Source organism: Lactuca virosa, chromosome 2 (assembly GCF_052849685.1).
Source record: "Lactuca virosa cultivar CGN04683 chromosome 2, Lactuca_virosa_CGN04683_v6, whole genome shotgun sequence".
Lineage (NCBI taxonomy): Eukaryota > Viridiplantae > Streptophyta > Magnoliopsida > Asterales > Asteraceae > Lactuca > Lactuca virosa.
In genome coordinates this window covers 125,699,307-125,771,395 of record NC_136427.1, presented here as the reverse complement: position 1 = coordinate 125,771,395, position 72,089 = coordinate 125,699,307, and the positions used below count along the sequence as shown (strand labels likewise).

At 38.7% G+C, this 72,089-nt stretch overlaps 1 protein-coding gene across 1 annotated transcript; it reads left to right on the top strand.

The window, feature by feature from the left end:
* The first annotated feature begins 17,122 nt into the window (after positions 1–17,122).
* LOC145157738 (uncharacterized) lies at positions 17,123–27,306 on the top strand. Its single transcript, XM_079076734.1, has 3 exons — positions 17,123–17,446; positions 27,148–27,210; positions 27,301–27,306. Exons 1-3 carry the CDS (start codon positions 17,123–17,125, stop codon positions 27,304–27,306), a joined length of 393 nt encoding a protein of 130 aa, XP_078932860.1.
* The last annotated feature ends 44,783 nt before the right edge of the window (positions 27,307–72,089 follow it).

Genomic DNA, 72,089 nt, shown 5'->3' with positions numbered 1-72,089 from the left:
ATAACATTTCCGACGCCTGAAGAACGTCGTTTTAGGCAACCTTGGTCATAGTATGGTTATAATAAACTCACATAAAGTATTAACAAACATTGGAAATTACGGGAACTTCATTAAAATTTAACGAGTTTATGTCGATTTAAACTTGCATTGTTTTACTATAAATATGACAAATTACTTGTACATTTCGGTCTTTGGGTTTTAAGACTACATTTACACATTAAGGAAAATATTGGATTTTTCTAACACAAATACTACTTTTACAAACGAAAAGCTTATGAACTCACCAACCTTTGTGTTGACACTTTTTCAAACAACTTGTATTCTCAGGAAATCATTAAACAGGTAATCAAGTGCTTTTGAGGATGGGACGCTAAGGCGTCTACTATTTCATATTTTATCAACATATTGTAATTGATTCGTAAACATGTAATTCATACAATGATGTAATTTTTTTCAATTATATATATGTTGGTTGTGTTTGCTTGAATTACTATTACAATTGCTGTTATGATACTATACATGAAGTCCTCCACCCCCGGACGTTTCCGCCATCCTTGGTTTGGGGGTGTGACAGTATTTCTATACTTAAAGTAGTATTACGTAGTTTTATTCTTATATAAAACCATTTGAACGCATGTTACCTCGTAAACTAAATGTTTCGTTGATTTCCCATGTGAGTTATTACAACCATGCTAAGGTCGAAGTTGGCCTACTGCGACGTTCTTCAGATGTCGGAATGTTAGACATTCGTCACCCTAGACTTGCCGGTCTAGCTGTAGCTAGCAGCTTAGATGCGGGATTTTCAGTCCCGTATAGATCTATACACAAGTATCATGCTCTCTTAACAAGATTCTGGTTATAATTCAGCACTTTAGTGTGTACTCTGGTAGGTACGATGAAGACTTTGTCTCACATAATTGTTTCAACCAGTTTACGTTTTGATGTAATGAAAACCCTTGTATGTGTAAATAACTAAATATCACTTTTCCATAGTATTAATATAGTGTATAATAGTATTACCCAATAGATAATGGTATTATCCAAGGGGTAACGGTTTTATCCAATGTGTAAACACAAAGTTGTAATCTTTCAAAACTAGACATTTGGTAAAAATGTTAGTTTGTGTTTATCTAATGTGTAATAATATTATCCAATGGATAAATGTATTATCCATCATACAATAGATCTAATACTAGAAACTTGTGCATATAAGGGAACGAGACTTGTGTGCTTTTTTTGAAAACATGATTATATGTATATATCTTCATAAAAAGAACATAAACATGCATGTAATGATATTACCCAAAGGTTAAAAGTTTTATCCAACATATATTAGATCTAGGACCTTTTTGTAAAGTTACTGTCCAAAATTTATTTTGTTTACATGGCATGTAACCTCCCCCAAAAGAGTAAAACGAGTGAAAACTAGTAGAAAAGGGGGTATGAACTCACCTTTTGTGCTTTCCCTAGAAGATGTCAAGAAATGGTGAGAAAGATGACGTAGGAATCAAACTTTGGAAGACAACACCTCCTTGAACTTCAAGATCTTGCCTAGGGTTTTTGATTCAAGATTATCAGTAAAACTAACCAAAAGATGATGATGGATGGTAGTGAATCTCGAAAATTAGGAGGAACACTTACCAAAAGACTTGCAAAAACACTTGTTAAAAGCCTTGAATCAACTAGAGAATTCTTGGAGAGTTTAGAGATTATAAAAGTGAGATTGAAGATGAAATGGTGGAGAGGGAGGCCTCTTGGCCGAATTTATAGAAGGAGAGGGAGAGAGAAGAGTGGTGGTGGTTTGCATGGCGAAGGGAGAGGTAAAGTGTTGTGAATATTTAATTTAGGGTAAGCTTTCTCCATTTTGTTTATTCATGTAAGGTCATTTGATTAAAATAATCAAGTAAGGCATTTGGATTATTATATTCATGATATGGGTTCTTGATTTCTTTATTATATAAATGATATGATGATGTTGGATACGGGGAGATATGTTGGGAGAGAAGAGACATAATTTGTCTCATATAGTTTTTATAAAAAAAACATAGATCTTTTTATAAAAGTTTGTCATTTTTATTAAAGTGTGGTGAGATTTGAGAAATTGGTAAGGTTTAATAACTAATAAAAATATTGTTATTTAATATTATTAACAGTAATATTAACACCTTATAATTAAATTGGTTTTCTCAAATTCGTTGTATAAAATGTGAGCGTTAAACGTGATAACATTTCGTTTTCTTGATGTATGACCTTTTTCCAGAATAACCACCGGAGTATGAACTAAATACTAGGTCATATGATGTTTAAAACGTGTTTATGGATTTGTGAACAAGTAAACCTCGTGTTATGAACATTACCAAATTCCCGGTAATATTTGTGTGTTTTATCGAATGACTAGATTACCGTAGTTTATTGATCGCATTAAAAGTGTTTATTCGATAACGGATTTCAAAATAGCGTGCGTAGCATTATAATATTCGATAATACATTAGGGATGTTACGAAAATCACATTTCTCCTTTTTGACCTAATATACGCATAATTGACTTTTGTTGACCCTTGTTGACTTTTGTTGAGCAAATTTGACGGATGTCACATCATCCCCCCGTTGAAAGGAATTTCGTCCTGAAATTAGTCTTAGATATCGGGTTCCTAGGCATTTGGGAAAATTTGGGGATACTTCTGCTTCATTTGATCCTCACGCACCCAAGTGTACTCAGGTCCCCGCTTAGCGTTCCAACGGACCTTTACTATTGTAATGCGACTTTGTCTCCTTTGTTTGACCTCCCGATCCATGATTTCGACCGGTTCTTCGATGAAATTTAAGCTTTTATTAACCTCGATCTCGTCTAATGGAATGACAGGTGTTTCATTGGGTAAACATTTCTTGAGGTTTGATACGTGGAATGTGGGGTGTACATTACTGAGCTCGTGTGGTAGTCGGAGCTTGTAGGCTACAAGACCTATCCTCTTAACGATTTTGAAAGGTCCTACATACCGTGGATTGAGTTTACCTCGTTTTCCAAAACGTATCATCCCTTTCCATGGCAATACATTTAACAATTCTCGGTCGCCAACCTGAAACTCCAAACTCTTGCGCCTCCTGCCAGCGTAGCTCTTTTGTCGATCTCGGGATGCTTTCAGTCGTTCTTGTATATGAACGATCTTCTCTGTTGTTTCCTGTATGATCCCTTGGCTGGTTAGGGTGCTATTGGTCGCTTGACCCTTAGCTAGTTGGGTGTCTCCAACTTCAACCCAACATAATGATGATCTGCACTTACGTCCGTGTAGTGCCTCAAATGGAGCGACTTTAATGCTGGTGTGGTAGCTATTGTTATAAGAGAACTCAATAAGTGGTAGGTGAACGTCCCATGCTTTGCCAAAATCCACCACACAGGCATGAAGCATATCTTTCAATGTTTGAATGGTTCTCTCACTCTGACCATTTTTTGTGGGTAGTAGGATACACTCATATCAAGTGGGGTCCCCAAGGATTTTTGCAATGATTGCCAAAGACGTGAAGTGAACCAGCTGTCCCTATCTGTGATTTTGGGCAACGACACACCATGCAGCTTTACAATGTTTTTGAGATACGTTCTTGTCAGCTTTTCCGTTATATCCGTCTCTTTGATTGGTAGGAAGTGTGCGGATTTGGTTCGTCTGTCTACGATCACCCAAATGGTATCGTGTCCACCCGCAGTATTGGGCAACTTTGTTATGAAGTCCATGGTAATTCGGTCCCACTTCCACTCATGTATTTCTGGTTGTTGCAAAAATCCCGAGGGTTTCTGGTATTCCACTTTAACCTTAGCCCAGTTTAGGCACTTTCCCACGTAAGTGGCAATCTCAGCTTTCATGTTTGGCCACCAATATAACTTTTTCAGGTCCTGGTACATCTTGTACGAGCCAGGATGAATGGAATATTTTGTCTTGTGTGCTTATTCACGATTAAATCCCTAAGGCCACCAAACTTTGGCGTCTAGATTCGATTCATGAAATACTGAATTCCGTCATTTATGAGATCAAAGTTCTTATCCATTCCCCGTAGCACTTCCTTTAGGGCGTTTTCCGTTTTCAGGGCCTCAAGTGAGCATTCTTGCTTTATGCGGCTAGGTGTGAGTGTACAGTCATCGTTAACGATTTTACTCAACTTCCTAAGTACTCTTTCCGGCTCAAGGCATTTGCCACTATGTTCGCCTTGCCCGGATGGTAACGAATATTGCATTCGTAATCGTTTAACAATTCCACCCATATCCGCTGCCTCATGTTAATCTCTTTCTGGTTGAGGATGTGTTGAAGGCTCTTGTGGTCGGCAAATACCGTACACTAAGTGTCGTATAGGTAGTGTCTCAAAATCTTCAGGGTGAAGACTACGACTCCAAACTCAAGATCGTAGGTAGTGTAGTTGACTTCGTGTGTTTTGAGTTGCCTAGAAGCATAAGAGGTGACCTTTCCTCTTTGCATGAGTACGCATCCCATACCTTGATTCGAGGCGTCGTAATACACGACGAAGTCCTCCGTAACTTCCAGAAGGGATAGGATTGGTGCGCTACACAACGCTCGCTTCAATGTCTGAGAGGCATCCTCTTGTTTGTCCCTCCAGTCAAAACTCACCGCCTACCGAGTTAATGTTGTGATGGGTTTAGCTATCTTGAAGAAGTTCTTGATGAATCTCCGATAGTAACCTATAAGACCCAAGAACTAGCGTATCTATGTCGGCGTCCTTGGTTCCATCCAGTTCTCTACTGCCTTTATCTTGGATGGGTCCACATGTATTCCTTCTTTGCTGACTACATGTCCTAGGAGGTCTACCTTCCGTAACCAGAACTCACACTTTGAGACTTTGCTTAAAGTTTCTCTTTTCGTAGTAATTCTATTATTGATCGCAAGTGTTTCCTATGCTCCTCCTCACTTCGTGAGTATATCAATATATTATCTATGAATACGGTCACAAATTTTTCTAGGTATGGTCTGCATATGCGATTCATAAGGTCCATGAATACTGCTGGAGCATTGGTCAATCCGAATGACATTACTACGAACTCGTAGTGGCCATATCGTGTTCTAAACACCGTTTTCGGGACATCTTCTTCCTGAACTCTAAGTTGGTGGTACCCTGATCGCAATCGATGTTGGAGAAGTACTCGGATCCTTGTAATTGGTCGAACAGATCATCGATCCTGGGAAGCGGGTACCGGTTCTTGACGATCAGCTTGTTCAGTTCCTGATAGTCAATACACATTCTAAAGGATCCATATTTCTTCTTCACGAATAAAAATGGCGCTCACCAGAGTGAGAAGCTTGGTCTAATGAATCCCTTATCTAATAATCTGTGTAGTTGACTAGAAAATTTTTGCATTTCCATCGGGGTCAATCTGTACGGAGACTTTTTTATGGGGGATGCTTTCGGGATTAAGTTGATTCTGAACTTGACTTGTCGTACAGGTGGTAACCTCGAGAGGTCTTCTGAAAACACATCAGTAAATCATGGACTTCTGGTCCACTATGTGTGCTAGAAATGCATAATACTTCTTGTGCAAGTACTTCTGCGCCTTGATGCACGAGATGATTCAGAGGCCCTTGCTTTGTTTGTCACTATATACCACGAGGGTTATGTTGTTTGGTAGGTTGAGTCAGACGGCTTTCTCGTGACACATGATGTCGGCGCGCTAAGTGGTTAACCAATCCATGCCGACTATTACGTCAAAGCTCCCAATTGTCATAGACATGAGATGGATTTGGAAGGCGTGGTCGTTTAGTGTTAGGGTGCAGTTTAGGTAATTTTCCTTAGTGTTTTTTGTTCGCCCGTTAGCCATCTCTACTGTATAGATTTCCTTAAATGTTTTTGGGTTCTGATTTAGTAGTTGTTTCAACTTATGATTAATAAAACTTTTCTTGGCACCACTATCGAAAAGTATGTAAGAATAGGAGTTATTGACAAGGAACGCACCAGTTATAGTGGTGGGCTCATGCATTGCTTCTCTTGTTCCCATGGTCAACTTCCTGCCTTGTCCTTCTCCACCTGGATTCTTTGTTTTTGGGCAGTCCTTCTTGAAGTGTCCTGCCTCTCCACATCCATAGCAAGAGCGGGTTGCTCCTGAGTTGGAAGTTTGGTTGGCCACTTGGGTTGGGGCTCTACAAAACTTGGTAGTGTGTACCTTTTTTCTACAATTGGAGCAATACATCTCCCTACAGGCGCCGATATGGTGATAGGGACACTTGTCACATTTTGGGAGGATCCCAGAGTATTGCTTCGTTTGGTTGGTCGATGCAGGCGTGATAGCGGTGACAACTTCCATTGTCCCTTGTTTCTTCTGGGGACCCTATTGGGGGTATTTCCTTCTTTTTATCCTATAATCTCCTCTTGTTATCTCTCCCCTTGGGAGGGTCGGCTTTCTGAACCGTGGTTCCCTGGCGGATGCCTTGGTTAGTCAACTGATGAGCGATGCGCTTTGTGCTGTCAAGGGTGGTTGGTCGAGAAGAAATGACCATCCCTTGGATTTGTGGGTAAGATCCTAGATGTACCTTTCTATCTTTTTGAGCTCATGAGTTACCATTCTTGGGCACAAGACAACCAGATCATTGAAGCGGTTGGTATAAGTGGCTATTTCTGAATCCTTCATGGTGAGATTCTAGAGTTCTTGCTCTAAGCCTTGCATCTGTCACACCCCCAAACCGGTGCGACGGAAACATTCGGGGGTAGACGACTTCATGTGTAGTATCACAACAATGCACAATAGTAATCAAAGTACACCATTCATTACATTGATAAAATATAACATTACATTCGTGTTCAAAAAATTGTACATTTGACACCAAAAAATATAATTAAAAGACATAATTATATGATACTCTGTCTTCCTCAAAACTTGTGGGTACCTGTTTATCGATATCCTGAAAACACAAGTAGTTTTGAAAAGGGTGTCAACAATTAAGTTGGTGAGTTCATAAGCATGTTTGTAATTGAAATCTGTAATTTGTTCCTTTAAAAAAATGTAAACATGTTTTCCCTAGAAAATCCTATATTTTCTGTTGTATATGTATTTGTGTTCTGCAATAGTATGATATAGTTTTAAATTCCCATAAAACTATAAAAAGTAAATTTTCTCTGTATTAGAATAGTATTCTGTAAGAAAACTTATGAAGTTATAAATCTCTAAATTCACCATTTATAGTTTTATTTATATAAAACTATGTGAAGTTGTTTACTTATTCTTACACTAAACGCATTATTCAATACGAAATTGTGAGTTATCATAACCATGCTTGATGACCTAAGCCTCGCCTGAAACATGACATTCTTCAGGCGTCGAAATATGGTACGACAATTGTCACCACAGGTCTGCCGACCTAGCTGTTACAAGCAGCTCCGGTGCGGGATTGTCAGTCCCGTATAGATCTATACATAAGTGTCATGCTCTCCCTCGAGGAGACTCTGGTTATAATTTTCAGGACCTTTGTTTTATACTTAAATAAGTACTTGAAGCGTGTCTCACAAATGCTATATTGATAGTTACGTGTAGAATAATAAAAAATATTTTTGTAATAGATATTTTGTAAATATCTCATAAATTATATTTAATATAATTTATATGGTTGTTTTCGTAAGTTATCCTGAATATGAAAAGGAGTATGTAAGTTCGATCAACTGTATTGATAAGTATATATGACTCATAAACTATACCTATTAAAGTTTATATGTTTGTTTTTACATGAAATCCTGAACTGGTAAATAATATGTTTATTTTAGTAAAAATAAGAATCGTAAACTATTTAAATAAATTTTGTTATTTATACAATATTTCCTTGTATTTTAATTGTATTTCCCCCCTAAAACATTATAAAAATAGTGAAAATATAGGGGTATAAACTCATTTGATAGGTGGTGATTCGGGCAGCGTTTCGTTTCTTAGAAAAGAGTTTTTCTTGATGAAACAGAGAGTTTTTGATGAAAAGTCGGCTTCACGCGGGCAGAGTTTCAGCTTAAAATTGAGGACTTCGGGGCTTCGGGGCTTGCTTCAGGTGGTAAGGAGGTTCCCAGGACTTCGGACGGTTTAGAAAGGCTTAAAGGAGTGTTTAAGTGGAGAGAGGATTTGAAAATTCTAAACAAAACCCGGAGGTCTCGCATCCTATTTATAGAAGGGGTCTGGCCCTCAGTACGCTAGGCGTAATATTCGTGTACGCTGGGAGTATTACTAAAAACCTTAGTACGTTAGGTGTACGTCTTGTACGCAGGGCGTACTAGTTTGAGTCTTATCCGATCTTTGGACGTGCTGAGGCTACGAGGCACGCATCGAGGCTAGTCCCATTACGTTGGGCGTAATCTTTTCGTACGTGGGGCGTAATGGCTACCTGGCTTCAGACGTGTTGATTGAGTGAGATACATTTCGTATATGAGGATAGAGGCGACGTGGTCAATCCGAGGCCTAGCTTCCGAGTACGCTGGGCGTACTCATGTACAAGACGTACGCCCAATGCGGGGCGTACTTCCTTTTTCCAAACTTCAAAAATACATATCTTTCGCATACGAACTCCGTTTTTGACGTTCTTTATATCCACACGTAGGTGAGACCATGCTATACAACTTTCGTTTAGACTCCGTCGGCTAATTTTGAATTTATTTTTAAAGTTATATTTTTAACAGGTCGAGACAGGAAAAGTCCGTTAAAAATTCATGACTTCTTCATCCGACGTCCGTTTTCGTCTGTCTTTTTATCGTTGGGTTTCTTTTGATAAGATCTATGATTCTCGTTTAGGTTGTTTTGGCCAAAAGTTGCTCGATCTAAATTTCGAGTTTCGGGCTGCGTACTGTTGTGTCGAAACTTAGAAAAATCATAACTTCTTCATACGAAGTTAGATTTGGACGTTCTTTTTATGGACACTCTCAGTTTAACGTATACTATATCTTTCATTTAGATAGTTAAGGATAAAAATCATTTTTATTGAAAACTCACTTTTTACGTTAAACAGTGTTTTGCCGGTTTTGTCGCGGATTTTCGATAGGTCATAACTTCTTTGTTATAACTCGGATTTGGGCATTCTTTATATTTTTGGAATCCTTGACACGATTTCTAATACTATATTCATCTCAAATAATTTATTTAGCATTTTAAATTTTGAGGGTCGATTATGTAAATGCACATAGTATACACAAAATTCTCTTTATTATTTTAAAAAGAACTTCAAATTGATCTATAATATTACATTGATTCGAAATAACGGGTTGTTACAGCATCTCACTCCTCAGACAATATTCCTCTATCATCATTACTTTCATCTCTTCCCAACTTATGGCGGTCGTAGTAGTGAGGCCCATAGTCTTTACATGGCCATTACACCATGACAAGGCGGAATCCATGAATGTGTAGGCAACGAATTTCACCATGCCATCATTCGTGTAGGAGCTGATCTCAAACACTAATTCAATCTTCTCGAACCAGTGTGTTAGTTCGATCACTCCCCCGTTGCCACAGAAGTTTTTGGGTTTAGAGTTGGAAAAGTCCTTGTATGAGCAAGTCCGAGAGTTTCCTCGGTTGTCGTTATGGAAACTGTTGTTTATGTGTCCTGACCCCTTGTGTCTATCGGTGTGGTAGTTGGATATTGCGGTTGCTACCCTTTGTGCAATCATTTATTCGATTGCGGCTGTGTCCATGGATGTCGGTGTTGGGGTTGGTGTTAGTGTTGGTCCCGTACGGACTCTCGAGCTTCGTTTGAGTGGAATGACCTCAATTGGCTAACCTATCTATCAGATGCCAAAATAGCATACAAGGTGTCCAACCATCTCACTTATATCATGAGTAGTTTGTTCTACCCTTTGCTCCATGGCCACTGCCCTAGTCTCAGCTACTAGGGCTTGTCGCTCCAAGGCAACCATCCTCTCCTCAAAGGAGTGTACGTGGGTCGTAGTGTCCACCTGCTTATCAATGAGTGTAGTTGTCGCCTATCGTGGAGGCGCATCCTGAAAATTTGTAAAATCCCAATTTTCGGATTTAATTTAAAGCCTTATACATATGCTTTTCAAGGCTACTCGACGAGTTGGAAGGCTCCAACTCGTCGTGTAGAGTTTTAAGTTGACCCATGTATTCAGGGTCTACTCGACGAGTTGGAAGGACCAAATCGACGATTTGAGGGTTGAACAAGAAAGACCTAATTTTTTAGGGTTTGCACCCTATTTAAAGGACCTTATGTCCTCCCTTCAGCCTCCCTTACCACCTGCATGTCCAGCAACAAAACCTAATCGAGCTAACCTTCTATTTTGAGTGTGTGCGAGGCTAAAGAGTGTGTGTTTGGTACATTTTTTGAAGAGACTTGAAGATTGGGAAGCTTGGAACGAGAAAGGGGCTTGTAGATCCAGCATCTACTTCGTTTCGGCATTCATTTGAAGGTAAAAAGTCATTACCTTGATCATGTTCTTGTTAGATCTCTCCATTTAAGAGTTTTGGGTCATTTCTAGCTTATTCTTGAGGAATTTCTGGTGTTGAGCATGTTTTGAAGTGAGGAGTTCAGATCTGGACTCCTCTAGGCCCTCATGGACATAAAGCTCTCAAATTTATCAAACTTTGGCCCCTCTTCATGCCCTAAACCTCTTCCTAAGGCTAGTTTTGGGTGTTTTAGCCTCTTGAAGCCTTGCATGCACGTAAAGTTGGCAACTTTACGTGGTAACTACACCCTAGGAGGCTAGATCTACAGTTTGGAGCTTTGGTTTCGCTTAAAAGCGTCTGAATGAGAAAAGAGCTGAAGGAACTCGATGAGTTACATAGCCAACTCGACGAGTTGGTTAGGGTTTTCCCAAACCTTCTGGATACTGCATCGACTCATCTAGTTGTTTGGTAACTCGGCGAGTTGACTTGGGTTTTCGCGGTTTCTGAGTTCTGCAGGAACTCGACAATTGCTAGATGCACTCGACGAGTTTGGTCAACAAGGACTGTTGACCTTGAATGTTGACTTTGACTACGGTTGACCAAGTTTGACTTTAAGGGTATTTTGGTAATTTGGTTTTGATAGAATTGGTCATATGATGATTGTAGGTGTTTGAGTTTGGAGTTGTGATTCGGGAGCTTGATTCTTTCAGTTTAGTTCGACATTGTGAGGTGAGTTTTTCTCACTATATCAACAGGGTCTAAGGCACCAAGGTCGGCCCTTTTTGGATTGTTATCCTGGTTATAGTATGTTGTAAGTAGTTATGATCTGTTAGATCGATATCCTGGTAGATAGGCTGTTGTTATGCTATTATGATCTGTTAGATTGGTATCATGGTAGATAGGATAATGCTATGCTTAGTGATATGTATGATCCGTGCTTGTCCGTTAATTGTTTATGTGTTATGAGTATGTCGACATATGTGTGTATGGTTGGGCTGAGGCGGTCCTGCTTTGTGCTGGAGGCCAACATACCCAGGGCGGTCGGGATAGACTGAAGGCCTTGCGAGGCGGTCCAGTCAGGCCGAAGGCCCGACGAGTGGTCCAGATAGCCTGTAGGCCCTCCGAGGTGGTCCAGACGTGCCGAAGGCTCGGGAGCGGTACAGATAGGGTGTAGGCCCTGCGAGGCGGTCCAGTCAGGCTGATGGCTCAGTATGTGTGCGGTTTTTTATGATATTGTTTTGATTGTATGGAATTGGTATTTTGGGGAAACTCACTAAGCTTCGGGCTTACAGTCGTTGATTTTGTTTCAGGTACTTCAGATGATCGCGGGAAGGCGAAGGCTTGATGGTTCACCTCCTCACACTTTATGACTTTGATTTCTGGGATTCTCTGATATGGAACTATTTTGAAAACACTTTGTAATAAATAATGATTTTTAGATGTTTGAAAAAGTTTTAGATTGGCATGAATTTTATGGATGTTAATTACAAGTTGGTATCCGAGCCTTGCTTTGAGTGAATTGGAGGAACACTCGTGTGAATCCAGTCTCAAACTAAGGACAAGATTTGGAAAATGATTTTCAATTGGTTTTCAAAATACTAAATGAGGATACAAGTGTACGATCAGCCGGAGCCAGTACGTAGACCCCAAAATACCATACTGTTATTTGATATTGTGATATGTTAGAACAACATGCTAGTGATAGCCTAGGGATCTTCAGGAATTACATGGTAGAATTGCTTGATTATATGATGCCTTAGTCCTTATAGATTTCTCTTGTTGAGATGATATGTGACTCTTTCGCGTATGAACTTGATATTGAATGGATACGCTAAATCACATGCCACATGGTTTAAAGGACCTTAGGCTGAGAGGTTTGATCATGCTGCGTAGCTCTTGTCTGAGTCCAACCGTTGTGGGATTGAATCTTTAAGCCTAAGATTGTTTAAACGGTGGGGTATGTGATTGTATTCATGCGATAGTCATCTGGCACTAATGGAGGGTCGTGTGGCAAGCGTGGTATAGATGAGTCGTATGGGGTCAGCCGGCCAGTAGTGTTATTGGACGAGGTAGCAATGGTTTCCTTGGTTGAGCGCGGTTCATAACAGGTCGTCATGAGGAAGGATTAGCTACTCTCGAGAGAGTGAGGGCAGGGAGAAGATGCGCGCAAGGTGCTGGGAGTCTGAGATCGAAGACTTCATAGGAGGATGTGTTTGATTTTATTGCAACTTAGTGCTAGTCGGCTTCTCTGCTCGAATGCTGCTTGCTTGTGCTTTGTGGGACCCATGTTGATGGGAGCTAACCATCAAATGAATACATTAAAATTAAATGCTATGAGGATTAAATAATCTTAGGATAAAGGACTTGAACCTATTGCACAACTCTCGTCTGAGTCCAACCGTTGTAGGGCTGGGTCCTTTAGCCGAATGATTATTTAATCCTGGTTGCATGTAATTGTATTCGTGAAGTGGTTAGCTGGCGTCGGTAGGGGTTCTTCAACAGCTGATGGCAGAGGAGGTATGGTGGGTCCTAGGATAGCCTAGGGAGTATTTACTGCGAATGTTTCGCTGTTGAGCAGGTTTTAGGAGTATTTTATGACTAGGACATAGAGGACCCGAGATGATTCTTGAGGAAAGGATGGATAGGTGTGGAAGGTAGTATTGGGCCCGTACTAGTGAAAGCACAGGATCCATAGTCGAATCAAGGAAGATCTTGGGGATTCTTAGGGCTAGTCAGGGAAGGTAGCATGGTTGGAGACCATGGTTCGCGGCAGTGGTTATGTTCCTGCCAATCTTTTGGTTGTGGCTGCTCAGACCTGAGGAGGGTCCTGGTATTCAGAGTGAGCCCAGTGGTGTTATCAATCTTTGGTTGTTTGGTGCAGACCTAGAGCATTTTGGTGGAGGCTTCGGGGGTTTTGCTCGAAGCCAGGATGCGAGTCACCGGACTCAGGAAGGGAGTGATGATTATGGTAAGCTTGAGTTTTGCAGCTGGAAGTAGAATGACTGATTGATGGATTAGAATGTCGTTATCTTTGGCAAGGGTTGTGTCCTAAAAATTTTTCCGAGTTCGAAGGAGTGGGCAGGCTTCTGACCCCAGGGTCAGGTTGTATTTCCAGCTCGGTGTCAGTTGGTCGCAGGGGAATGGCAACAGTATTTCAGCGCTGGTAAGCGCAGGTGGGTCGAGGTGGCATGAGTATCTTGCGAGGCAAGTTGGATACCATATCCTCGGGTAGGCCGGGTGTTGGATTGTCATTTGGATTGCAAACAGGGATTAGTTCATGTCACCTGGGATTGAAGAGGAGTTTTCCTGCATGCCCTCAGGTTGGTCAGGGTAACTCAGAAGGATGAAGTCAGGATTGCTTCGAATGCCTTTGAGAGTGTGACATGTCCTGTATTCTTCAGATGGTATCGAGAATTGTATTGTGTTGGAATTGAGATGGATTGGGTGAGTTGCATCCCGGATTGACTTTCTGCTATTCTTGGGTTATTGAGGGTTGTTATATGCCATTCTGTATGTCAGAAGTTTTCAGCTGGAATTCAGGTTCCTCTTGGGTTCGATTGATCTGTATCGGGAGGACCATCTTGCGTACGCCATTCATTCCATGGTCAGAAATGATCGTGCCTGGTTGATTCGGGTTGAGTTGTGAGTCGGTTTCAAAACAATGGGTGGTAGTTAGAACCCTAAGTGAGGGAGAATTGGGAATTCTCAAGTTGAGCGTCAGTCAATGAAGGTTTTGTCAGTTGCTGCTCGAGATGTTACTTTCAGGTTGATGGACAGATGTTTGTCAGTGAACCTTCTTAGAAGCAGGTGTGTTCAGCTCTAGGTGGGTTTGTGGTTCTCTGGTTTAGGTATCATGATATTCTAGACCATCGGTTGATGAGTTTGTCTATCAACGGGAATTCTCTGAAGGATTCGAGAGGCAACTGTTAAGAGCAAGGGATGCGTCACCAACCCTCCAGTGCAGTGTGTTTATCTTTCCCCTTGCTCCTTGGTGAAATTTTTCCCTCAGTGATAGGAGGGAATTTCGTATTCATAGCAGACTCGAGTTTGGCAACCTACGAGATCGCCTTGGAAGTCTTCTCGAGCTAGTTTTGTGTTAGTAGGATCCGTGCAGTCTCGATCAACTATGGGATCTTGTTTCGATCGTTGATGTTGATGTCTTCTGCTATTGATGAAAGTGGTGTGTCGCTTTATCTCAGGAAACCTTTCCTTTTGGATGAAGTTTGGGTTTCCCTAAGAATATGCATGGTTCTGTCGGGTTATAGCCTCCGTATTGGGTCAAGAATTTGACCATTATCCTATCCTTGGGATGGGTGTGACCATGGGTTCCTAAGGTTTTGCTTGGGTAGCAGTTTGTGCTATAAATGAATCGTACATGGTTGGGTTACAACATAGTGGAGCGCGTTCAGTGTGTTGGGTTTTGAGCATAACATCATTCCTATGGTGTACATGCAACCCTAATTGATTTAGATCTAGGTTTTCTAATTTGAACATACAACTATGAATACCAAAGCATAAACCCTAATGACTAGCATACAAATCCGAAAATCACATATGATTAGGGTTAGAATCTTTACCTCTCTTGTTATGTAGCAATAACAAGTTTAATCCTTCTTGATCTTGACTTATGAAAGCCTAGTATCCCAAGTGTTGCACCTATAATGGAGTCACAAACACCCAATGCAACAAGATGACTTAGCAGAGGGAAGGATTTTGGATAGGGTTCTCTTAGAAGACATGGGGCCGAAAATCCTTAGTAGAGGGTTCTTTATATAGCTGTGGCTGCTAGGGTTTTCTGGTGGAAACCCTAATACCTGACTTAGGCAACAAGCAGCCCATGAACTCCTTTCCTTAGAGCCCATGGAAATATTCTATAAGGCTTCCTTATAGAAATTCGTCCACTCCACTCTATGGAGTCCATCAACCCATTTATGCAACTATCAATGATTTGCATAACACTCCCTCAATTATTTAATCAGTCCCTTTTGACACTAAATTAATTCCAAATTAGATTCTGATCAATACTAATTAAATAATATGATTTCCAAATAATATATTAATCTTGTAATATATTAATAAAATCATTTTGAGTATGAATTTATTATTCACATAATAAATTCTACTCTTTCTCCTTTTGTCATCATATCAAGTTGCATGAGTGAAGGCAACCCAAAAGGACCATGCTCATAATCAAATCAAGTACATACCAAAAATAGTTATGGGATTAGACACCTAATCCAACACAGTGTTGTGTGGGACGGTGATTAGGTCCCCATAGGACAGCGAAAGGAGGATAGTATCTTTAGGAGCCATAAGGTGGGGCAAGCAATGTAATACCGACAAGGGTCGGTATGGGATCAGGAGCATTCCAGCCATGGACTGAGGACCTGGTAGGGGTATTCCAGTCATGGGCTGTAGGCCAAATGGTCATGATTGATCTTTTCATATCTTTGTGATACTCTCATTATTGACGCATGTATGGAGATCGGAAGACCCATTTATCAGTTGGTTTGGATAGGGAATGGTCAAGGACCGTTGGGAGTATCAGTCAGGTATCAGATTGAATCTGTGAAATGTTTGCGCCATATTCCTGTTTGTTCACCAGTTGTTGTTAGGAATCGGATGAAATGCAGAAGTTCTTGGTTTGATCATCTTCTTTCGTTGCTTCGAAGGTTGGTAATGGCATGGCAGAGAGTCGAAGGTATACTAAGATTTTGGTGTACCATATGGATTCAAATTGGTAAAGGTTCGTTATCGACCTATTTGAGGATCTTTTCTGCATGATCTGTGGTATCTCAAGTCAGAAACTTAGGGTGGATTCATGGATGGTCATTTCGGGATGGCTTATAGTGGGAAACTTGCGTTGGGAATCGCAAGTGTATCTTTGTGACGCATGCATTCTGGAAGTCAGTGAGATAAGTGAGGAATCTTTGGGTTGTGGTGCGAGTTGCGAGTTTCAGGAGAAAGGTGTGATGTTATCGATGGTGAAATCGAGGTTGCTGGGTTAGAATGTCCCTGTCTTATAGGTTTTGGGAACCGGGTTAGATCTTTCTCCCGATTGTCTATGGCGACACATTGTATTTGGGGGGGTTGAGTTGGTCCTACCTTATGTAGTTGGCCAAGATACCCGGTGCGGGCCGACTGTAAGTCGTAGGCACGGAGGCTCAGGAGGAGCGGTAGGGTTGGGGCGGTAGGCCAACATACCCTGAGAATTTCAACCCGATGGTTGAATGGATTCGACATGTTGGTATTACAGCCCGAGGCTGATCGGTCCAGTCATGGGTATTCATGGTTATGAGCTGGCAGTGATGTGTAGATTGGTTCGGGGGTTAATGGAAACATTTCCGGCCCGCACAAGTAGGTTCATCTCCCAGCTTGCCACCCGTTGTTCATTTTACCCCTATAAATTTGGTCATTTGAATGAGCTTCTCTTGAAATAGTATCTGATCTCTTGTTCCAACAAGAATTGTCGGCAGCAGCGTTTGATCTATGATTCTGTTATGGCAAGAACCTCAGGGTTCAGGATTGAGTAACCAGTTTAGGGAATAAGGGAAATGGAATTAGCGATGGTTAGTATGGGTGGAGGCATTGTACCCTAATATGTTGAGGCAAGGTTGGCCACAGGGTCACGGGGCAGGTCGAGTTGATCCGGCAGGTCACCGAGATGATTCAGTAGATCAGGCAGCAATTGCAGACTGCTCAGATTCGGTAGAAGGGTTATATCGATTAGCGCCGGTCTAAGTGGGAACTCAAGTCGGAGACATGGTGTTGCTGAAGGTCTCACCATGGAAGGGTGTGATCTGCTTCAGGAAGAAGGTAAAGTTGGGTCCCCGATACATTGGGCCGTTTCGAATCTTTGCCAAGGTTGGCAAGGTGGTGTATGTGTTGGATCTTCAGGAGGAGCCTACCCAGACTTATAGCACTTTCCATGTTTCGCAATTGCAGAAGTGTCTATTAGATCAGGAGGCCATAGTGACACTGGATGACATTCAGGTTGACGAATGCCTAAATTACGCTGAGAAGCCGGTGGCTGTTTTAGAAAGGGAGATAAAGGTCATGTGCAACAACGAGATACCTTTGGTAAAGGTACAATGGCAGCAGCGGAAGGGATCCGAGTGGACTTGAGAGCCAGAGGTCGAGAAGCGGAAGCATCATCCGGGATTGATCATCGTAGCATTCTTTGAGGACGAAGCCAAGTTCAAGTGGGGGAGAGTTGTAACATCCTAATTTTTGAATATAATTTAAAGCCTTATACATATGCATTTTCAGGGCTACTCGACGAGTTGGAAGATTCCAACTTGTCGTGTAGAGTTTTAAGAGGCCGCGTATATTCAGGGTCTACTCGACGAGTTGGAAGGCCCAACTCGACAAGTTGAGGACTGAACAAGAAAACCCTAATTTTTTTTTAGGGTTTGCACCCTATTTAATGGACCTTAAGTCCTCCCTCCGGCCTCCCTTACCACCTGCACATTCAGGAAGAAACCCTAATCAAGCTAACCTTCTATTTTGAGTGCGTGTGAGGGTAAAGAGTGTGTGTTTGGTACATTTCTTGAAGAGACTTGAAGATTGGGAAGCTTGGAACGAGAAGGGGCTTGTAGATCCAGCATCTACTTCGTTTTGGCATTCATTTGAAGGTAAAAAAGTCATTACCTTGATCATGTTCTTGATAGATCTCTCCATTTAAGAGTTTAGGGTCATTTCTAGCTTATTATTGAGTCATTTCTGGTATTGAGCACGTTTTGAAGTGAGGAGTTCAGATCTGGACTCCACTAGGCCCTCATGGACATAATGCTCTTGACTTTATCAAGCTTTGGCCCCTCTTCATGCCCTAAACCTCTTGCTAAGGCTAGTTTTGTGTGTTTTAGCCTCTTGAAGCCTTGCATGCACGTAAAGTTGGCAACTTTACATGGTAACTACACCCTAGGAGGCTAGATCTACAGTTTGGAGCTTTGGTTTCGCTTAAAAGCGTCTGAATGAGAAAAGAGCTGAAGGAACTCGACGAGTTGCATAGCCAACTCGACGAGTTGGTTAGGGTTTTCCCGAACCTTCTGGACACTGAATGGACTCGACGAGTTGTGAAAGAACTCCTTTCTTGACTTTTATATATCTGAAAGACCCAAACTTTCATACTTGACAATATAGTTACTCCAAAACATTTTACATGCATATTTATAAAATAATATTGTACATTGATAAAGTGATTACAAAAGATTAGATACAAACCGACTATGTTTTAAGATTTTACATAACTACCCAGGATATTGTAATTTTATACAAACATAAACTGAAGTACAAGAGTACTATTACAAACTATTCTAAGCCTTTCAACAGTATATGACTACACTGGTTACTTATCTCCTTCAAATTTGTTAAACATTGAGAGGGTAAGCGGTGACGCTTAGTGAGTTCAATAATAGATACAATATAACGTTATGTCATATATATACTTCAATATGGCAGAAGCAAAGAGGAACAAGGAACAACAAAGGCATAATGCGAAAAGCTTTCCATATCAATCAATGAAACATAACAATTTCCATACTTGATATACAATTAATAAAGTTTCAGCACAAATGGCACAGAAAATACTCAGGAATATCATTTTACTAGAATATTTAGGCTTTCAGCCTTATCTTAGCATACTACCAAACCCAAAGTGATGCATATGTCATACACTTCATTGTCAACGGTTCATACCAATACCCAAGTGATACCTATGTCATACACTTCGTGGTCAGAGGTACAACCTTGCTATAAAAATAGCAGAAATAATAACTCGAGATGATAACATGGAAAAGCACATAGCACATATAACACATAACATACAATTGTTCCTATATATTAAACTCACCGTGAAATAACTGGGGGTTAAAATAGTAATTTGGGCAGCACTTCGGCTCTAAATACGACTTCCTTCGTTGAAAACCGGGCCCTGCGAGGGTTGGGCTTCGAAACCGAAAAGATAAATTTTTTGGGCTTCTCGGGAATCTCGGGGCGTGTTTCGGGCGTTGGAATTAATCCTGGGGCTTCGGGGGATATCAAAGTGGTAAAAATATGGAAAAAGGGTGAAAAAGGGCAAGTTTCTAAACTTTACCCGGGAGATCTCGCATGCACTATTTATAGTGCGAAGGTCTGGATCCGAAGCGAGGGGAAGAAGGCAGGTGGCTACGAGGCTCGGACCAGCTGGCAGCAGGGCGAGGCTCGGAAGCGAGGGTCGGAACAGCTGTGAGCTTCGGATTGGTCGGATGACGCAGGTCGAATCAACAAGCAACACGCGGGTCGGGTCACGAGGGAAGCATGCGAGGTTCACGTGACCGGCATCGGACACCTGTGCGACATGCGTCGCTTCTCGGATGCGCCACGCAGCAGCTTCGGACACGTGGCCAGCTCAGAGCGAGGGTGACGTGGCTGGCACTATTCATTCGAATTTTCTCAAAAATTGTGCCCAATCTTGTAAAATCCATAACTTTCTTATACGAACTCCGTTTTTGACGTTCTTTATATGCACGCGTAGGGAAAATTATGCTCTACAACTTTCGTTTAGACTTCGTTGGAAAATTTTGACTTTATTTTTATATTATTATTTTTAACAGACCGGGACTGGTAAATCCGTTAAAAATTCATAACTTCTTCATCCGACGTCCGTTTTCATCAGACTTTTTACCGTTGTCTGCTAATGACAAGACCTTCGATTCTCGTTTAGGTTGTGTCGGCTAAAAATCACTCGATCTAAAATTCGAGTTTTTAGCTGTCTACTGCGAAGTTGAAACTTAGAAAAATCATAACTTCCTCATACGAAGTCAGATTTTGGCGTTCTTTTTATCGAACTTCTCAGTTTAACGAATACTACGACTTTCATTTAGATCACTAATTCTAAAAAGTAGTTTATCAAAAACTCACTTTTTACGTCATTCGGCGCCATGCCGGTTTTGTCGCGGATCTTCGATTGGTCATAACTTCTTCGTTATAACTCGGATTTCGATGAGGTTTCCGCCTAAATGTTTCTAATGAGATTATCTACAACTTTCAATAATAAAATTTTACTTATTTCAAATTTTATATTTTCGCTAAATTTCACTATTTGGCTTTTAATTGGAATCTTATAAGACTTTCAATAATTTATGAGTGATTCTAAACATACTTTTACTTCATTTCTAGTAAAAACTATCTGTTAGAACTCAACACTCAATTTCACATAATATTTCATAATATTATTAACTTTTCAAATTACATAACACGATTTCAAAACGTGTATGTTACAAATACCTCCTCCTTTTGAGGATTTCGTCCCCGAAATCACAACGATTTAGACAAATGAGGATATTTCGCTCTTATCTCATTTTTATTTTCCCTAAGTATAATTTGGGCCTCGATGGTGTTTCCCCTTGACAAGCACCAACTTCACTTCTTTATTACGTAGATTACTCGTTCATTCGTTTACGATCTTTTCAGGTTTTTCTACATATCTTAACTTATTATCCAATTTCTCTTAGGATAACGGAATCGTTTCATCATATACGCTCAAGAATTTGCACAGATAACTCACATGAAATACATCATGAATACCTGCCAAATCTTCAGGCAATTCCAAGCGATATGCTTGTTTACCAATTCTCTAGATAATTTTGAAAAGTCCAATAAATTTAGGACTCAATCTCCTTTTCTTCTCAAATTTCATAATACCTTTCCACGGGTGTTACCTTCAGTATCACCCACTTGGAATTCTATGGATCGTCTCCTCCATTTCTACACAGGTCTTTTGTCGATCCTGGGCTACTTTCATTCTTTCTCGTATAATTTGCATCTTATCAGTGGTGTCTTGAATCATTTCAGGACCACCAAGGATTTTCTTTCCTACATTATGCCAACATAATGGTGTTCACAGTTACTACCGAACTTTAAGACACATGCACGAAGCATATTTTCTACTGTTTTGATTGTTCTCTCTGTCTAACCATCTGTCTAGGGATGATAAGCTGTGCTGAGAGCAACTCGAGATCCCAATTCACGTTTCATACTCGTCCAAAAGTGAGAAGTGAAGCGAGTATCACGATCGGAAATAATCTTTAGTGGCACACCATGTCTCGCGATGATTTCGTCTAAGTAAACTTATGTGTATTTCTCCAATGGAGCCGTTTCACGTGTGGCGAGAAAATATGCATTCTTGGTTAGTTGGTCGACAATTACCCAAATGCTATCATTCTATATAGCAGTCTCTGGCAATTAGAATAGCACCAGGCATAAGGTCAATTCGGAATTCTACTTGCCTATTCGGGGTAGTCCAGGCAATTTATCGGGAAGATCATCAAGATTTTCATTAATAATGGAAACATCATTTATAGTTTTCTTTTCCTCTTTCAAGGTATTAATTGTATAAGCCGGATAAGTAGAATATCCTTTCGATATAAATTTACGAGTTTTTAAGAAATAAATTTATTAGTTTCACCGTAGACATAAAAAGAATCCTTCCTTTCGATAGGGATGCATATCATCTCTTCGTAGCACAAGATTTTTGTGTGGTTCTTTGACAACCAATCCATGCCGAGAATAATATCAAAGTTGGGAAAGAATATAGGAATTAGGTTAGCAGGAAGATTATAACTTTCAATTCCTATGACACTATCTCTATAGACTTTATTAGCAAGTAATGATATATTTCCTATGTTATCTATATGAAATGATTGGAAAATTGAGTAATAAGCAATTTGAAAAGAATGTGCGAATTTATAAGGCATGAAAGAATCTGAGGCATCACAATCAAATAAGATGTGAGCAGATCTAAAGTTTACGAGGAAATTACTAGTCACAACATTCGAGTCCTAACTTACTTCCTTTGTGGTAATCTAAAGTGTACGATATTTAACTTTTGGTTTGCCAAACGATTGTCAAACTCTTCAAACTTCTTAATTACTAGCGGTGCTCAAACCTGCACCCGCTCATCATTCTCTATTGGGCCTTCGATCCTAATCTTTGAGTTAAAACTCAATTCTCATTGCAGACTCCTGCTCCTTCTTGGTTTATAGACTAAACCCAAGATAAGGTCTTTACTTTTGCTATAACAACAACTCGAATGGTCTTATTCTAATGACCCTTGATTTTATAACGCACAAGACACATAACGAACCAAACTCTTGTATTAAAATCAGGTCGAATAAATCGAGCTGATGGAATAAAGAAAACAAAAAGAGTTTGATCAACACGTGGATGCTTTGGAACAGAAATAATAGCACCACATATCTCTAATTCGTGCTTTCGGACATACACATCAATTTTGTCAAATGACAGAATATTTCGATTGATTACTAAATCACGGATTTCATACTGTAATCCTTCCATGAATAACTAAATTCTTCATCGCCTTCATAACAGGTAACATCTCTAGTTAATGGTTTCTCAATTCTTTAATGAAGATCCTTATATTTCTGTCGACCATCTCCTTCTTGACTGAAGTTTCGTCATTACTCAATACATGGCTTTCTAAACCAATCAACTTTATCTTTGTAGTTTTATATTAATCGGACTCCACTCTTTATGACAGTAAGATTTGAACGATAATTATCTTCTTAGTCATTACCGAAACAAAGGTAACGACACACATGAATAAAACGAAATCATTTATTAGCTTCTTGGTAACCTTGTGACCTTTCCTGATCCAAGCGTGTGTTAGTGCTTCCAGTAGTATAAGCCTCTACTACTATTCACACCTACTCATACTCGTCCCAAGTAATATCTCGCAGTTCCCAAGTCACCATTCAAAAGTTTTCACAAAACAACGTTTCACACCCGAGTGTGTTCAAACAAGTACATACAACAATTTCTCCTAGACTCAACTAGGGTTTTCGCGTTTCTATCAAACAAATCTTGGATTACTTATACTCGCCTTCTAAGATTCTTCTCACACATATGCTTGATATAGCATATTTTAATACTTTTTCATAGGTCGATAGAATTTTACTTCCAATTCTTCATATAAATTCTTTCTCGGGTAGTGTCTACTCTACAAGACATACTACACCGAAAATTTACTCTAGCAGTGTAGAGACAAACGGTCTTTAACTACTTGCATCATATTCTAACTGATGTAATTCACTATGCACATTTGTTCATTTCATTATCCTTCCATGACATCGTTATTCCTGTATATAAGTAAGTCTAAGTCTACTTCATAGGAGTCTATCCTAAGAAGTCCACATTATAGTTGTATCTCAGCAAGCTCTACTAGCTTCAACTTGGTTCTCTGTCATTCCTGACTACAACATCTCTTCTCATACGATACTATGGTTGTATTGCTTCTTCAAGTAAGTATTCTATCTTACTTAAACAAGTAAGTTACTTAACCTTTTATTACTAAATGTCTTAATTCACCATTCTAATCATGTATGTTAAGGTCGGCTTAACACACAATGGAACTTTCATAAGGATGTGATAGAAGTGAATCATCACTCAGTATTATTAAATACTAAGTCTGAGCATCCTATATTGAGTTTGAAAACTTCATTAGCCTTTCCTTTGATCTTCATTTAATTCTTCTAAATCTTGTACCACATAAATTTCAATACTGTCGAAGTATTTATCACCAGCTTCGGTTCTTCCGACTCTATAAACAATCACTCTTTCAATCTGGACAGCGATGGAACAACTTCATGGATTTGTACCAACACATTTATTTCACCCAAACGTGTTTCAAACGCACATCTTTCTTCCAAAGATGTTATTATATATCAAACATACTTTAAATGTATAATACCACTCTATAAGTATTAATACACTATTTACGATAACACTTCATAAATATGATTTTACGATATTCCTTCGATCGTTTATCAATAAACTTATCAATGTCAACTATCATAAGTCTCTTTATTACTTCGAAAAGTTTCATGTAAATTCTAATATAGAAATTCTTAGAATTCTGAACATATAATTTTCTCATCTAAACCAAGGTCGGTAACAGACCTTAAACTTTATCAAGTAATAGCAATATAGCTAAGCAACTTAAGGCATGCTATATTTATTTATCATTTAGCACATCTTAGAATATAAGGCATATCCCCTCTTAATATTCTAGTGCTTGTGCCCATTAGGTATTCAAACTAAAGTATACCAAATACACATCGTATCATCTTCACTTAACAATTCATGTTTAAGTCTAGAAATTCTCAAAATTCCTAGTTCACTTAAACTAATTCTCTGAAAATTTTGAAGTAACTTAATATCTTAGAATACTAGGGTTTATCACTACCCAATACCCCACTTAAGTATTTCATATGGTTTGTATCCATATACTCCTAATAAATCCGTTCATATATTGAACTTCCAACAGTTTAAGTCTAAATACCAATCCGTGGTATTTAGTTCACTTAAACCACTGCTCTGATACCATGATTGAAAGAAGTCCTTTCTTGACTTTCATATATCTGAAAGACCCAAACTTTCGTACTTGACAATATAGTTACTCCAAAACATGCTACATGCATATTTATAAAATAATATTTTACATTGATAGAGTGATTACAAAAGATTGGATACAAACCGACTATGTTTTAAGATTTTACATAACTACCCAGGATATTGTAATTTTATACAAACATAAACTGAAGTACAAGAGTACTATTACAAACTATTCTAAGCCTTTCAAAAGTATATGACTACACTGGTTACTTATCTCCTTCAAATTTGTTAAACATTGAGAGGGTAAGCGGTGACGCTTAGTGTGTTCAATAATAGATACAATATAACGTTATGCCATATATATACTTCAATATGGCAGAAGCAAAGAGGAACAAGGAACAACAAAGGCATAATGCGAAAAGCTTTCCATATCAATCAATGAAACATAACAATTTCCATACTTGATATACAATCAATAAAGTTTCAGCACAAATGGCACAGAAAATACTCAGGAATATCATTTTGCTAGAATATTTAGGCTTTCAGCCTTATCTTAGCATACTACCGAAGCCAAAGTGATGCCTATGTCATACACTTCATGGTCAACGGTTCATACCAATACCCAAGTGATGCCTATGTCATACACTTCGTGGTCAGAGGTACAACCTTGCTATAAAAATAGCAGAAATAATAACTCGAGATGATAACATGGAAAAGCACATAGCACATATAACACATAACATACAATTGTTCCTATATATTAAACTCACCGTAAAATAACCGGGGGTTAAAATAGTAATTTGGGCAGCACTTCGGCTCTAAATACGACTTCCTTCGTTGAAAACCGGGTCGTGCGAGGGTTGGGCTTCGAAACCGAAAAGATAAATTTTTCGGGCTTCTCGGGAATCTCGGGGCGTGTTTCGGGCGTTGGAATTAATCTTGGGGCTTCGGGGGATATCAAAGTGGTAAAAATATGGAAAAAGGGTGAAAAAGGGCAAGTTTCTAAACTTTACCCGGGAGATCTCGCATGCACTATTTATAGTGCGAAGGTCCGGATCCGAAGCGAGGGGAAGAAGGCAGGTGGCTACGAGGCTCGGACCAGCTGGCAGCAGGGCGAGGCTCGGAAGCGAGGGTCGGAACAGCTGCGAGCTTCGGATTGGTCGGATGACGCAGGTCGAATCAAGAAGCAACACGCGGGTCGGGTCACGAGGGAAGCATGCGAGGTTCACGTGACTGGCTTCGGACACCTGTGCGACATGCGTCGCTTCTCGAATGCGCCACGCAGCAGCTTCGGAGACGTGGCCAGCTCAGAGCGAGGGTGACGTGGCTGGCACTATTCATGCGGATTTTCTCGAAAATTGTGCCCAATCTTGTAAAATCCATAACTTTCTCATACAGCCTCCGTTTTTGACGTTCTTTATATGCACGCATAGGGAAAATTATGATTTACAAATTTCTTTTAGACTTCGTCGGAAAATTTTGACTTTATTTTTATATTATTATTTTTAACAGACCGGGACTTGTAAATCCGTAAAAAATTCATAACTTCTTCATCCGATGTCCGTGTTCGTCAGACTTTTTACTGTTGTACTGCTAATGACGATACCTTCGATTCTCGTTTAGGTTGTGTCGGCTAAAAATCACTTGATCTAAAATTCGAGTTTTTAGCTGTCTTACTGCGAAGCTGAAACTTAGAAAAATCATAACTTCCTCATACGAACAGATTTTGGCGTTCTTTTTATCGAACTTCTAGGTTGAACGAATACTACGACTTTCATTTAGATCACTAAGGCTAAAAAGTAGTTTATCAAAAACTCACTTTTTACGTCATTCGGCGCCATGCCGATTTTGTCGCGGATCTTTGATTGGTCATAACTTCTTCGTTATAACTCGGATTCCGATGAGGTTTTCGCCTAAATGTTTCTAACGAGATTATCTACAACTTTCAATAATAAAATTTTATTTATTTCAAATTTTATATTTTCGCTAAATTTCACTATTTGACTTTTAATTGGAATCTCATAAGACTTCCAATAATTTATGAGTGATTCTAAACATACTTTTTCTTCATTTCTAGTAAAAACTATCTGTTAGAACTCAACACTCAATTTCACATAATATTTCATAATATTATTAACTTTTCAAATTACATAACACGATTTCAAAACGTGTATGTTACAAGTTGTTTCGTAACTCGGCGAGTTCACTTGGGTTTTCGCGGTTTCTGAGTTCTGTAGGAACTCGACGAGTTGCTAGATGCACTCGACGAGTTGGGTCAACAAGGACTGTTGACCTTGACTGTTGAGTGTTGACTTTGACCAGGGTTGACCAAGTTTGACTTTAAGGGTATTTTGGTAATTTGGGTTTTGATAGAATTGGTCCTATGATGATTGTAGGTGTTTGAGTTTGGAGCTGTGATTCGAGAGCTTGATTCTTTCAGTTTAGTTCGACATTGTGAGGTGAGTTCTTCTCACTATATCAACAGGGTGTAAGTCACCAAGGCCGGCCCTTTTTGGATTGTTATCCTGGTTATAGTATGTTGTATGCAGTTATGATCTGTTGTTATGCTATTATGATATGTTAGATCAGTATCCTGGTAGATAGGATGATGTTATGCTTAGTGAACTGTATGATCTGTGCATGTCCATTGATTGTTTATGTGCTATGGGTATGTCGACATATGTGTGTATGGTTGGGTTGACGCGGTCCTGCTTTGTGCTGCAGGCCAACATACCCAGGGCGGTCGGGATAGACTGAAGGCCCTGCGAGGCGGTCCAGTCAGGCCGAAGGCCCGACGAGCGGTCCAGATAGCCTGTAGGCCATGCGAGGTGGTCCAGACGTGCCGAAGGCTCGGGAGCGGTACAGATAGGCTGTAGGCCTTGCGAGGCGGTCCAGTCAGCCTGATGGCTCAGTATGCGTACTGTTTGCTATGATATTGTTTTGATTGTATGGCGTTGGTATTTTGGGGGAACTCACTAAGCTTCGGGCTTACAGTTGTTGATTTTGTTTCAGGTACTTCAGATGAGCGCGGGAAGGCGAAGGCTTGATCGTGCACCTCCTCACACTTTATGACTTTGATTTCTAGGATTCTCTGATATGGAATTATTGTGAAAACACTTTGTAATAAATAATGATTTTTAGATGTTTGAAAAAGTTTTAAATTGGCATGAATTGTATGGATGTTACAAGAGGGAGGTGGAAGGGGCTCATCTATGCCTCTGATGGGATAAGGCTTGTTAATGATCCCCCGATGTCTATCTCCTCGTCTGACTCCTCCTCGAAATCCTCTTCCAGATCCTCTACAGGGTCTTCCTTGTGAATTTCCTCTGGTTCTTCCTCGATCCAACCATTAGCTGCCATAGCGGGATAATAGGGGTCTCCATGGTGGAATCCCGCCATGACTAAAAACGAAATGGTGTATAAGGGTGCAATATATGTGACTCTTAGTAACTAATTAGTGAAACTAAGTTGTTAGTGTAGATAATTGACGAGGTTTTTAAGTATTGATATGTAGATTACTTAAGTTTACCTAGTTGTCCCCTATGCCTAGGCCCAGTTTCATGTTGGTCAAACCTTGGTCAAGTGTAGTTGATCAGGCTACACTCCCCCATGATTTGACAACAAGTTATACTAGATCTAGCCATAGTGTTCAACCTAATCTTTGATGTTCTTGATTTGTTTCATTGTGACACTGACTTTTGTTTGTATGAGTATATTTTTATACAATAATTATTATTATATTCTAAAGTATAATTGTAAGTTCGAGTTTTTAGTCAGAGGTATTAGTCCCCGTATCTATTGTTGTATTTCTTACATGGAAGAATATACTTAGTTCGTTATAGACAATTGCTCTGATACCAATCTGTCACACCCCTAAATCGGATGGCAGAAACGTCCGGGGGTGGAACGATGATCATAGTATCACAATAATTGTATACATTGAAACACAAGTACATAAACAACCATTATATCATATGATTATATCAGTTACATGAACCAAACGTTACTTAGTATCAAAATACATTACAAGGTTTGCATGTTATCAAATAAAGTAGTTCTCGTAATGACATTTGGTGTCTTGTCTTCAAAAGTAGCTCCACTGACCCGAGCTTAATTGTTTCCTGATATTACATGCCGTTTTAAAAGTCAACATAAAGTTGGTGAATTCAGAAGAGTTCAATTGTAGAAAAAAAATCCAATATGTTTCTTTGTGTAAAAATCGTATCCTTGTAAATTTTTTTAAATTTGTATGCCTTCAGCATAAAAGAAGAATGTATGCGTGTAGTATGTATCCAAAATCATTTATAAAATAAAAGTTCCCATAACTTCTAAACTTATAAAAAGTGTGACTTGTCATGTGATTTTTATTATCCAAAAATCGAGTGTATAAGTAAATAACCATACTTATAAATGTAGTATATATATGTAAATAACCATACTTATAAATGTGTGTATAAGTAAATAACCACACTTATAAATGTTGTGTTTCAGTATATAACCTTACTTATAAATGTAGTGTATAAGTAAATAACCATACCTAAAAATGTAGTGTTTGTTCCCAGAAAATCCAATATTTCCTTTAAAATGAGTTGTACTCTTAAAAACCCTAAGACCAAAAATGTATAAGTATTTCTATACTTAAAGTAGCATTACGTAGTTTTATTCTTATATAAAACCATTTGAACACATGTTACCCCATAAACTAAATGTATCGTTGATTTCCCATGTGAGTTATTACAACCATGCTAAAAATGAAGTTGGCCTGCTGTAACGTTCTTCGGGCGTCGGAATGTTAGACATTTGTCACCCCAGACCTGCCAGTCTAGTTGTAGCTAGCAGCTTAGGTGCGGGATTGTGAGTCCCGTATAGATGTATACACAACTATCACGCTCTCTTACCGAGTTCTGGTTATAATTCAGGACTTTAGTGTGTACTTGGTAGGTACGGTGAAGACTTTGTCTCACATAATTGTTTCAACAAGTTTACGTTTTAATGTAATGAACACCCTTGTATGTGTAAATATCACTATTCCATAGTATTTATATAGTGTATAATAGTATTACCCAATGGATAATGGTATTATTTAAGGGGTAATGGTTTTATCCAATGTGTAAACACAAAGTTTTAATCTTTCAAAACTAGACTTTTGGTAAAAATGTTAGTTTATGTTTATCCAATGTGTAATAATATTATCCAATGGATAAATGTATTATCCATCATACAATAGATATAATTCTGGAAACTTGTTCATATAAGGGAACGAGACTTGTGTGCTTTTTTTTGAAAACATGATTATATGTATATATCTTCACAAAAAGAACATAAACATGCATGTAATGATATTACCCAAAGGTTAAAAGTTTTATCCAACATATATTAGATCTAGGACCTCTTTGTAAAGTTATTGTCCAAAATGTATTTCGTTTGCATGGCACGAAACCTCCCCCGAAAGAATAAAACGAGTGAAAACTAGTAGAAAAGGGGGTATGAACTCACCTTTCGTGCTTTCCCTAGTAGATGTCAAGAAATGGTGAGAAAGATGAAGTAGGAATCAAGCTTTGGAAGACAACACCTCCTTGAACTTCAAGATCTTGCCTAGGGTTTTTGATTCAATATTATGAGTAAAAATAACCAAAAGATGATGATGGATGGTGGTGAATCTCGAAAATTAGGAGGAACACTTACCAAAAGACTTGCAAAAACACTTGTCAAAAGCCTTGAATCAACTAGAGAATTCTTCGAGAGTTTAGAGAGTATAAAAGTGAGATTGCAGATGAAATGGTGGGTAGGGAGGCCTCTTGGCCGAATTTATAGAAGGATAGGGAGAGAGAAGAGTGGGGGTGGTTTGCATGGGGAAGGGGAGAGGTAAAGTGTTGTGAATATTTAATTTAGGGTAAGCTTTCTCTATTTTTTGATTCATGTAAGGTCATTTGATTAAAATAATCAAGTAAGGCATTTGGATTATTATATTCATGATATGGGTTCTTGATTTCTTTATTATATAAATGCTATGATGATGTTGGATACGGGGAGATATGTTGGGAGAGAAGAGACATAGTTTGTCTCATATAGTTTTTATAAAAAAAACATAGCTCTTTTTATAAAAGTTTGTCATTTTTATTAAAGTGTGGTGAGATTTGAGAAATTGGTAAGGTTTAATAACTAATAAAAATATTGTTATTTAATATTATTAACAGTAATATTAACACCTTATAATTAAATTGGTTTTCTCAAATTCCTTGTATAAAATGTGAGCATTAAACGTGATAACATTTCGTTTTCATGATGTATGACCTTTTTCCAGAATAACCACCGGAGTATCAACTAAATACTAGGTCATATGATATTTAAAATGTGTTTATGGATTTGTGAACAAGTAAACCTCGTGTTATGAACATTACCCAATTCCAGGTAGTATTTGTGTGTTTTATCGAATTACTACATTACCGTAGTTTACTAATCGCAATAAAAGCGTTTATTCGATAATGGATTACAAAATAGCGTGTGTAGCATTATAATATTCGATAATACATTAGGGATGTTACCAAAATCACATTTCTCCTTTTTGACCTAATATACACACAACTGACTTTTGTTGACCCTTGTTGACTTTTGTTGATCAAATTTGACGGATGTCACATACACCTATAATGTTTGTTTGTAGGAATGTTATTATTTATTATCATTAAAATATTATGGGCTTGAAAACCCTATGCATGTCACCTGGTTTCCTAAACCTGACCCACTCAATTTATATGTATCATAGGTAGCGGATCTAATGTTGCTGGAAACTATTTAAGATGCCGAGTGAAATAAGAGATGTGCGTGTAATAGTATTTTAGGACCTTTTTAATATTTACATTGTGACCATGTTTGAATATTAATGGTGACATCCATGGTATTTTAATAAAATAAAAGCGAAAAGAAAAGTTTTAATCGGTTCTGAAAATAAGGGGATATCACAGTTGACATGAATGGTTTAGGATAGATGCTAAGTATGAATGGTGAGTTGTGCAATGGAATGCTTTAGGATAGATACCTAATTGTTATAGACTTAAGCATTATCAAGCTATAGGAAGATGTCTTAATTGCTAATATGCCTTAACTGCTATTACGTGCTAAATATATATAGTAATTAAAATAATACCATTCTAAAATAATCATATTCTATAGAACGACATGACGACCACAAGGAGCTATAGAGTCGTCAAACTGCGATAAATGAATCATGAGAAATGATGCAATATCTGCTTAATCAACAACTAATTGAGTTTAGGAATCTACTAACTCGGGAGCTAGCAAATGCTAGAGGCGGAGCGCCGGTGCTTAATGAACCAATAGTCGTTGAGCAAGTCATAAAGGGAATGTTTCCTTCTCATCCTACGACGGTCCAGGAGGGAAACAATGACTCTGAGAGTTATCAAGGACCAAAAGAACCAGAGGTCCAAAGGAATGACGAACCCATAGGAAACTGCAAGTATAAGGACTTCACCACTTGCAAGTCGTCATCCTTTAGTGGGAAAGAGGATCTAGTTGAAGTCATGGACTGGATATCTAAAATGGGACTAGATTTCATCACATGAGGTTGCACTGGCATGTTGCAAACCACCTATGCTGTAAGACAATTCAAGGGTGTAACGGTCTGTTGGTGCAATACGTTAGGAAAAACGTTTAAGTCCTAACAAGTCGTTTCAATTGACATGGGAAGAGTTCTTGACCCACTTCAATCGCAAATTTTGCTCAGATGAAGATATGTTTGAGTTAGAGAATCAACTCCTAACACTGAAAAAAGGAAGCATGACGTTTGATGAGTTAGAGAATCAACTCCTAACTGAAAAAATGGAATTCGACCTGCGTGTGGTCCCCGACGAGCTAGCCAATATTGATCGGTACTCCAAGGGACTACCATGGGAGTATTCTATGTCGGTTAAGCATGCACCGACTTTTGAGGTAACTATCTAGGCAGCAAGCTTTGTGGAGAGCATGATTAAGAAGAGGACCGCTGACAGAGCTAAAGTCCATGAGAAGAGGAAAGCTGATGGGTCTTCGAGAAATAACAAAAGAAAGAAGAAGAAGAAGTTTTCGAAGTAAAGAAATAAACCTAGGAGCAACCAAGAAGGAAGGTGGTGCTACAGGTGCAAGAAGAAGGATTATGGCGTCGTCTGCTATAAATGCAAGAAGTCGGTGCATATCTCTACAAATTGACCAGTGAAAGGTAAAGTTTGCTTCACTTGCGGCGAGGAAGGCACATGAAGACTGAGTGCCCAAATGTTGAAAAGCCAACCTCTAAGATTCTATCAGCAAAGCCCAAGGGTAGAAGCTAGCAAATTATGCTTAATAAAGCTAAAGAAGAGGCTGATGTTGCTTTAGGTACATTCCTAGTAAACCAAATTCATGTCAAGATTTTATTTGATTCGGGAGCAGATCACTCCTTTATATCACATGAATTTAGTAAAAAGCTTATATATCACCACGTAGGCTAATTACCCCAATTATTGTAGAAGTAGTTGGTGGTACAAATGTAACTGTTAGCAATAGGTTAGAGAACGTAGCCATTGACTTAAATGGAAACAAATTTCATGAAAAGTTATTATGCTTCGAGTTAAACGAATTCGACGTAATTATGGGCATGGACTGGTTGGGTGAAAACCTCAAGGAAATCTTATGCAGACGGAAGATGGTCTGCATCAATCCTCCTAGGAAAGAGTAGAATAAAGTCTGGAATAATTATGATGACGAAGGCCAGAAAATGCCTAACCATGGGATGCACAACATTCTTGGCATATGTGATTGACGCAAAGAAGGAAAAAAGGAAATGAATGATATACATGTGGTGTGTGACTTTCCTGAGGTATTTATGGATGAATTACCACGATTACCACTAGAGAGGAAGGTAGAATTAAGAATCAACTTATTTCCAGGCACGACGTCGATTATGAAAGCACCATATCGTTTAGCACCTACAGAGATGAAAGAGTTGATGACACAACTCCATGAATTATTGAATAAAGGTTTTATAAGACCTAGTTCATCACCTTAGGGAGCTCCCGTACTGTTTGTAAGAAGGAAGGTACGATGAGAATGTGCATTAACTATCGAGAGGTAAACAAAGTTATGATAAAGAATCGATAACACCTACCTAGGATAGGTGACCTGTTCGATCAATTGCAGGGAGCAACCGTATTCTCCAAGATTTATCTCAGGACATGTTATCACTATTTGAAGGTAAGAGAGAAAGACATTGAGAAGATAGCCTTTAGAATAAGGTATGGACACTATAAATTCATTATTTTGTCCTTTAGACTAACAAATGCTCCAACAACATTCATGGATTCAATGCATCGATTTTGTAAAACTTTCCTCGATAAATCAATAACAGTGTTCATAGATGACATCTTAATCAAGATCACGGTAAACATCTATGAGAAGTATTAGAAGTCCTGAAAAATGAGAAGTTGTATGCAAAGTTCTCCAAGTGTGACTTTTGGATTTGGGAGATACACTTCTTGGGTCACATAGTTAGCTAGAAGGGCATGATGGTCGACCCAACAAAGATAGAAGCTGTTATGAAATGGGAGACACCAAAGAGTCCCACTGAAATTCATAGTTTTCTGGGATTGGCAGGTTACTATAGAAGATTCATCCATAACATTTTTTATTGCGGTTCCACTAACAGCCCGAACCAAAAAGGGAGTTGCATATACTTGGAGCGAGAAGAATGAAAAGGCTTTTGGTGAATTGAAGAATTGGTTATGTGAAGCACCGATCTTCGTCCTACCGGAAAGGAACTGATGACTTTATAGTTTTTAGTGATGCTTATGGAGTTGGATTGGGATGTATCCTTACCTAAAGAGACAAAGTGGTGGCTTATGCCTCGAGACAAATGAAGACCCATGAGAAAAGCTATCCAAGACATGATCTAGAGCTTGTAGTAGTGGTTTTTTCCCTAAAGATTTGGAGACATTATCTTTACGGAACCAAATGCAAACTATTTACAGATCATAAAAACTTTCAATATCTCCTTAGGCAGAAGGAACTGAATATGAGGCATAGATGATGGTTGGAGCTACTCAAGGACTACGATTGTGAGATACTTTACCACCCCGGTAAAGCAAATATTATAGTCGATTCATTGAGTAGAAAGATGAATCCAAAAAGGAAAAGAGCTAATTGAGATGATTTCAATTATAGAAAGGATCAAAGAGGCTCAGACTAGTGCCTTATTTTAAGATGTAAAGAAGGAAGAATGTCTAGAAATGACGTTAGTGTTTGAAGAGAACGATCAAGGGTTGAAGTTATTTAAAAATCGTATTTGGGTGCCAAAGATGGGCAGAATACAAGAGTAAAAATCGTTATGGGAGAGTCTCATAAAACCATGTATTCTATACACCTACGCATCACCAATATGTATTTGGATTTAAAACCCTACTACTAGTGTCTAACTATGAAAGTCGATGTAGCAACTTACGTGGCTGAATGTGTGACTTGATCAAGAGTAAAAGCACAACATCAGAAGCCATATGGAGACTTGGAACCTTTACCAGCACCCATAGGTGGTGGGATGGCATTACCATGGACTCCATAACTAAGTTTCCAAGGGAAAAGAAGGGCCATGACATGATTTGGGTTATAGTAGACCGATTGACAAACAGTGCGCATTTCATAGCCGCATGAGAAATCTGGTCTATGGAGAAGTTGGTAGAAACCTACGTAAAGGAGATTGTTAAAATTCATGGAGTACCCTTATTTATCATTTCAGACAGAGGCATTCGATTTACCTCCATATTCTGGAGAAGTATGCAAGAAGAAATGGGTATGAAGTTGTGTTTGAGTGCTGCCTATCATCCATAAAAATTCGGGCAGAATGAAAGACCTATCCAAACATTAGAATATATTTTTTGGGCATGTGCTTTAGAATTCACTCATAGTTGGGATGATCACCTACCATTAGCAGAATTCGCCTACAACAACATTTATTACTTAAGCATATCAAGATGCCTCCTTACGAAGCATTGAATGGAAGGAAGTTTCGTACACCATCTTGTTAGTTGGAAGCAGGAGAGAAACACTTTGCGGGTACTGAGATGGTTCAACAGAACACTGATAAGGTGAAATTCACTAGAGAGATAATGCTAGCTGCTCAAAGTCGTCAGAAGAGCTATGCAAATAAGAAGCGATGACCAGTAACGTTTAACGTCGATGATCAAGTGCTACTTAAAGCCTCTCCATGGAAGGGACTTATCAGATTCGGAAAACATGGGAATTTAAGTCCTCGGTTTATTGGTCCATTGAAAGTACTTCAGAAGATTGGGAAACAAGCTTACAAGCTTACAAGCTCGAATTGCCACTTGAACCGGAAGGTATCCACACCACCTTTCATGTTTGCTATTTCAGAAAGTGCTTGGGAGAATAACCTCATATGATTCCACTTTTGGAATTAAGGATTGATGAGAATAAATGGTTGATAGAAGAGCCTGAAGAAATTGTTAACCTCAAGAGGAAAAAATTACGACATAAGATGATTGACTTTGTGCTGGTGTGATGGAAATATTCGGCAAGGCCAAATCTCACCTAGGAAACAAAAAGTGACATGAAGAGTTGTTATCCACATCTATTTGTTGATGCTTGATTCTGGGACAGAATCATCCATAGGGGGAGATAATTATAACGTCTGCGTTTATCGCTAGGCATAGTTATGAATCTCTATGTTTGTCATTCGACGATTTAAATCTTCTATGAATAATTAAAAGTAAATTATTCATATATATATATATATATATATATATATATATATATATATATGTGTGTGTGTGTGTGTGTGTGTGTGTATGTTTATGTGAATTTTATAGATATTAGGTGTATATGATATATGTGTGAAAACTTACGTCAAAACGTAATAAATAGGGCTAAAATAGAAATAATACATAAAAGATTATTTAAGATAATTAATCAAAACAAAAGTTATATTAGTCGAAAAAGCAAACTTGTGCATATATAGAACGCCCAAATCTGACTTTGTGAGAGGAAGTTATGATTTTTCGAAGTTTCAGCATAACAGTGTGTCAAGCAGAAACAAAAATTTAAATCGGTTGATTTTTAGGAAAAACAATCTAAATGAGAGTTGAAGATCTCATCAATATTTATCTATGGATATACAGACAACCGATAACAGACATCGTACGACAAATTTATGATTTTCACACGGATTTTAACACTCTAAGTTTCTTAAAAATATAACTTTAAAAAAAATGAGAATTACTTAACGAAGTCTAAATGAAAGTTGTAGTAATCGTCGATAGTTACCCGTGGATAAAAAGAACGTAAAAACAGACCTCGTATGAAGAAGTTATGAATTTTTGAAAAAAAACATTACAATTTTGTGCGCCTCGACAAGAGGCGCGACGCGCCTTTGACACACCACCCAGATTACGCCACGTTTCACACTCTGCATGGAGCCATGTCACCCATCCCCAACAGACGGCATATCATGCCTAGACAAGGAGCACAGTGTGCCTCATCTTCAGGCCCTACATTTTTCAACCAATTCTCTTCACACATTCCTACGGAATCTCTCTGGAACTCTCTTAGAACTTTATCCCTTTACTCCCTAATTCCCGATTACTTTAGAGAGGCCCTGCTACATTAGAGAGTCGGAGAAATAGAAGTTCGCGGGTCAGAGTTCTGCCCGCGCAGTTACCGGTTCTTGTTAGACAGCACTGTAAGTTAAGTTGCACTTGTCCTAATTTAAGTGTAACTTGTATTTATAGTCATAGTCGTTATTATAAACCTATAAATAATTTTTTTAGTGATTCCAAGTCATTAGATTGATTGATCTACTTACGGGAGTGATGTCTAGGCTGGATTTAGTGAGTTGTTTAAAGTGGAATTTCCAAAACATATACTTTGTATACCAAACAGACCCTACCTCCGATATAATCCTGCCTAGTATTTCCTTATTTGAAAGATCTTGATGTAGAAAACGGGATCATTGAGGAATCTATACTATCATTATTATAGTCACAAGGAATATGAAAATAGACTAAGACTTAGTACTATATACTTCTAGGTCTTTTTAAAACGTGTTAAAGCGAAGCGCTGCCTTAACCTCGAACCACCCACTATTGGCAGGTGAGTGTCTAGTTACTTTCAAGAGCATAATTTAATAAAAGTATTTATTAAATACTAATTGTATTAGTTATACTATGTGTTATTTGTATACTATAATAGTACTTCTTATGAAGGAATGAGTTGGAATCAGATTTGTCTTTAGTTGTAGTCTACGTTAGGTATAGACTTATAAAAGATGCTTAGTTCCAAAGAGTAGTTATCAGATGGGTCTTATTATGGGGTAAAGTGTGAGACCAGAGCGGAGTATAGTAGTCCTCCTCTTTTTGGATGACCGGAAATGATCGGTCCAGGTCAGACAACTGACAAGTATGTATGGGTCATCGAGCAGAGTGGATGACAACACTTGACTATTATAGGCGGTCTAGTAGAATACGTTACTAGTGTGGACTTATAACCCATTAACGTATATAAAATAGGATACCATATTTATCAAATACTATATACATTGGTTGCCTTAATATGACTTACACTGGCCAATGAATCCCCTAGTTGTGTAGTCAAACAGTTGCTTAGATGATTCATTAGGTAAGGTGATTCTTCCACATGGTTGTCGAATTAGGATTTCAGATAATAAATTGGGCAGGATAGGTGGTCTTACATCAGATTATGGACACCTATAATGTTTGTTTGCATGAATTTTATTATTTATTATCATTAAAATATTATGGGCTTGAAAACCTTATGCATCTCACCAGGTTTCCCAAATCTAACCCACTCAATTTATATGCATCACAGGTAGCGAATCTAAGGCTACTGGAAACTAGTTAGGATGCTGAGTGGAATAAGAGATGTGTTTGTAATAGTATTTCTGGACCTTTTTAATATTTTACATTGTAACCTATGTTTGGATATTAATTGTGACATCCATGATATTTTAATAAATTGAAATAACTTATGTTATCTCAAACTATTTTAATTAAACTAGGATTTTCTGCAACACAATAACTCAAAGCATAAAGAAAAAGTTTTAACCGTTTCTGAAAATAAGGGTATGTCACATGAGGTTTTCTTATAACATATGATCCAATATGGTGACACCTTTATCAAGTTGTCACTTATTGAATATTTTTTAAGAATTTGATTATTAATAAATATATTCAACTCTTGTAATTAATTAACGAATAATTATTATTCTACAAAAGTAATAATTCAAGAGAGTATAAATTAATTATTATATCACATGGTAATATTATTATTTAATAAATCATGTATAAGTTTTTGGACACTGAGTACTCCACTATACATAACATGATACATTAGTTTAATAAGTTGGTGAGCTAGTCACTTCACTCGTTCTCTTCTCTCCTCTTGTGGCCGTAATTCTGGGCTTGCAAATTGCCTAAGATCTCTGGATTACAGAAAGTTAGGTATATGTTAACTCATTATTAGTTACTAACTAATTCAAGGGAGTTTATGAAGTTAAAAAAGAAAGACTAACTTCATACCTGAAGGTATTAAAAGATTTGGCCTCCAAGTTCAAAATTTCTGACATAAAACAGATACCTAGAGAAGATAATACATAAGTACATGCACTAGCCAATATTGGTTCTGCCTTCAAGCTCCGCTTGGACATCAAGATACCATTATCTTATGTCATAAAACCTGCAATAGAAGACATCAAAGAAGAAATGACACCTGACGAAGATCTTAGATCCGGAGATATCAAAGCCGATGATCTTGAGCCCGTAGGATTAGTACCTCCCATCACATCTTGTACCTTGCCCATCTTTCAATTCTTAAAGATGGATCCATTCTTGAAAATGAAATATACCCAATAACTTTTAGAATTAAAGCTTCCAAGTTCAACATAATTGAAGGAATCTTGTTCTGAAAAATCAGTTGTAGGCCCTTATCTTTTGTGTATTGAAGATTATGAAGCCAAGATCACCCTCAAAGAATCCATGAAGAAGAATGTGGTAACCATACAGGTGTAAGGCATTTTTCTCTAAGATTCTAAGAATCGGGTACTATTGGCCAACAATGAAGAAGGATACAATAGACTACACCTAAAAATGCGATGCATGCCAAAGACACAACAACATCTTGCACCAATGAGTTGAACCCATACATCCAACTATATCTCCATGGCTATTCATGAGATGGGGCATGGATATTGTTGGAAAACACCCACCAGTACCAGGAGGTAGAGACTTTATGTTAGCAATGACTGATTACTTATCTATATGGATAGAAGTCGATGCATTTATTCATGTTAGAGAAAAAGAAGTAATATCCTCATCAAACGCAATATCTTAACAAGATTTGGCATCCTACCCAAGATCATTTGCGATAATGGATCTCAATTCATAGGCAGATGGACTCAAATTTTTTGTACACGCTAGGGAATCCATATGATCACTTCCACACATGTCCATCCTCAAGCTAATCGTTGAGTAAAGCAACAAGATCATCATCAATAATTTAAAGAATACTCGCATAAAAACCATGTATTCTATGTTAAGAATATTTTCTCATAATGTTATTTATGAAGTAAATCTATAAGTTTTCGTTAAATTAAGTAGTTCTAGAGATAAAACCTACATAATCAAATGATATTCGATCTATGTCATTATCATTATGACTTTTTAAATATGAAACACGTATACCAACTTCAAAAGGATGGAATTTTGAAGGCAAATCAGTTTGATTCATTTGATAAATGTGAATCCTGTTTATATAGGAAGATGATTTGTTAGTGTCTCTATCTATTAATAGTTAAACAACAAAAGGATTGACAAAGAATTATACACAATGATGTATGTAGTCTTTTCAATCCATGAAGAAATTTGGTGATAGATACTTAGTCAATTGCACTGATGACTTTTATTAGTTACTGTTGAAACTTTTGATTTGCTCAAAATTGTTTCATAGTGAAGATTGAAATACAACTTAATGAGACCATAATTAACTTTTTGTTGTTATAAATAAAATGAGTTTTATAAACCAAGTCTTATTGGAACATCTCAAGAGTTGCGAAATCGATTCACAACTCATTCCATCAAAACACTCGCTTGACATTCGTACATTTCTTGTGGCACAAGATCATTGGTCACTTAGATTTGTCTTATGATGTTCGAGGTAGCTTTTGTATTATCTACTGGGATAGGGTCACCTGGCCACTGTTGAAGGTCGATAGTACAAGTTTTTGAAGAGGATAAATCAGACCTTGTAATCTGCTATTTGATGTTTTTTAAGAACTATTTTCTTTATAAAATTTTGGAGTTATGCACACTGCAACCAATGTATATTGAATATACATTTCGAACCAAACAAGTAGATTAAATACTTTCATTATACTAAGGATTAAATGTGTTATCCTTATCCAAAAGGTATGGAGTTATGGAGCTTATCTTAGACAATAAGCTTAACCACTCTAGCATCTACTAATTGCATTTATGTAGACTACCCTAAATGATTGTTTAAAATGAAGTTTTCTACAATCCCACTGATTGTCATTCCAGAAGACAACTACCTAGAAAATCATTTTTCTAATTGGGAGCAATATGGAACTTTAAGAGCTAAAGAACCATAAACTAAATGCATTATAGTTTGGAACTAGTAAGCTTTTCAGAACTTGTTGAACCTGTTCAATACTTGATCATAAACTAATAGAACGCATAGAGATGCATTCATGTATGATTATCAAGTATGAGCTTGATTAATCTTCCTCGATATATTATGAATATAAAGAATAAGTGAGTTTTCAAAGGAGAAAACATACATTAATGAGAATCTTTTTAGATTTAAGCTAACATCTCAAAGTAAGAATCTTCTTTCTTATAAGATAATTAGATAGAGTGATTTCTTTATTAATTAAGATGACTCTTATGCTTTCTATAAAGCTAGTGGGAGCACAGTAGCGTTTCTAGTCTTATATATAGTCAACATACTAATTCTGGGAATAAAGATCTATATAGATAGATCATGGCAACTTAAAAGATTAAGTAAAATTGCATTAATTGTCAAGGATCTTAAAGAGCTTAAGATAAAAGACTTTAAGAGAGTTATCTTGTCAATACAACATGACATGATTTTGAGCATTCCTCAAAATCCTAGTACAGTATATTAACCTAGATAATATGATTGTATTCCATATGATGTTGCACAAGGATTAATCATCTATGTTATGATTATACATGAAGGCAAGATATTTCACATGCTTAGAGCATATCGAATAATACAAGTATAATCCAAGAATAAGTCATGGTATAACATATAGGAACATTCTAAAGTACTTGCAAGAAGTAGAGAAATATTCCTAATCTGTAGAGTATTTGAAAGAAAGTTGTGTTTAAGCTGTTACACATGTGCAAACTTCCAAATAGATTGAGATGATTCTCAATAACAATTGGGTGTGTCCTCATTTTAAATGAAGGATAAATTTACATGGATAGTGGTTCCATATAGATTTTAATTAAAGTTAAACACCAGAGTTAGAATACATTGTTGTTCGGGAATGACATATGAAGATAGTTAAATGTTTAGTTCATTTATGACTGTGAGTAATCCCATTATGCAATTAATGGTATCTAAGTCATATTTAAACATCTAGGGCATTCTCAAGAGTTTTTCTCTATATACGAGTTATATATATATATATATATATATATATATATATATATATATATATATATATATATATATATATATATATATATATACATACATATATATATATATATATATATATATATATATATATATATATATATATAGCTGAAAATATTGATATTCGTAAAGTTTATACACATCAAGTTTGTCGAATATACTTAACTAAGTTCCTTCATTAGCTAAAGCATGAAAGTCAAGTTTGTGTTATAGGACCTTGTTGATATAAGTGATTGAAATTTAGTATTTGGATATTGGAACAGTACAAGCAACTTATATTGTAATGAGCGGATGTATTAGATATAGTCTTTCATTAAATAATTGGTGTGTTCTATATTAGCATGTTTAATCCTTAAATAACATGGTTATTCTAAATGTCCATAGTCATTCATAGTTGTGGGAGCATCTATGAGGTAAGAATAATATGAATGGATTGGTTGATTTTTATGGAGATGAAAATATCAAGAGTTGCTACCAACATCATAGGTACTTGATTGGAGAACAATTATTGGAGCTTACCCACATCAAAATCACTTTTTGGATCATAGTCATAAGTGATGTTTGATAAAAGGTAGTATCTTTGTATTCTTCGACCTGAGATACATATTTGGGACTTGAGTGTAGGAATTGTTATGCCTTGACATGGTTTAACGTTGTTCTGTAAAAGGCAGTCATAAGGGACATCGTTGGGTATGATATGAACTACATGATGGGCATATGTAGTCAATATGGGATTTGTTTCTCATATTCGTTGAGAGTTAGACATCTAAGGTCTTACTAAAAGTTGAACACCACATGAGATTGATCATGATCCATATCTTATGCTCAACATGATGTTTGAGACAAAGGAATAACTAGTACCACACCTTTAGTAATAGTTGTAGCTTAGAGCTCCTGGAATTGGCTGTTGATGAGATGACACCCTTCGTATGGTCTTAGGGGAAATATCCCGTTACTAGATGTCAGCTGTTGTCTATGTCAATTTTTAATGAACTTTATGCAAGTGGGAGATTGTTGGATTGATATGCTCAAGAATCATTATTCAATGATATTGCTAATATCATATGATCCTATAGGGTCACACCTTTATCAAGTTGGCACATTTTAAATATTTATTATTAATATGATTATTAATAAATAATCAACTCTTGTATTAAATTAGGGAATCTTTTTTTGTGAAAATAATAAATTAAAGAGAGTAAAACTAGTTATTATATCATAAAGTATGATTTAATAAGTCATGCACAAAGTTTTGGACACTTTGGATAACTTTATACTAACTAGTTGGTTACCTTCATTTGGTTTAAGAAACTAGACAATGATTTTGTCTTCTTTTCTACATCATGGCCGAATTTCTAAGGGAATGGGAGGCTACTTGTCAACCTCCATACTTTGTCCTCCATGCTTATAAAAGGCTATTAGTACTTTATATTATTATAATGTAAAGGCATTACTTGCATGAGACTATATAAAAATGCACAAGGCTTGCATTTTTGGCTAATGAAAACTCTCTTCTCCTTTTTTTCTTCACCAAAACCATAGTAATCATAAGCTCTTCACTATTGCTTTCTTTTGAAGACTTGTTGTAACTTTTGGTGACTTAAAGTGCTTCTCCTTTGGTTCTTACCTACGTTAAGCACTTTAAGGCTTAAGAAGTACTTTATACAAGATGGCAACTAGCAATCCAAGTGCCTTACTCTTGATGTTGGATAGATACATTGTAGAGAAATTCTATTCTTGAAATTTTGCTATCATCATCAACTCCCTAATTCAAAGTGGGACCAAAGGCTTCAAAGGTTATATCTTAAACATCTTACGGTTGTTATTATCTTTATAGTTCATATATTTAGATCTTCTTGGTGGTTTTGTTAAAATGATCTAAAAATAAACTAAAAAGTCTTCTATTTGCCGTTAAAATTGTTTTACAAAAATGATTGTTTTTTTATCAAAACCCATAAGATTTAAGATTCAACCAATAAAGAGCTTATAGTTGACACTAGCACTCATCTAGAGGTTGAAACACCTGTTGAGGATGCTAGCGTATTTCCACCCGCTCTTCTCAAATCTAGTAGAGTTCGTCTCCCTCCCGAGTTTTATGGTTTTCATATTATTATAGAAAGTGACGTGTTAATTAGTGATAAAACACTAGTTAGTATGTATAAGCCTTCAAACTATAAGGAAGCGATGACAGCCCTAGAGGCTGCCAACTGGAAAGAGAGCATGGAGAGCAAGATTCAGTCCATGTATTATAACCACGTTTTAAATTTGGTCGATCCTAGACCTTGGCATTAAAACCATTGGGTGTAAGTGGATCTTCAAGAAGAAGGTTGGCCTGAATGGGAATATACACACATTCAAGGCGAGACTTGTCGTGAAAAGTTATACTTAAGCTTAAGGGATTAATTATGAGGAAACTTTCTCACCAATAGCCAATATTAAATTTATTAGGATATTGCTTACCATAGTTGCTTTCTATGATTATGAAGTATGGAAAATAGATGTGAAAACTACTTTCCTTAATGAAAAACTCACAGAGGATATGTATATGGCACAACCCAAGGGTTTTGTACATTATAATACCCAAATAGAGCATGTAAGCTTGAGAGATCCTTTTATGGACTCAAACAAGCATATCGTAGGTAGAATCGTGTTTTTTCATGAAAAGGTCAAAGAGTTTGGAATTTAAATAAGCGAAGATGAGTCCTACGTATATTTCAAAGCTAGTGGGAGAAATATAGATTTCCTAGTGTTGTATTTTGATTTTATGCTATTTATAAGAAATGATATCCTAATGTTACAAAGTGTGAAGACTTAGCTTGGGAAATGGTTTGCTATAAAGGATCTAGGATATACAACACAAATACTTGGTATAAGGATCTATATAGATATATATTAAACCATCTAATTGGACTTAGCTAAAGTACATACTTGGATAAGATTTTGAAGTGGTTCAAGATGCAAGATTCCGAGAAAGGGTTTCTACACATGCAACATAGCATAAGATTGAGTAAAGATCAATGAACCAGTACTAGTGGAGAACTGGACATAATAAGTCGAGTCTCATATGCTTCTTCTATAAGATTCATCGTGTATTCCATGACATGTATTGGACCCGATGTATCGTATGCTTTGATCATGGTGATTCGTTATCAGGACAACACTAGCGATAGTCATTGGACGACAGTAAATAATATTCTTAATTATCTAATAAAAAAGATATGTTCTTAGTCTATAGAGGAAAAGAAGATATGAGACTAATACGTTACAGTGATGCAAGTTTCCAAAGAGACGGGGATGAATCTTGTTCACAATTTGGATGGTTGTTCATGATTAATGGAGGAGTGGTAACTTGGAAAAGTTCCAAGAAAAATATAGTGGCAAACTTCATGTGTGATTCCGAGTATATAATAGCTAGTGAAGCTGCAAAAGAGGCTACATGGTTGAAGAATTTCATAGGTGATCTTGGTGTTGTTCCTAGAATCAATGAACCTCTTGAAATATTTTTTGATAACAAGGGTGAAGTAGCTTTGACTAAAGAACCTAAGGATCTTAGGAAGTACAGACATATACTCAAGAAGTTCCACTATGTTCAGAAGCGAGTTCAGGAAGGAAACATCATCATGAATACAGTATCATTGGAGGATAATATGGTTGATCTCTTCATGAATCCATTGTCACGAACCAAGCATGATAGTCATAATGGGTCCATAGTCATTAGATTTGTAAATGACATGACATAAATGTTTTAGTTGTTAGTTTGATGTTTTGAAACTTATACAATATAAACTGTAACTAATTTGGTGCTTATTTTGTGGCGAATTAATAATACGGTGGTTTGCTACATTCATGTTAATTTGTCACTGTTTTTCGCTTTGCATGTTTAGAACCCACTTTCCGACTATTAATTTACTCAAGCCTCCACAGTAGGTCACACTCTTGGAAGTAAGTAGTGATTTAAGATTGTCATGGAGTATTAGTAGATTTTCCATAATGATTGGACATAACATAGAGACTGCGACTGGCACTCATGAGTACTTAATGGAGATTTAAGTATTGGAGTAACTCGCACTTAGAGATTACTTCATGGATAAAGTCACAAGTAATTCTAAGATGATAATATCTCTTATTCTTTAACAACAGATACATGAGCCTTTTGTTTTACAAATTTGTTATGCATTGGTCAACTACAACATTGTCAGTAACTAGCAATAATACAAAGTATATCCATGTATGGCATGATGAGTAGACCAAACTATGTATTTAAAGTTATTTGTTCCTTTTTCTCTAACGGGAGAAGCGATATCTATGGGCCCCTTAATGATTTAGTGTTGACAACTAAAGTGCTTGGTGGAACCCTAATGTAACATCCTGATGTTGAGTTAATTCCAAATTTCAACCCTAAGTATGAAGATTGTTTCATTTTAGCCCTTGTGTATGAGAAATGTTGCAAAATGGCCCAAAGTGGCATTTTTGTAAATAATGGGTGTGGGGCACGTACGCTGGGTGTATATGGCAGGATCCCAAAGCCTAATTTTTAGGGTATGTACCCTATTTAAAAATCTTTATGTCCTCCAAGTCTCTTCTCTCATCAGCCTCCATCACTTCACTTGACCTTAGCAAACCTTAGTTCCTTATTTGAGCATTCTTGACCTTTGGTGTGCATTTTGGTGACCTTGAAGGAGATGGAAGGAAGTAGAATCACCTTGGAAGCTTGAAGAAGCTTTGGATCTGGAATCCTCGTCTACCTAGCATCTTCCAGGAGGTATAAATTTCTGAACTTGGCTTGCATTTATTTAGCTCTTGTTAGCTCTTGATTCTTGAAGCATTTTGGTCCCAAGTCTTGACCTTTATGAATATGGCATAGTACAGCCCATATAAGTTGTCCTTTAAGACATTTTGAGAGGTCTAGAAGCATAAAAAGATGATCTTGGTTCTTAGTTCTTCCCCATGCATGTGATAGGATGTCCTAATGGATTAAGAAGTTAGGGTTTGTTGGTATTAAGCACTTCTATCCATGCAAAGTCATAAAGTTGGAAACTTTGTGACTTACAATGATATTTTAGGATTAGATCTGGACTTGGATGTTGAGGTGACCAGTTACGTATGTTGCGCATACGCGGTCAAATCCCCGACTTCTTGGTCAAGAGGAGTATGCCCTGCGTGTAGCTGAGTACTCCCAGCGTACTTGGCTGTTTGTTGACCTTGACCTTTTGAGCAAGGTTGACCTAAGGGTAGTTTGGCTACTTTAGGTCTTTTGGGATTATTAACTAAGCCTAGGTCATCGGTTTCGTTTAGGTGGTCAGTAGAGTCGGTGTTGGAGTTTACTCGGTGTTGTGTACTTTTTTGCTACTTGCTAGACCAAGATGTGAGTTTTCCTCACTATACTCGTAGGTTGAAGGCACCAATGCGGGCCCACTAGATTATGTATCCTAACTATAGGATAGTGTTATGCTAGTATATTACTGATTAGTAGATATGTATGATTATATGTAGTTGTTGGGTTTGTGTTTAAGTTCACAGGTTACATATGTCAACATATTGTGGTTGTGTTGAGGCGGTCCTACTTTGTGTTGAAGGCCAAGACACTCGGGTCAGTCTGGATAGGCTGTAGGCCCTGTGAGGAGGTCCAGTCAGGCGTAAGGCCCATAGAGCGGTCCAGATAGGCTGTAGGCCGTACGAGGCGGTCCATTCAGGCCGGAGGCTCGTATTTTCATGATTGTGTTTGTTATGTTGTGTGATGGTACTTTGGGGGAACTCACTAAGATTTGGCTTACAATTTCAGTTTATTGTTTTAGGTACTTCAGAAGATCGTGGGAAAGAAAAGGCCTGATCATGCACATCTTCCTATTTTCATGATACTGATTTTCGGGACACTCTGAGATGATTTTACTTTTGAAACAATGGTTTTCCTTGTAAACAATTATGGATAATGGTTGTTTTTGAAAATTTTAAATTTCTATGATTTTCGGGATGTTACAAGTTGGTATTAGAGCCCTTGTTTAAGAGAATTGGATGAACATTCGTGTGAATCCAGACTCAAACTAGGGAACTGAAAAAGTTTTAAAATGGTTTTCAAAAGAGTTTTCAAAAGTAACCAAGGAAGGATGTGATGTGTACGATCAGTCGGAGCAATAAAGTATATCCCAAGTTACCCATACTGATTTTTATATAATGTTTATGGTAGAACAACATGCTAGTGGTAGGCTAGGGATCTTCAGGAATTGCATGATAGAATTGCCTGGTGTATGATACATGATAGCCTAGGAATACTTCTTATATAAAATTGACATCATTACTGTAGTTGCTTAGTGTGTGCATCATAGTTGTACATAACTAAGATTCTATAGTCCGAGAACGCTTGATTTAACCTTATTTCATGTTCTTGTTTGATTAAGGACTTAGGGTAGATCATGTATTCGACTGTCTATAGGATCCAGTGTTATGTATGATTAGCATGCACGAGTGACTGCATGGTTGGTAGAAGTTTCATGGGTGAGTAAGTGTGTGGGCAGTCGATTAGGTGAGGCGTGATTAGCCAATCTTTAGGGAGTGAGGATAGGATGTATGCATATCCTAGTTGTTGTATATGTTTGGATGGTTTTAATGATACTTGAGACAAATACGAGAAGATGTGGAAGGTAGTATGGGCCCGTACTACTTAAAGCACAGGACCCATACACGTAGCAAGGAAGTCCCAACCCCAAGGGTTCGTTTGTCTGGAGTGGCTTTATTGGTATAAATTTCAACATTTTTGATATATTATGTTTTATTTTTAGTATGGTGCTCACAAGGGGATCATGTTCAAGAGCGAGAGCGGGTGGCCAAGATAGGCCAGGATTGACCGATGATTAGATCGAGAGATGATTGCTACTGAGGTGGCTATTGTTGTCCGGGGATCGATTCCGGAGTTGTTTGGGTCTATCCAGACCGCCATGATTGAGCTTTTCGACGATCAATATGCTGCACTTTCTGAGGATGTTGTTGATGTAGCTACCACGGCTGTTGCTTCCGCAGGGATTCGTGGGGAGAGAGTTTTTTTAGTACCGGGACTTCGACAATACGAAGCCCCTAGTGTTCAAAGGATTTTAGGACCCGATTATGGAGATGATGTGGTTGTATGATATGGAGGGGTGCTTCTTCACATGCTCTTGCCCTGCTGACCAGAAGGTCAAGTGCGCCCTGAACCTTCTTCGGTCAGGGGAAAAGGATTGGTAGAGATTGGCGACTGGCTCGTATACTCCTAAGCAGAGGGCTGTTGTGACTTGGGAGCAGTTCTCTGAGATGTTTTGCATCAGGTATGTTCTGTTAGTGGAGAAGGAGAGGTTGGCTCAGGAGTATCTGGATCTGAGGCAGGGGACTAAGACGGTGAATGAGATCACCAAGATGTTTCCTGAGAGGGCTCTTTTCTGCCCTGAGTTTGTTGCTTCTAAGAAGGCTCAAATGACCCAACACTTCAGAATGCTCAAGACGGATATTCTCCAGTTTGTGTCCACCCAGCGTTATGGTACTCTCGCTGAGCTACAGGAGGTCGCAGGGAGGCGGGAGATTAAAATAGAGCTCCAGGCAAGGGAGCTGAGGCAGGCTCCTGCGCAGTCACAACCTGCGACAAATCAGTTCAATCCGACTTATTCGATACCTGGGGTACAGAGGGGCTGCACTTGTGGCAAGTGCGATAAGGCTCATGATGGTTTTTGTCGATATTCATCTGGATGCCATAAATGTGGCAAGGAGGAGCATTATGCCAATTATTGTTGTCAACAGGCCCCAATACCGATCACCATGATCCGTTACCACTGTGAGCAGGTTGGCCATATTAAGGCCAACTATCCCTTGCTCATTGTGAGGCCGGCTCTAGCACCAGCTACCTTGAGGATTAGAAATAGGCGCCACGGTAGGGCGGATCCCCCAAGGGCTCGAGGTCATGCTTTCCAGCTCACAGTAGAGGAGGCCAGGGTGGCGACGGACGTCGTTGCTTGTATGTTTCTATTTATCATTTTGTCAGTTATTTTATAGTATGCTTATTTTATGATTCTGCTAGGTACCTTCTTAGTTAATTCCTTGGCTGCTATTGTGCTATTCGACTCGGGTACGAGTCGGTCCGTTGTATCTTAGTCTTTTAGTAGGGGTATTGATATGACTCTTGGAGAGCTGGAGTGTTCGTTGCGGGTTTCTATCGCCAACGAGCATGGGATGTCTGCATCGAGTGTTTTTCAGGATTGTATTTTGGATATTTTTGGGGTGCCTTACCCGATTGATCTTATCCCTATTCCCATGGGAGATGTGTGTGTGATTGTAGGGATGGACTCGCTTAGTAGATTTGGGGCTATGATCGATTGTGAGGGTCAGCGAGTTGTAGTTCGAACCCCAAGTAGGGGAGAACTTGTTATTTATGGAGAGGGTACCATAATGGGGAAAGCCTTTTGTTTTGCTGCTAGGGCTTGGTAGTATATTCAACATGGTTGTAGGGGTTATCTTGCTTATGTGGTTGATACTCGAATTGGGAAGCAGATTTCAGTCTCATATGTACATGTAGTGAGCGAGTTCGCAAATGTATTTCTGAAGGAGTTGCTCGGTGTGCCTCCAGAGAGGCAGGTTGAGTTCAGGATTGATTTGGTTCCGGGTGTGGCTCCAATTGCTAAAGTGTCGAACCGATTGGCACCACCGGAGATGCATGAGTTGTCCTCTCAACTTTAGGAGATGTTGGGAAAGCAGTTTATTAGACGGGACAGTTCTCCATGGGGAGCACCGATCTTGTTTGACAAGAAGAAGGATGGTTCACATCGGATGTGCATTGATTACCAGGAGTTGAACAAGTTGATGGTGAAGAACCGTTACCCACTTTTCACGAATTGATGACCTCTTTGATCAGTTATAGGGTACATCTTGGTTCTCCAATATAGATTTGAGGATGGGGTATCATCAGATGAGGGTTAGAGAGGAGGACGTGGAGAACACCGTGTTTCAGACTCGTTATGGTCATTACGAGCTCGTGGTGGTGCCATTAGGGCTTCCCAATGTACCTACGACATTTATGGATTACATAAATCGGGTATGCATGCCAATGCTCGATCGATAAATTATTGTGTTCATTTATGATATCTTGGTGTATTCTAAGACCAGGGAGCAACATGAGGAGCTCCTTTGAGAGCTTGTGGAAGTTTGGTTACGAGAGGTCCAGTTCTTGGGACATCTCATTAACCAAAATGGGATTTTGTTCGATCCGGCCAAGATTAAGATCATGATGCAGTGGGAGGTTCTGAAGTCTCCCTCGGAGATCAGGAGTTTCTTGGGATTGGCAGGGTATTATCAGAGATTTATTCAAGACTTCTCCAAGATTACGGTTGCCCTCACTCATCTGACGAGGAAGGGCGTGGAATTCTGTTGGGGGCCCGATCAGCAGGCTGCATTCGAGACACTAAGAATAAAAGTTGTGTGAGGCCCCAGTGTTGACCCTTCCCGAGGGTGTTGAGGATTTTGCGGTATTTTGTGATAAATCCATCACCAGCCTAGGAACCGTTCTTATGCAACGATAGAGGGTTATTGCTTATGCTCCTCTACAACTCAAGCCGCACCAGGTTCACTATCTGACTCATGATTTGGAGTTAGGAGTAGTAGTGTTCGCTCTCAAGATTTGGTGGCATTATCTACATGGGGTCTTATTATACTATTTACATGGATCACAAGATTCTGCGATATCTCATGGATCATTCGAATCTGAATATGAGGCAATGTAGGTGCCTTGACGTAGTTAAGAATTATGATTGTGAGATTTTGTATCATCCCGGCAAAGCCAATGTGGTGGCTGATGCTTTGAGCTGCAAGGTGGCTACTTCTACTATTGGGGGCCTTTATATGAGGATTTCGATTGATTTTCCATTGTTGGTTTTGATTAGGGAGGCTCACACTGAGGGAGTCAAGAAGGAAAACTGGAAGCATCAGAGACTCAGTGGTGAGATTGACAGGTTTGCTATTGACAGTTGTGGATTATTGACCTGGTATGGATAGGTTTGGGTACCAGACTTCAGTGGGATCATGCAGACTGTGATGGAAGAGGCATACAAGTCCCGATTTTAGATACAACCTGGAGCCACCAAGATGTATCAGACTTAAGACTTAGTTACTGGTGGCCATGCATGAAGAGAGAGGTGCTTGACCTATCGGATGGTCAAGGTCGAGCACCAGATGTTGCTTGGCAAGTCGCAACCACTGGAGGTTCCCATGTGGAAATTGGAACATATTACTATGCATTTCATTACCAAGCTACCTCGTACAACTAAGGGGCATCATGCGATTTGGGTGATAGTGGATCGGTTGACCAAGAGTGCCCATTTCTTAGTTATCCGTGAGAGCTTGTCGACCGAGAAATTTGCCGGTTCAAAGGTGCGCAAGATCATTGCTCAACATGTTATTCCAATTTCCATTGTATCTAATCGAGATGTTTGGTTATTGTCTCGTTTTTGGTAGAAGTTCCATGAGGAACTGGGTACGAGGTTGCATCTCAGCACTACTTATCATCCACAGACGGAGGGTCGGAGTGAGCGGACCATTTACACGCTTGAGTACATGTTAAGAGCTTGTGTCATAGATTTTGGTGGGAGTTGTGATTCCTACCTTCCCTCAGTTGAGTTTTCATACAACAACTGCTATCACTCCAGTATCGGTGCGCCACTTTTCGATCTTCTCTATGGGAGGAAGTGTTGTACCCCAGTTTTATGGGGAGAGGTTGGTCATAGAGTCAAGGGAAGGACTGAGGTAGTCCTTCAGACGACAGAGCTCGGCAAAGACTTCAGACAACTCAGAGTCGGCAGAAGAGTTAAGCCGACAAGCGTCGATTAGAGTTGGAGTTCCAGGTCAGGGACATGGTTTTGTTGAAGGTATCACCCTCGAAAGGGGTAATACGCTTCAGGAAGAGGGGAAAGTTGAGGCCCCGATATATTGGGTCATTTCGGATGGTAGCCAGGTGGAACACTCAAAAATCACAAAAATTTAAAATTTTCAAAACTCAACCATTCATCATCATTGTTTACAAATTAGTTAGTGTTTTCAAAGTATTATCTCAAATCAGAGTTTTTCCCCAAGATCAAGTGACAAAATAGGAAGTTGTGTAAGATCACGCCTTACCTTCCCACGATCCTAAGTAGTACATGCAACCAAAAACTAAAATTGTAAGCCAAAGTTTAGTGAGTTCCCCCAAAGCACCACCACACAAACATATAATCAAAGTAGATATCGGGTCCACAACCTCCAGGCTGGATTACCCCTGGCGCATAACCTTACGGTTCGAATACCCCGGCCCATAACCTTACAGTTGGAATGCCCCAAACATAACGAGTCCACTACCTCATGGTTGGATTACCCGTGGCTCACAACCTTCCGGTTGGAATGCCATGACCCACAACCTTCCGATTGGAATGCCCCGGTCTGTTGACTTACAGCACAAAGCAATACAGTCTCAACCCCCACCATACCATGTCGACATGCACATAACAAATAACATATATCCAACAACAGATAATCATATAACCAATTAACAGACTAGCAGGTAGATCTACAGATCACTACTGTATGGAAACATCCTATATACCAGGATACATAACTAAAGGGGCCGACATTGGTGCCTTCGACCCACAAAACAGTGAGGAAAATCACCTCACAGACTGACGAAAATCTGAACAAGATAATGCTCCAAATACCGGCTCTACAAGTCACCTATTCAACAATACTATAAATCAAAATACCCAAAATACCTTTAAGTCAAACTCGGTCAACCTAGATATAAGTCAAATGTAAAGTCATCGGGTCACGGAGTGCACTTGGTCTACTCAGTTGAGTATGTAGGGCGTACTCAGCTCCTACGATGGGTGTAATCCTGCCTTGACCGGAGTCATGAGTTTGACTGCGTACGCGCGGCGTACCCTGGGGTACGCACGGCGTATGCGTATAATATTCTTTTCTCAATAAGATCTTAATGCATTAAGTTCTTACGTCCAAACTTCAGATCCAAGGCTAAAATACCACTTAGAGTCATAAAGTCTCCAACTTTATGACTTTGTATGTCCATTAAGTGCTAAAATACACAAAAATCTCAACATCTTAATGCCTTAAGACCTTCTAGAGCATGCATGGAGAAAAACAAAGCATCAAGACCACATTTTTATGACTCAAGACCCCTCATAAGTTCTGAAAGGACGACTTATTTGGTTAAGAACATGCCATGCTTAAAACTCACCATATTTGGGACCAAAAGTGGCCTAAATGAAGAAATGGCTAGATCTACAAGATAGAGTGATCAAGTTATGAAACTTTTACCTCCTAGAGGTTGCTAGAAAGGTGACAATCTCATATCCAAGTTGCTTCCAAGCTCCAAGTTCTTCTCACCACCTTCTTCTTCTTCAAGAATGCCACAAAACACAAAGATAAGCTCAAAATGCACTCTTCTCGCTTAGGGTTAGCTTGGGGGTCGTTTTTCTCAGATGGAGGTTGGTGAGGGAATGAGAAATGAGAGATAATGATGCTTACATATGGACAAAACCCTAAAAATTAGGATTTGAAGATTAACCACGTACACCCTGCTTACGAGGTGTACGCCCAGCATGCTAGGGTCCACCCTAGTACGCCTAGCATACACAACGTACGCTCAGCGTACTAATCCTGTCGAAAATTACAAAAATGCCACTATGGGCCATACTTGCAATATTTTCACACCCAAGGGTCAAAACGAAACATTATTTCATACACTGTTGTAAAAATCCCGACTAGGTCCCGATTAATCTCCGATTAATCCGTAGGCGCTACCTGACCGATTAGAGGACGCCTAGCGATTAATCCTTCCATACATAATGAATGAAGCATTATAAGAAGATGAAATTTTAACATTTTGAAGAAGTTTTATCTCAATGGAAACTATTTGAGGCATGATTAGTGTTGTATTAATCATATTAACCTATTTTGTTATCATATTAGTGGTATTTACGAACTTTGATATGATATTAGTCATATTTAATTTTTTAAAATTCAACAAATTAGCAATTAATGGTCCCCGATTAATCTCCGCCTAGCCGATTAATCCTTAACCCCAGTCCACCGACTAGCTAACGTCGAGCGTTTTTTACAACCTTGATTTCATACTTAAGGTTAAAACTGAAAATACCACATCATCGGGATGTTACACTTCTCCCCCACATGTACTAGACTTCGTCCTCGAAGTCGGTTGCTGCGAATAACTCATGATAATGCTCTTGCATCTTTGCCTCTGGCTCCCAAGTTCACTAGGAGCCTTTCTAATGTTGCCACTGAACATTTACCAAAGGTATCTACTTATTGCGCAGAACCTTCATCTTTCTCTCCATTATTGCTACCAGCCTCTCAATATAATTCAGGTGTTCATCGACCTGAAGATCATCCAAAGGGACCACTGTCTCATCGTCCAACACACACTTCTGCAACTGCAAAACATGGAATGTCATGTGGATCTGGCTGAGCCCACTCAACAAATCCAACCGGTAAGCCACCCTGCCTACCCTGGCGATCACACAGAGCGGTCCAATATATCGGGGGCCCAATTTTCCCCTCTTCCTGGAGCATATCACACCCTTCCATGGTGAGACCTTCAGTAGCACCATATCACTTTCCTAAAACTCCAACTCTGATCGGTGCCTATCATCATAACTCTTATGCCGACTCTGAGCGGTCTTCAGTCTCTACTTAATCTACTGGATAAGCTCAGTGGTCTGGGGTACAACATCTCCGACAATACAAGAGCTCAAAATGTGGGGCACCAATGCTAGAGCGATAGTTGTTGTTGTAGGAAAACTCCGCAAGGGGTAGGTAAGAATCACAACTCCCACCAAAATCTATGACACAAGCCCGCAACATATCCTAAAGTGTCTGGATGGTCCGCTCAGTGTGACCGTCAGTCTACGGATCATAAGCAGTGTTGAAATGTAGCCTCGTACCTAGTTCCTCGTGGAACTTCTGCCAGAATCAGGAAGTGAACCGAACATATCGGATTGATACAATGGAGACCGGAACCCCATGATGAGCAACAATCTCCCAGACATACACATCAGCCCAGGTTTTGGCCTAGTAGCTCTCCCGGGGGGCAAAAATACTCATGTTCAATTGATCCACGATGACCCATATAACATCAAAACCCTTGGCACTCTTCGGTAGCTTGGTGATAAAATCCATGGTGATCTGTTCCCACTTCCACATTGGAACCTCCAAAGGCTGCAGCTTGCCATGTGGCCTCTGATGCTCGACCTTGGCCATTCTACAGTTCAAACACCTCTCAACATACCAGGCTATCTCCCTCTTCATACACGTCCACCAGTAACTTAGCCTCAAATCCCGATACATCTTTGTGTCTCCAGGGTGTATTGAACAATAAGACTTATGAGCCTCCTCCAACACTGTATGCCTGATCCCACCAGAAACTGGAACCCAAACCCGACTGCACCGGGTCTACAATCCTCGATTTTCGATGAAAAATATATCGATCTCGCCCACGAATGCTCTCTTGTTTCCAATTCTCCTTCTTGACTCCCTCCGTTCGTGCCCTCTGATCAAATCCAAAAGTGGGAAATCAATGGATATCGTCATACACATCTCCCCAGCTGAAGATCCCACCGACTTGCGGCTCAAAGCATCTGCGACTACATTCTCTTTACCCGGATGGTAAAGGATATCGCAGTCATAATCCTTGACCACGTCAAGCCACCTGCATTGCCTCATGTTCTTGTTCCGCTAGTCCATAAGATATCACAACCTCTTGTGATCCGTGTAAATGGTACAACGGACCCCATACAGATAATGTCTCTAAATCTTGAGGGCGAATACCATTGCCCCAAACTCCAGGTCATGAGTAGGATATCGTGCCTCATGCGAATTCAGTTGTCGAGAAGCATATGAAATAACTCGTCCCCTCTACATAAGAACTGCCCCCAAACCAATAATGGATGCATCACAAAATACCACGAAATCCTCGACACCCTTTGGAAGGGTCAATACCGAGGCCTCACATAACCTCTGGCGTAGTGTCTCAAATGTCTTCTGCTGCTCAGGGCCCCATCGAAAATGCACTCCCTTCCTCGTCAAACGAGTCAGGGGTACAACGATCTTGCAGAAATCCTGGATAAACCTCCGATAATATCCCACCAAACCCAAGAAACTCCTGATCTTCGAGGGAGATTTATGAACCTCCCACTTCATCATGGCCTCAATCTTGGCCGGATCGACCAAAATCCAATTTTGGTTAACGAGATGTCCCAAGAACTGGACCTATCGTAACCAAAACTCACACTTTGAGAACTTGGCATACAACCTTTTTCGCCACAACACTCCCAAAATCTCTCGGAGGTGCTCCTCATGCTTCTCTCTGGTCTTGGAATATACCAAGATATCATCAATAAAAAACAATAACTGGTTAATTAAGCATCGGCCTGCACACCCGATTCATCAAATCCATAAACACCGCAGGCGCATTGGTGAGCCCAGATGGCATCACCACGAACTCATAATGCCCATAACGAGTTCGGAATGCTGTCTTCTCCGCATCCTCCTCTCTCGCCCTCACCTGATGATACTCAGACCTCATATCGATATTGGAGAACCAAGATGCACCCTGCAAATGATCAAAGAGGTCGTCAATCCGCGGAAGGGTATAACGATTCTTCACCGTCAACTTGTTCAACTTCTGGTAATCAATGCACATCTGGTGTTAACCATCCTTCTTCCCGAGAAAGAATATCGGTGCTCCCCACGTTGAACTGCTCGGTCTGATAAATTGCTTGCCTAACAGCTCCTGGAGCTGATAGGACAACTCTTGCATCTCAGGCGGTCTCACCCGGTACTGTGCCTTGGCAATTGGAGCCGCACCTGGCACTAGATCAATCATATAACCCACCTGCCTCTCAGGAGGCACACCGGGTAACCCCTCCAAAAACACATCAGCAAACTCCTTGACAACTGGCACATCTGAAATCGAGACCTGCTCCCCAACCCGAGTATCAACCACATAGGTAAGATAACCCATACACCCATGCTGAATATACTGTCGAGCCGTGGCCGCCGAACAAAACCCTAAACCAACCCTGTTACCCTCTCCATAGATGACCAGTTCTCCCCCACTTGGGGTTCAAACTACCAATCGCCGACCCTCGCAGTCAATCATAGCACCAAACTTGCTCAGCCAATCCAACCCTAGTATCACACATACATCCCCCATGCGAATAGGAATCAAATCAATCGTATAAGGCACCCCGAAAAACTCCAAGATACAACCTTGATACACTCTGGATGCAGAAAACTCGTGTTCGTTGGCGATAGAAACTCGCAACGGACACTCCAAGTTGCTATGGTTGTCGCACCCCCAAACCAGAATGGCGGAAACATTCGGGGGCGGAGGACTTTAGGTAAGTATCACAACACATGCAATATAGTAATCAAAGTACAAACAACCATTTCTTTAATAAGTATAAGTTTTACATAAGTGTTTAAACATTACATATTCAAACACTAAAGTAGGTACAGTAGAAGACAAGAGTCGCGGTACGGTACTAGGTAGTCTTCTCAAAAGCTTCGGGAGTGTACCTGTCTACTGGATTCCTGAGAATACAAGTTATTTGGAAAGAGTAGATCAGCATTTAAGCTGGTGAGTTCATAAGTATTTTAGTTCTGTTAAGTATACCCTAAGTTCTTTGAATAAGTTCACTGGTTTCTCTAGGAAATCCGATATTTCCTGAGGTGATTAACTGATAACCTCAATAGTTTCCGTCTGTAATTACTTAGTTTATACTGATTATATATAACCTAATATCGAATGGACAGTCAAATGGGTGTATCTGCCCTAAGCCCACAACCAAACAAGGAACAGGAAGTAAGGCGGAAGTCACACATTTCACTGTCAATCGAACATTACTTATGTATAACTATGACGTAGCAACTAAGGAATTATAGAATTAACCACTAAAGGTCCTTTATGTTATACTAGTTTACTGAAAATAAATGACTAGGTTCCCATTTGTAAAAGTGGTTTAATCCCATAAACCGTTCTCTTTGTATTAATGTTTTGTATTTGTATTCCTTTATGAAAACTTGTAACTGAGAGTGTGCCTGGCTCCACCAGCTGTTATTGAAAACTGTATTGAACCATTGTATTTTGTATTCCTTAAACTGGTACTTTGAAGGTATACTTTCGTTTAGTTGTTTATACACTAACGTATTGTTAATATCTTTTTAATGAGTTATTATAACCATACTATGACGGATGGCCTGAAACAAACGCTTTGTGGGCGTTTAAACTGGTGATAACAATTGCCACTCATCGGCGTGTATGCCTGACTATAGCTAGCAGCCTGAGTGCGGGGTTGTCAATCCCGATATAGATCTACACACAACTTGTTTCGATCCTCGGCTGGAGATTCTGGTTATAATGTCAGGGCTTTTCCTATGTTGTCTAAAATGAATTAAACAACCTAAACTGAGTGTCTCATAAAAAGCATATAAACGTTACATGTATATTATTTATGAAAACCCAATCATTCTGAAATAAATGATTGACAGTATGTTCTTGAATCAAAACCTAATCATTCTGAAATAAATGATTGACAGTATGTTCTTGAATTAGAATTTCTAACATGTATTTGATAAGTGTAAACCCTTGATTTGTTCTGTATCAAAACCCTTGTTTCTTGTAAGACTGTGTATTCTAGTATACTTGAATCATGAATTATTGTTCTATGTATAAATTATACCTATTATAATTTATATGTACTTTCTGAATGTGTATTCAACCATGTTTGCATGTAATCCCTTGCTCAGCATGTTACAAAGGTAGTTAAACTAATGAAATGACTATTATATTTATATACATATACAATTTTATATATAAGTAAAATTTAAACGACACTCGGACAAATAATCGGTACTATAAGCCCACATCCATACAAGGAAAATGACCCGGAATGAGTTATCAGTCCTAAGCCTTTTAAATCTTATATATATATATATATATATATATATATATATATATATATATATATATATATATATATATATATATATATATATATATAGAAACATGAATTTTTGGGGAAAAATATCAGATGATAAAAGAGTTTAATGTTTTGAGTATTTTTTTAATGATTTAATGTTGTTTTATCATGATTTGAAATCATGATTTTATAACACAAATTTCTTGTGTTATGCTTGTATTCCCCCCCTTAAAACAGCAGAAATTATGAAAATACGGGGGTATGAACTAACTTTGATAAGCGGTGATTCGGGCAATGTTTCGTTTCCCGGAAAGAGTTTATTTGACGAGAAACCGGCTCAAACCCGGCAGAGTTTCGACTGGAGAGAGGATAACTTCTCGAGAATTCCGGGGCTCCGGGGCTTGCTTCAGGCTTTAGACACGATACCGGGGCCTTGGGGGTCGTGAGAAAGTTTACGGGGTGAAAATGTGAAAAAGGGGAAAGTTTGGGGTGAAAAATCCTTCAAATGCGAGAAGGCTCACACCCTTTATATAGGGGTGCGAGGGTTCGGCCGAGGAGGACAGCTGGCGAAGGCGTGGAGTTAACAGCTACGTGGCAGACATGCGAAGTGTACACGTGCAAGGCTCAGACAGGTGGAGGCTTCGGACTGGGCTAGGCTTTGGTCCAATAGGAGGAGTGCACGAGGGTCCGAGGAGTGTCCGCGGGGTGTCTCATGCGAAGGTGTCCGAAGCTTAGTGGATCGCGGAGTTGGTCCAATCAGAAGGCGACACTCAAAGCTTGGTCCAACCAGAAGATGACATGTTGAGGCCTCGCATGCGAGGGATGACGTGTCCGAGGATGACATGCGAAATTTCCCGGTTTTCAACATTTTCTTGATTTTTGTGCCAAAAACTTGCGAAAATCATAACTTTCGCATACGAGCTTCGTTTTTGACGTTCTTTATATGCACGCGTAGGTAAAATCATACTATACGACTTTCGTTTAGACTTCATCGGCTGATTTTGACTTTATTTTTAATATTATTATTTTTAACAGATCGGGACAGGAAATTCGTTAAAAATTCATACATTCTTCATCCGACATCCGTTTTCGTCTGTCTTTTTACCGTTGAGCTACTTTTGATGAAACCTTCAATTCTCGTTTAAGTTGCATCGGCTAAATATCGATCGATTTATATTTCGAATTTTTAGCTGTCTACTGCTAAACCGAAACTTCGAAAAATCATAACTTCCTCATACGAAGTCAGATTTTTACGTTCTTTTTATGAACGTTCTCGGTTTAACATATTCTACAACTTTCATTTAGATTGTTAAGGCTAAAAAGCCTTTTATCGAAAATTCGCTTTTTACACTGAACAGTGTTTTGCCGGTTTTGTATTTTTGGAAACCTTGTTACAAACTCTACCACTTGGTTCATCCCAATTACGATTATTGATCAATTAATTTTTGACCAAAATTTGACTGGTGTCACAATGGTTCATATCAAAATCCCTACTAAAAGACTGATATACAAAGGACCGACTCACACCCGAGTCGAATAACACAAGTGCAGGCAAAGAATTCACTAAGAATGTACCTATTAGAAACATAAACATAAGCATACCATAAAATAGTCGACAAAATAATAAATAGGAACATACCAGTAACGATGTCTGGCACCGCCCTGACTTCCTCTGTCGTGAGCTGAAAAGTGTGACCTCAAGACCTCGGAGACTACGCCCTGCCCTGGCTCCCATCAGTGATCCTCAGAGTAGCCGGCGTCAGAGCCTGCGGTGGTCTAGCAGTAAGCAAAGGGCATTGAGCCTTCATATGGCCCACCTGGTCACAGTGATAGAAAATCCTAGTGCTAGGTACTGGAGCCTGTTGACGACATTCCTTGGCATAATTCCCCTCCTTGCCACATTTGTGGCAATCAGATAGAGAACGACAGGTACCCTCATGAACCCTGCCGCACTTACCACAAGTACGACCCCTCTTCCCTCCAAACCTCGAATCAACGGACATTAACCTCTTTGCTACAGGTTATACCTAAACCGTGGCCTGCCTTCGCTCTCTCACCTGGAGCTCCATCTCGATCTCCCACCTCCTAGCGGCCTCCTACAACTCTACAACTGTACCATATCGCTGTGTGGATACAAACTGGCGGATATTTGTCTTGAGCATGCTCAAGTACAGGGTCATCTGAGCTTGCTCGGATGCATCAAACTCAAGGAAAAGCATAGCACTCTCTGTAAACATCTTGGTGATCTCAGTCACCAACTCAGTCCCCTTCCTCAGGTCCAAATACTCCTGAGCCAGCCTCTCCCGCTCCACCAACAGAACATATCTCGAGCGGAACATCTCATAGAACTGCTCCGAAGACATGACATCCCTCTGCTCTGGAGTGTATGAGCTAGTCACCAATCTCCACCAATCCTTCGCTCCAGACCGAAGAAGGTTCAGAGCGCACTTGACCTTCTGGTCAGCTGGGCAGGAACAAGTAAAGAAACATCCCTCAACGTATGAAAACTGTTGGGTTTTGTATACTACAACATCCTATGGTGCACATACAACCCTAAATGCTTTGGATCTATGTTTTCTCTAATTATACATGCAATATTGTTTCCAAAGCATAAAGCCTACAACTAGCATACAATTGACATAATCAACATAAAAGTGAGTTATAGACTTACCTCTTGTTGTAGCTTGCAGTTTCTTGGCCTTTAACAACTTAGCACCCCAAGTGTGATGCCTCAAACGGTTCACAACACACCTTGGACAAATGATGACTTTTGCGAGAGAATGTCTTGCACAAAATCGGCTCAATGAACTCTTAGAACACTAGTGTGCCCATTTGGTGATTTAGGGACTCCTTTTATAGTGTGGCATAACTAGGGTTACAACCATGCAAACCCTAATGTTCCATGACCTTTCATATTACTTAGGCTCCATGAGTTAAACCTCCATGGACTATCCATGGACTATCACATTGGTTTAGCCCATCCTAAATAACCATTGGCCCACACTATAAGAATCATTGATTTACTTAATCAGTCCCCGTATATTTAATTAGTCTCTTTTGATCACTAAATTAATTCTTGATCGATACTAATTAAATCATATGATTTCATATTAATATAGTAGAACTTATAATATATTAATAAATCAAAAATAACCTATTCTCGAAAGTCCATCCTATCAAATTGTTGTGGTGATATGCAATCCGAAATGGACCATGCTACTCTCGGGTCAAGTACATACCAATTATAGTTATGGGCTTAGACACCTAATCCAATAGTCTTCCACTTGGATAAGTCTAATAACTATTATTGCAAGTACGACTCCAAAATCCCGACTAGCAATCGTAGCTCTTAAAAGCCGTTTTCGAACTCTGACCAAGTCAATGACGCGTCCATTAGATAAGGGATCATATATTCCTCCATTCTACAAGATATCATATGGACTGAGACATAGATCATGATCATTCTCTATGTCCATCTGTTGTTCCCCAATTTCCGATTTATGACAACTGACTAATTGAACAAATCAAATCAGTCCAGGCATGGCCAAGCACTTAGGGTTGTCATCACTAAATCATCGAGGGGCACACAGATATCGCTTTTATCCCTCTAAGGGTAAAAGGAATGGATAAAATTCGACTCAAATGCTTGCTTGTACTTACTCATCAAATCACACACAACAATATGTTTTATAACACCAAGTTACTGGTGCATTTACATATGTCAATGTGCAACCGACTTGTAAACTACAACTCAGATGTCTTGGTTTCAATAATATAAGATATTATCGTCTCACAATCACTCGTGATAAAATCCATGAAGTGATTAGATGAGTGTGGGTTTAGTCCAATACTCGAATCTTATTCCAGGAGTACTCATGAACACTGCAGCAAACTTGTGCTATGTCTAAAACACATAGACAATCTACAGTCAGATTCATGACAGTCTTGCTTCAATACCTACTTCCAAAGTATGATTGACTGTGGATGGTTTAAATAACCTAGTTATTCGGGAAGTCAAAACATGCAAATTGAAACACAAGAATAACTGAATCCAATATGGTCCCAGAACTTATGAATATAAATAAAACACCTTTTATTTAACCACCATATTGATTACACATTATTCATTGTATAATGTTTCGATTAATCAACTTAATACTTGAATTAAAACAATAGTTATGCCATGCTCCAAGCATGCACACTATGTTTGCCTATGGTCCTTTTTTTGTGAAATAGATCAATTGACAATATTTCAATGATGCTCATTTCACAATTCCAAATCCTTATGATAAATGTAAGAATACCAAATTCTTGCCATTTATTGAAATTTGTTAGATTCTAAACTTATATGCATTGATCCTCTTGTAATGACTATGCACAAAAGTCACAGAGACTTGGCAACAGACATTACAAAGTATTCAATGGAGATCAATTCCATGGAAACGAAGTCTCACATTCAAAGTACATTCCTTTGAACATCCTTCTTGCATTAAGTTTTCTAATCTTACACATATTTAAAGAATAACTTCCACTTATGTAAACATTTCCATATTCCCATGTTGACTATCTCTTCTGAACAAGAGTTACCTCTTCTCAGAGTATGTGAATATGGTCCTTCCAAAATTTAGAATATACTTCCAACTGTCCATAAGCAACCAATCTTTGGTAAACCTCAGATTGTTCTCGACAATTGCATAACCGTTTTAGTCATATCTCGTCCTAGTCCCTTTTCCCTCTTAATGCCCTAAGCATTTGGAAAATTAGAACAAATTAATGTTATAGCATATGTAAGCGATCCTATACCTGAAGCGTATGGGATACGATACATAATGTCTTACATAAAGACATGATACTTTACCAGTCTCTTGCTATAACATTTCCATATATACAATTTCCTTGTGTTGAATCTTTTCAACATAACATTTATATATATCCTTGTCTAAATTTGATTAAAATCTCAATCTAAGCTTTTAGATTTTTGAAATGAAGTATGAATTCCTCTCCCTTAATTATAGCAAAACAACTTTTTAAAGACTTTATCAGATTTCTGATACAAGATGCTTCGATAAGACTTTATCTAGGCTCCTCAAACTCATACACCTTTCCTTAGATAGCTCACATGTGTGTCTAAACAATTTTAGAACTTACAACAATAAGTCTCAAATTTTTAGACCTTTGCCATTTCTCATAATTCGAACTATGAAGAGGGATGTCGTAATCATAATCGAATTTGAGAATGAAAATATCACAATTGCTAACTATTTCAAATCTATTTAGTGAAAGCGTTTCCTCACAATTATTTTCATGAATTGGAGAGAAACCTTATAGATTTCATGGTGTATGTGTTCCGATCCATGTGAATTTGTCAAAACCATAATCACAAGACAAGGTTAGTGACAAATCCAAACTCATATGGACTCAACTTGTTCAATCTTAATTTCTTGCCACGTGGCAGCACAAGGGTCTACCATTACCTCCAGGTTGTTATGCAAACAATTGAGAACTCATAGAACTCACATGCATAGTCAACTTTAACGGGAATGGCAACAGAAACAAGAATATGTCAACACGATAGGTTACAAACCTCAAGTCGTGTGCTAGTGATTAACAATAGGTTTACTCTTGAGTAGTTCTTGAAGCTATTCAAGATCCTTAAGACTCCCACTAACCTCTTGACATATAAGATTCACTTTGTCAAGGAACATTACTTGACAAACAAATATTCAAAATTTAGTGCGGTTTTTTATCAAGACAAACACTTCACACAATTGGCCTTAGTTGGTCTTTGTTTTATCCAAAACATCACAAATTACCAATTTCAAATGTACAAGAGTAGAAAACATTTTACTCTACATTTGATAAGTGTTATAAACCTTTCTTAAGACCATGTCACTCAAGTTACAATCTTGGAGTATGACTTTAAGACTTGTTTTTGGGGCAAAGTATAACTCATCTTCTTGGTTTTAACCCTTTCAACAATTCACGATTCCTCTTCTTAGCCATACAAATGCACTAAGATATCCTTAGAGGATCAATTGTGATATGGTTTATCATAATCACTAAGAAGATCATAAAACACGATACTAAAGTACTCTCCCATTTTTTCAGATTGGAGAAACTTTTATCTTTCTTCCTAATTTGATTCTTCTTATTCTTTCTTCCATACATTGAAACTTTTCCTATGATTCAGAATTACACTTAATCTTGTAAGCATAACCATATTTACTAAACTTTAGTAAATTATAACGAATAGTCTTATCGTTCTTTGTGGTGGACTTGATCAGCACACAACCAAGTGTACCCGATCACCTAGTCCTTCACTTGACTCACATATACATGTCAACAACGAATTAGTCTTAATTTCCCAAAGATGAAGTTCTCATTCACCACACAATACAAGTTGCATGATTCCAAGTTTCTATCCAACTGAAACTTAAGTGATGAGAATCTTTCCTTATTTGGTAAATCTTGACACTACCACATACGAAAGAATCAAATCCATTTTCCAATATTGTTATCAACGGAAACATATAAGCAACAATTTTCACAAATGCCATTGTAAGAAAACTTAAAATAAAATCAAAACTTTTTCTTTTATTTATAAAACTGTGGAAAATTTGTCGTTACAATGCAATTACAAGTGAAAACTATGTTGTTATCTATTCCTAAGCAATCTATCACAACTCTTAAGTAGCAGCTCAAAATTCTGATCATCGAACCATGCGATCGAAATCCATCTCTTCACGATTAGAATCAGCTTACTCTTCCTTTAACCTTCCTTTCTTTCCTTCGATTCTACAAAACATCAAAATGTAATTACATTACATCATGTATTAAGAATCTCCAAATAGAAACTTAATAGAGTTAGATAATGGACTTTACTTGAAGTAGAGTCAAACTTTTTGACCTTACCATCCTAGCAATCTTTCAGGTAAACATGGCAGTTTCGCAACCAATGTCCCTTCCTTTGGTAATAGAAACATATAGACTCTTTGGGAATGGTACACGAGACTATCTCAGACTTAGCATTTATCTTTACCCTTTGGGAGTGCTAACCCATGAAATTACACTTTGCACTTTGATTAAGTCGTTAGTGGAGCGTGTGTGGTTAACCGGCACACTAACTTGGACTTAACAAGGTAAGAAAAGGGTGACTTAAGGTTTTTCATAGGTCGATGGAGCGCGTGTGGTTTACCGGCACATCGATTAAGTGAAAATCATTAAGGGTACCAAGTAATTTGCATGGTTACTTCAAACATTGTTTTGTGATCCTCGGTATCCCAATCACAAAACATGAAGGGCACACTCGAGATTGAAACATGCCATTGAAAAGTTCAATGAATCTCAAAAGAATCTAGGAGTTTCTAAAACCAAATAAAACCTAATAATTTATATATTTCGTTTTCATGGTGAAAATTGGTGAATCGTCATTCACCTACCTTTCAAATATGTTTTAGCTTAGATTACGGCATCCCTCTTCTAAGTTATAATATATTGTGATTGGATCCTAGCCTTAATATTACATTTGGGTGTTTTATTAAGGACTATCTTTATATCTAAACTAAACTTGTCTTTTCTTCTTTTCAGATGTCTTCCAACAATGCTTCTCCTGGCTCAAACCCTACTGGCTCCTTCTCTCTCATGAACCTTTGTGGGAGAGTCATCTTTGATGGGTCCAACTTTACAGATTGAATCAGGAACATAAGGATGGTCACTCGGTATGAGAACAAAGAATATGTTCTCGACAAGGAGCTTAAGGTACCCGAGCCAACTGCTACTCCTGAGGAGTTTGCTGAATATGAGGCACATGAAAGAGATGCTACCAAAGTGGCATGGATCATGATGGCCACTATGACAGCCGAGCTCCAAAAGTCCTATGAGGACTATTATCCTTTTGAGATGCATTAGGATTTGATGGACCGCTACCATCAGAGTGCTCGTCAAGAGCGATATAAAATCATCTCCTCCATGATAACAACCCGAATGAAAGATGGTGAACCCATCACGGGCCACATGCAGAAAATGCAAAGGTATATGGACCGTTTGATGAAGTTGAATGTGAACTTCCCAGAGGAGTTAGCAATAGATATCATTTTGCACTCCTTACCATCGTCTTATGATTAATTCCGCATGACATACCACATGAACAAGGAAGAAGTCACCCTCAGCAAACTTCAAGGACTCCTAAAGACCGCAGAATCAGGTCTTAAAGGTAAGTTAGTTGTTACCACTCCTACTCCTACTCCAAACTCCGCACCTGTCCTGGCAACCGGGAAAGGTAGAGGGAAGAAGAGGAAGAACCCTTCGAAGGGTACCAAGGGTAAGACCCTTGATGGCTCCTCTTCAAGCGGAACCAAGAAAGGTTTCGTCACTACTTCTGCTGACCCAAAAGAGGTTGAATGCTTCTATTGCCATGAAAAGGCACACTGGAAGCGGAACTGCCCGAAGTACCAGCAAGATTTGAAGGATGGGAAAGTGAAACCCAACCATGCAGGTATTTACACTATATTATCTAATAACTCACCTTATTCTAACTCTTGGGTCCTTGATACCGGTTGTGGTATTCATATTTGTTCTGATTTGTAGGGACTAAGAAGAAGTGAGAATGTGGAGCATGGAAAGATAAACTTGATCATGGGAATAGGAAAGTTTCACGTGTCACCAAGATTGGAGTTTATACTTTGTTGCTAAGTAATGGGTTTACGTTAGATTTGAATAAATGTTGTTATTCGCCTGAAATGGCAAGAAATGTTATTTCCTTTCATGCTTTGTACAAACAAGGTTTTACCTTTTCTTTTGATAATGAAGTTGGTGGCATAAATGCTTTCTTTAATAATGTGTTTTATTTTAAAGCATTACCTTGTGATGGTGTGTATGAAGCTGTTTTTGTTGTAGATAATTTAGGAAATAATGTGTTGTGTATTGATTCTACTAATGATAACAACTTGGATAAAGCATCATTATGGCATTGTCGTCTTGGACATGTAAGCAAGAAACGCATAGGCCAACTCCAAAAGGATGGAGTCTTGGAGTCCTTTGACCTAAAGTCAGATGATAGTTGTGAATCATGCTTACTTGGAAAAATGACAAAGTCACCCTTCACAGGTTCTTGTGCTAGGGGTGAAGGCTTGTTGGACCTAGTACACACAGATGTGTGTGGACCCTTCAAAACTGCCACAAGGATGCTAATCGTTATTATGTGACTTTTACAGATGATTATAGTAGATATGGATATGTCTACATAATCAAGCATAAGTAAGATACTTTCAAAAGGTTTAAAGAGTTTAAACAGGAAGTCGAGAATCAATTGGGCAGGAACATTAAGATGCTTCGATCCGATCGCGGTGGTGAGTATCTTAGTACTGAGTTCCTCGACTATCTTAGGGAATGTGGGGTTGTCTCACAATTGAAACCTCCCAGGACACCACAGTTGAATGGTGTAGCTGAGAGGCGTAATCGAACCTTGTTGGACATGGTTCGTTCCATGATGAGTCGAGCTACGCTACCAATCTCATTCTGGGGGTATGCCTTAGAGACTGCCGCCCATATCCTTAATTTGGTCCCTACAAAGAAGGTTGCCAAAACACCTCACAAGATGTGGACTGGAAAAGTTCCTAGTCTAGCGCACATCAAGATTTGGGGTTGCGAAGCTTTCGTGAGACGCGAGACTCACGACAAGCTCGAACCTCGAAGTGAGAGGTGTATTTTCATCGGCTACCCACAGAAATCCTTTGGTTACCTCTTCTACAGACCCAGTGAGAATGTGGTCTTTGTAGCAAGGAGGGGTGTCTTTCGAGAAAGAGAGTTCATAAGCCAAGGAAACAGTGGGAGGCAAATTGACCTTGAAGAAATTCAAGAGTCAAGTGGTGAAGGAACCTCAAACCCTAGCAATCAACCTGAGGAAGAAACTCCTGTCGATCCAATTGACAAGTTTGTACCTCTGAGGCGTTCCACAAGGGTTAGGAATGCACCTGAGCACTACTATGGTTTCCATATTACTGTAGAAGGTGAGACACTTATCAGTGATGAGACACTGGTAAGTCTGGATGAACCTAACAGCTATGCGGAAGCCATGGCAGGCCTCGAGTCTGCCAAATGGAAAGAGGCAATGGACAACGAGATACAGTCCATGTATGAGAATCAGGTCTGGAACTTGGTTGCCAATGTACCAGGTCGTAAGACAGTAGGGTGCAAATGGATCTTCAAGAAGAAGACCGACATGGATGGTAATGTACATACTTATAAGGCACGACTGGTAGCAAAGGGCTTTTCTCAAACTCCAGGAGTTGATTATGATGAGACCTTTTCACCGGTAGCCAAGATTAAGTCTATTAGGGTATTGTTAGCCATTGCTGCATTTCATGACTATGAAATATGGCAGATGGATGTCAAAACCGCTTTCCTTAATGGAAAGTTGGCTGAAGTGTTGGGTTTTGAGCATTCTAACACTCCTATGGTGTACATTCAACCCTATAAACCTTGGATCTATGTTTTCTCTATTATACATGCAAATATTAATTCTTCAAAGGTTTCATCCTAACTAGCATATTATGAAGCACCTATAATACAAAGTTCTAGTTAGATGACATACCTTTTGATGTAGCTTGATATCTTCAAGCTTTAAGAGCTTAGCCCCAATAGTGTGGAAGCCTCAAATGGAATCACAAATCACCAAAACACCTTGGAAGAACTTGAGAGAATATGTATGCACACTAAAATCGGCCCACTCTTATTTTCACACACTTGTGCCAATTTTGTGAGCCAAGGACCCCTTTATATATTATGGAGGATTAGGGTTACATCCATGTAAACCCTAATACCCATGACCTTTCATTTACATTGGATCCATGGGTTAAAAGCTCCATGAACCATCCATGAAAGCTTAGCCCAACCTAAATGAACTTGGCCCATTCCATATATATAAGAGTCCATATTTAATTAGTTCTTTTTGATCACTTAATTAATTCTAAATTAATTTGTGATCAATACTAATTAAATAATATGATTCCAAATTAATATATTAGAACTTATAATATATTAATATAAATCATAAATATACTATTCTCAAAAGACTATCCATATAAATTATGCCGGTGAAGTGCAACCCAAATGGACCATGCCGGGTCGGGTCAAGTACAAACCAAATATAGTTATGGACTTAGACATTAATCCAACAGTCTCCCACTTGGATAAGTCTAAAACTATTATTGAGTATGACTTCAAAACCTAACTGGCAATCGTAGCTCTTAAAGCCGCTGTCGAACTCTGACCTTGTCAATGACTTGTCCATTAGATAAGGGATCATATATTCCTCCATTCTAGATATCATATGGACTGAGGCATGGATTATAATCATTCTCTCTGTCCATTTGTTGTTTCCCGATTTTCGATTTATGATGACTGACTGATTGAACAAATCAAATCAGTCCTGGCTTGGCCAAGCACTCACATGTGTCATCGCTAAATCATCGAGGGGCCCACAGATATCACTTTTATCCCGAAGGTAAAAGGAATGGATAAACTTCGACTCATATGGCTTGTTCTACTACTTGTTGAATCATACATAAAGGCACGTTTTATAACATCGAGTTACCAATGTGTTTTCGTGC

What these genes read in the sequence shown, in the direction of transcription:
- LOC145157738 (XM_079076734.1), top strand. Translation starts at nt 17,123, where the DNA reads ATGGTGTTGCTGAAGGTCTCACCATGGAAGGGTGTGATCTGCTTCAGG. An exon ending in ACGAGATACCTTTGGTAAAG is followed by an intron (nt 17,447 to 27,147) that starts GTACAATGGCAG and finishes TGATGATTGTAG; the next exon opens with GTGTTTGAGTTTGGAGCTGT.